The sequence below is a fragment of the Apodemus sylvaticus genome, chromosome 21, assembly GCF_947179515.1.
Source record: "Apodemus sylvaticus chromosome 21, mApoSyl1.1, whole genome shotgun sequence".
In the NCBI taxonomy this organism is placed as follows: domain Eukaryota; kingdom Metazoa; phylum Chordata; class Mammalia; order Rodentia; family Muridae; genus Apodemus; species Apodemus sylvaticus.
In genome coordinates, this window is record NC_067492.1 from 23,115,674 (window position 1) to 23,187,488 (window position 71,815).

At 47.1% G+C, this 71,815-nt stretch overlaps 1 protein-coding gene across 2 annotated transcripts; it reads right to left on the bottom strand.

Annotated features, from left to right (window-relative positions):
• Positions 1 to 20,753: 20,753 nt before the first annotated feature.
• Zfp90 (ZFP90 zinc finger protein) lies at positions 20,754 to 37,230 on the bottom strand. Of its 2 annotated transcripts, XM_052166131.1 has the most exons (6): positions 37,023 to 37,230; positions 30,912 to 31,186; positions 30,673 to 30,739; positions 27,322 to 27,448; positions 26,935 to 27,030; positions 20,755 to 23,820 (listed from the first exon to the last, which is right to left on the bottom strand). In XM_052166131.1, the coding sequence occupies exons 3-6, from the start codon at positions 30,703 to 30,705 to the stop codon at positions 22,172 to 22,174; spliced, it is 1,905 nt and encodes a 634-aa protein (XP_052022091.1). In that variant the 5' UTR covers positions 30,706 to 30,739; positions 30,912 to 31,186; positions 37,023 to 37,230; the 3' UTR covers positions 20,755 to 22,171. The 2 variants fall into 2 exon arrangements, with proteins under 2 accessions (XP_052022092.1, XP_052022091.1); XM_052166132.1 differs by lacking the exons at positions 30,673 to 30,739; positions 30,912 to 31,186; positions 37,023 to 37,230 and adding an exon at positions 29,131 to 29,239 and having other exon boundaries at positions 20,754 to 23,820.
• Positions 37,231 to 71,815: the final 34,585 nt, after the last annotated feature.

Here is a 71,815-nt window from a genome sequence, read left to right on the forward strand (position 1 = left end):
GGGATACTACGCCCTCATCTGCTATGGATTTTCTTCCTAGGAATGAAGACATTTCCAGGACAGCCACTGCACAGTGAGCTGACTTAGGGCACTTTATATTTTCCCAGTCTCATCTGATCTCCAGTCCACACTGCATCCAATCTATAAGCTGTGCTTATGTATTTTCCTAGTGAGGATCTAACCCAGCATCCTGTGGTGCATTTAGTTGTCATAGCTCATTAGCCTCTTTTATACTGCAGTACTTTCCAAGTCTCTCTGTTATCACTTGCCCTTGAATTTTGGGGGTAGGGTTGGGAATTGAAATTGAACCCAAGACTACACAAGAGCCGTATCTATCCGCATGCACTCCTCCTGGCCATCCAAGCTGGCCTTGAACTCATGCAATCCTCCTGCATCAACCTCCTGAGCTGATTATAGGCATGAATCATTATGCCTAGCTATCTGCAGAGTATGCAGTGGCTTCATAAATTTTGGGTCAGAGCTAAGGGTGTGTCTGTCTCAAGTAGATTGCTTGCCTAGCCTGCAGGAATCTCTGGGCTCCATCTCTAGCACTAAATAAAGTCAGACATGGTAGTGCACACCTGTAACCCAGCACTCAGGAGGTGGAGGCAGGAATGTATAAAGATCAAGGTACCCTTTGGCTATGTAGTAAGTTTGAGGGCAGTCTGTCTTCAAAGAGAAGAAAAAGATAAGGTTTCTCTATATAGTCCGTATTATAAAGCACACTTCGGGAGACAACTCCAGGGGCATCACTGAATAGTGGCTAAAGCCCAGATAGTACAGGCACCCTGTCAGGATCTGAATTCCAGCTCTAAAGCCACAAGTCACCCAAAGCCCAAGCACCTCCACGGACAGTCTCTAGAGAGGGCACAATGTGCTGATGATAGTCACAGCACCCATGTCATCTTGTGCTGGGATCAAACTGTTACTCAAATATAACACTCAGAGTCTGGAGTGTGGGGCACGCCGGTGATTCCAGCCCTCAAGCCAGGCTGAGCGTGCAGGGACAGACTTAAAACTATTCTTGGGATTAGAAAAAAAAAGTTCAATCAGTGTTAGCCACTATAGTCTGTAATTGGGGAAAAATGTTCTAATGGTAAGATTAATGTGGGGCTAGATAGAGATGGTTAACAGCACTTGCTCTTAACCTGAGTTTAGTTTTCAGTACCAAGAGCTCAAAAAGTTCTAGCTAACTGTAACTCCAGCTTCGGGAGTATCCGGCGCCCTCTTCTGGCCTCTGTGGGTACTGCACTGACATGGCTTATACTATCATAAGTAAACAAAAAGATTTAAAACTATTCAAAACTGGGTCTCAATTCTGACCTTGCCACTTCACTTCCCCCAAATCCTTGAGTAAATTATTTAGCCCCTCTGAGCAAAGCAGGGACAAACACACTTGTTCATTAGTCTACTATGAGAAAGAATATGAGGACGCGGCGGCGGCACCTGGGAAACCCCTGCAGAAGCCGCGGCACTGGTTCTCTATTGCTGTTATTAACATCATCAATCTTTACCCCGGATTGAACTGTGGGGAAATTATACACTCCCGGGGGCTGTGTGTGATTATTGAGGCAAAGCGTTTGAGCTCTTAAATACAGGAGCTGTGGCAGGTCAGTAAGAAACAACGAACAACGGAGGGGATTTGGGGAAAGGTATAAGGAAGATACATGACACCAGGCTGGGTCCTTAGTGTCTCAAAGTAGCCTGACTCTCACCTAAAGAGTTTTTAGAAATACAGGTTCTGGGCTGGAGAGATGGCTCAGCGGTTAAGAGCTTCCAAAGGTCCTGAGTTCAAATCCCAGCAACCACATGGTAGCTCACAACCATCTGTATTGAGATCTGATGCCCTCTTCTGGAGTGTCTGAAGACAGCTACAGTGTACTTACATATAATAAATAAATAAATCTTTTTTAAAAAAGAGGTTTTAGAAATACAGGTTCTCGTATGCTGGTGATCTCAGGAATGAAGACTAATCTCAGTGTACAAAGGTACACAGAAGTAAGGTGCGGGTAGCTTGGTAAGGCCATTTATTTTTGTAAAAAGGTCGAATTACCATCCAAACCAAGCAAGCCCAGCCTTACTTCTGTGTACCTCGTATGCTGGTGATCTCAGGAATGAAGACTAATCTCAGTGTACAAAGGCTTTTATTCGAACTGTGACTATTTTTCCCCTCCCTTTGCCTGGGGTCTGACCTCACAATGTTTCATGATCGACTAGTTTTAAAAGAATCAGTGCAAAGGAAATGAAGGAAAGGGGGGAGGGGCCAGTCAGTCTAAGCCATTAAGTTCTGGGGATTCAGACACATCTTCGTGTAAACAAAGGTATTACCCGGCGAAGGAGATAAGAAATGTCAACTAGGGAGATTAAAATGAGGGGGATTTATGGACTACTGGCCCTTGGTGGGCTAGCTACCTTTGATAGAAACAGAAAAACAAACAAACCCAACATCTCACAGTCCAAGATGGAGCTCTGGAATCTATTTTGTTTTGTTTTATTTATTTTACGTGAATGAGCGTTTGGCTGCATGTATGTGCCCTTGGAGGTCAGAAGGAGACATCGGATTCCCTGGAGCTGGAGTTACAGGCGGTCATGAGCCACCCTGTGGAGGCGGCATCCTCTGCCAAGCCACACGTGCCCCTGATGCGGAGCCAGCTCTCCAGCCCCATTCTTCTGAGTTATCCCAACAATGCTGCTGCGCGCGCAGGTATTTGTGTGCACACATGATCCCTCCTCTTAGCGATCAACCTACACGTGGAGCTGCTGGGGCATCCGGTCTCTGGGTGGGTGACCACGTGGGCGGTTGCTGGGCTGCTTTCCGAAGCTGCGGGGCCATTGGACATCCCAGTCTGTGGATGATGATTCTTTTCAGAACAGTTTTGTAAACAGAATCTCAGCAACAATCATCCTCCCAAGCTCAGAGATGGCATCTTTCAGAGAGGACAGCGAGGGCAGAGAGAGGACATGGCTTCTCAGAAGACACCAGCCAAAATGGTGGGTCCTGGGAGGCAGTGGAGCAATGGGCAGAGGTGGAACCTGCTGGCCAAAGCCTTGTCATGAAGCTCATGAAGATGGAAGCTTCCAGATTTAGCAGCAGAGATACTGAAGTCACTTCTTTTTTTTTGAAACATGGTGACGGCCAGAGCCAAGTTCTTACTAATTAATGCTGGTCGAAGTGCTCTGAGGAGCCGGAGAGCTCTGCAAACCCCAGCCATGAATTATTCAGGGTCAGGTCTTCTCAGCTGCAGATTAGGATGTTGCCCAGGAAGACAGGAACACTAAGCCTCATGTCTTCCTCCCGGAATGTGTGTGAAGCAGCCTGACAACGGAGCCCAACACTCTGATCCAGAAGACGGGCCAGACACGAGCTTCCATTTCTGTTTTTTTTCCCCCCCTTGGATTTTTTTGTTTGTTTGTTTGTTTTTTGTTTTGTTTTGTTTTTTTCGAGGCAGGGTTTCTCTGTGTAGCCCTGGCTGTCCTGAAACTTACTCTGTAGACCAGGCTGGCTTCCAACTCAGAAATCCGCCTGCCTCTGCCTCCCAGGGTGCTGGGATTACAGGCGTGTGGTGCCGCCACCACCACCCAGCTCATTTCTGTTTTAAGATCATATTTGTTTGTTTGTTTATTGAGAAGGGGCTCAAGCCGAGCTCACACACATGTGTCTGTTTATATGTGATAGTGCATGTGTGCCATTGTCTGTATGTGGTCAGAGGACCAACTGTAGGACTTGGTTCTTTCATCATGTGGGTCGCAGACATTAAACTCAGGTCTCTAGCTCAGCATCCGGTATCATTATGTACTGAGCCAAGAATTAATTTCTTCATGTTATAGTGAGCATCTGCTGGGGAGAAACTGATGGCCTGGGTCCTGGTACCATCCAACCTGGCGGCAGGACATAGCTAAGCTGCATCCAGGGGCCGTTGAAAACCTCCAGGAGATGGGCTGCAGCTCAGTTGGTGAAGTGCATGATTAGCACCCAGCACTGCATCAGCCTAGCATGCTGTGTGTCTCACTTAGGGTTTCTGTGGCTGTGAAGAGACACCATGGCCACAGCAACTCTGATAAAGGGAAACTTTTAACTGGGGCTGGCTTACTGTTCAGAGGTTTAGTCTGTTGTTGTCATGGCAGTGTCCAGGCAGACATGGTACAAGAGGAGCTGAGAGTTCTGCATCCAGATCAGTAGGCAGCAGGAAGAGATATCGAGCCACTAGGCCTGGCTTGAGCTTCTGAGATCTCAAAGGTTCCTCTGAATGGCACATTTCCTCCAAGAGCCACACCTACTTCCACAAAGTGACACTTCCTAATAGTCTCACTCCCTGAGGTCTCTGGGGACCATTTTCATTCAAACCATTACAGTGATGCACATCTGTAATTCTAACACTTGGGAGGCAGAGGCAGGCGGATGGGTAATTGAAGGTCATCTTTGGACTATATAGTAAATTTGAGGCCAGGCTGGTATCCACCACCACTGGAGTGTAGATGCATCCACGGATAATACCCGGACAAATGAAGGCAGCCCTGTGTACCCTGGATTGGGGCCCTGTACCATTTTTGTGAATTACAATATGTTATTACTCTCTTGAGTATCTTTAATGGAAGAAGTCATTTTTAACTAGTGGAATATGTTAAGAACAGGTGCTGCCTCAAAATGTTAAGCATAATTACTATTTGAGCTAGCCGTTGCACTCCTAAATACACACCTGCAAGAAACGATACATTTCTACATAGAAATTTTTACATGAAAGTGTATAGGAGCTCTAGTTATGACGGATAAAAAGTAAAAGACCTGTCCCACCAAAGGGTTCAGGGAACTCCGAGGGGAGGGTGTGGGGAAGGCGTGGGAGGAGGGCCGTCTTCTGTGGGAGCCTTGCCTTTGCACTGCGGAACTCACGAAGCTGTGGTCATACGCACATGGTCAAGGCAAGGTCAGTCAAGAAGCACAGGTTGAAGCCCGGGGGTAGTAGCACACGCCTGTAATCCCAGCACTCTGGGAGACAGAGGCAGGCAGATTTCTGAGTTGGAGGACAGCCTGGTCTACAGAGTGAGTTCCAGGACAGCCAGGGCTATACAGAGAAACCCTGTCTCAAAAAAACCAAATCCAAAAAGAAGCACTGGTTGTACTTAGTGGATTTTTTTTTCAAAGGAGAGATCTCGAAGATGGGAAGATGTGTTAAGGGTGGGTGTGATCCAGACGTGTACGTGCAAGAAACTGCCAAGGACTAAATGCAAGGTACTTTTAGAAGCAGAAGGTCACAAATACTATTAATCAGTATACGTATAAGTAAAGTATGGCATAGCCACACAAGGGAATATTATTCAAATTTTAGAAGGACTAGTGTCTCTATGTGCTGTGGGATGGATGGGCTTTGAAGACATTACATTGAATGAGAAAGCCTGATATATGCTGTGTGCTGTGTGTTGTGTGCTGTTCACTGTGTGTGCTGTGTGTTGTGTGCTGTTCACTGTGTGTGCTGTGTGTTTTGTGCTGTTCACTGTGTGTGCTGTATGCTGTGTGTGCTGTGTGCTGTTTTGTTCACTATGTTTTGTGTGCTGTATGCTGTGCATGGTGCACTGTGTGTGTTGTGTGTTGTGAGCTGTGTGTGCTGTGTGTTGTGCGCTGTGTGCTGTGTGTTGTGAGCTGTGAGCTGTATGTGCTGTGGCTTTCACCTGTTGAAATGCCCAGAATAAGAAAGGCTGTTGAGGGCCAGATAGATGATGGCCCAGCTGTTAAGAGCACTGACTGATCTTCCAGAGGTCCTGAGTTCAATTCCCAGCAACCACATGGTGACTCACAACCATCTGTAATGATATCTGACCCCCCTCTTCTGGTGTGTTTGAAGACAGCGACAGTGTACTCATATAAAGGAAAAAGAAAGTCTGTTGAGCTAGAAAGTGGGTGAGCTGAGAGGATTTAGAACCACAGCATCTCTTCTAGGGATATGAAAATGTCCCAGAATTGCTCACTGCGGGGCCACACAACTCTGTGAACGTTTACAACAGCTATGAGCTGTGTCAGCTAGATAGATGAACTGGAAAGTCTGAGGAAAAAAAAAAAAAAAACAAGCTGAGGATGGTGGCACATGTTTACAGTCCCCGCTTGCAGGAGGATGAGACAGACTGACCACGAGTTCAAGGTCATTCAAGGTCGCACACCCATGTGCCTTGGTATGCACGGGGAGGTCAGAAGAGAACTTTCAGGAGTTGGTTCTTTCCTCTTGCTGTGTGGGTTCCAGGGATTGAATCCAGGTCGCCTTTAATGGGAGGTGCTTTTACCTGCTGGGCTATCTCACTGGGCCACAACTTTAATCCTTTATGTACTTACTGTCTATGCTGCTAGTTTCAGAAACAGGGCCTCATGTATCTCAGGCTGGCCTTGAATTGTCTATGTTGCTAAGGGTGATCCTCCTGCATGTATCTTCTGAAGGCTGGGATTATAGGTTTGTGGCAATATGCCCGGTAGATGCAGTGCTAGGGATCAAACTCAGAGTGTTGGATATAAAAGACAAACACTCTACTTTCTGAGCCACACCCCCAGGCCACGTGGTTGCTTGTGTGCTCCAAGAACAGAGCTGAGTCCTTGCAACAGAGACTACACAGCCTGCAGAGCCTAAAACGCGTACTGTGCAGATCCATATAGTAGAATTTTGTTGGTTCTGAACTAAACGCACATCGATTTAGATCAGCAAGCTACACACCTGAATGAAAGATGTAAACCAGATTGTTTCCATGTAAGAATTATCTTGGGGTTGGAGAGAAGGCTTAGTGGTCAAGAGCACTCGCTGCTGTTTCAGAGGACCCAGGTTCAATTCCTGGCACCTGCCTAGGGCAAGTCATAACTGCCTGTAACTACCATTCCAAGAGATCTGATGCCCTCTTTTGGCCTTTGTGGGTACTGCACACATATGGTGCATATACGTATACTCAGGCACATACATACACATGAAATAAAAGGAAGGGTGGGAGGGAGGAAGAAAGAGGGAAGGAGGGAGGGCAAAAGAGAGGGAAACAAATTTCTACCTAACAATGCTTGAGATAAACATTGGGTTTGGTTTTGTTGTTTTTACTGTGAAGTTCAGGATCAGCTATAAGGCCCTTACTCTGCAGCTCAGCCCACAACCCTTGGGACTCACGGGCCTAGGTCTGCCAGCACTAAACAGCAACTTCTCTGTAATCGTGATTTCTGATAGTGTGAAGGATGCCAGCTAGCTGATTTGTTACAGGGGCATGCCTACAGGTCAGGCGGCTTCAACAGAAACGTCCAGTTCTGGAGCCTGGGAGGTTCCAGATCAGTAGGTTTTATTCTGAGTCTTCTCCTGGCTGTGGGCGTTGCTGCGTGTTCCCTGGTCCTTGCTTGGTATGTGCAAAGTCATCAAGGTCTGGCATCTACCTCCTGCTCTTCCTTATCTCCCTCCTGTGAGCATGTGTTTGCATGTGTGTGTGCATATGTGCATATGTGGAGGTGTGAGAAGGCCAGAGATCGTCAGGTGTCCTAAATCACTCTTCATCTTATGTCTTTTTTGTGTGTGTTTTTGTTTTGTTTTTTTTTTCGAGACAGGGTTTCTCTGTGTAGCCCTGGCTGTCCTGAACTCACTTTGTAGACCAGGCTGGCCTTGATCTCAGAAATCTGCCTGCCTCTGCCTCCCAAGTGCTGGGATTACAGGCATGAGCCAACACTGCCGCCTGGCTCATATTATATCTTGAGACAGGGTCTCTTGTTCAACCTAGAGCTTAGCAATTCAGGTAAGATGGCTGGCCACCAAGGCCTAAGAGTCCCCCTGTCCTGCTAGTGCTGGGACTGCAGGTACCCAGACAGGATACCAACACATACTGCTGTGCCTGGCTTTCAGGTGGGTGCTACAGTCCTCATGCTAACTTGGCAGGTGTAGGAGGAATGGTGAAGCCACCTCTGCATAAACCCTGGGGACCACACGGCCACAGAAGCATCCCCTGTAGGAGAACCTAACTGAGGACCTTCTGAGAAACCAAGGATTGCTGATGCAGAAAATGCCGGCCAATCGGGAACTGCTGTGTAGAAGAGATGCTTTCTTGGGACCAATGGGGTGCGGGTGGAGGGTATTAAAGGCGCTTGCGGCAGTGTTCATATGAGCTTGCTGCAGCGTTTCTTACCTGTGCCTGGAGTCTGTGCTGTTAACTTCGGACTAACTCACCTCCAACCTCCAAGGGCAAGTAGGGTCAGGCAGCGGGCGGTCCAGGGCACAAGCAGCAGGCAAGCACTTTACCCCCTGAACGGTCTTCTCAGCCCCTGACTTCCTCTGCTTCTTCTTCTTCTTTTTTTTTTTTTTTTTTTTTGGTTTTTTTGGATTTGTTTTTTTCTGAGACAGGGTTTCTCTGTGTAGCCCTGGCTGTCCTGGAGCTCACTCTGTAGACCAGGCTGGCCTCAAACTCAGAGATCCACCTGCCTCTGCCTCCCAGAGTGCTGGGATTACAGGCGTGCGCCACCACCACCCGGCTCTTCTTCTTCTTCTAAAGGTACAAATTCACAGCCAAGGTATGGTGCTATGCACCTATAATCCCAGCACCTGGGGAGAGAGGTGGATCAACCAGAAGTTCTAGGACAGTCTGGCTAATTGGAGCTTCATAGCAAATAAGCAAAAAGTCACAAATCCTATCATGTTCTCACTCTTGTGACCTCATCTAAATCATCACCTCCCAGAGGCTCTGTTCCCCAAAAGTCACTAAATTTATTCCAATGCTGATGGATACCTTCTATAGGGATGCAAACATTCATTGCACAAAGAGCTCAAAGATATGACTACCAAGAGACCCACCAGGAGAAATTTGTAAGCTGGTTACTTCAGGAAGAAACTGGATGTGACTTATGGTGCCAGGACAGATTGGGGACAACCTCGATCTAGGCTACTGGGGCAGGAGTTAAGTACTACTAAGCATTATTAAGCACTGCCAGATAGCATTAAAGGCTGTTAGAACTGTTAGTTCTGTGTTGAGCTTTTGTTAAGTCTTTATTGTAAACACCCTTTGAATGCTTTCTGGGAATGACGAAGCGGTCAAGAGCTGGCTCTTTGACAGGCCCTTCCCTGTGCCAGGCGCCCTTGGGAGGGTGTAACCTAAGCAGCCCTCCCTTGGTCCTAGGCTGGACTGCTCTCATTAAAGCCTGGTTGCTTTGGGGATTTACTTTATCCATACTCTGAGATACTCTGAGGCCAGGGTCTGTTGCCACTACAGCTGAACCTGTGTTCCGGTTGTGATTGCTCTGACCAGGGGACTTCTGTGAGTCCAGTGCCAGCCTGGCCTACATAATTTCTAAGCACTGGCTTAGGAAGCAGCACTCTACAAGAGAGCAACTCCTGGCGTCGTGTGTGTGTGTGTGTGTGTGTGTGTGTGTGTGTGTGTGTGTGTGTTTTGGTGGTGCTGGGCACGGTTCTGTATCCCAGAAGGAAGGCCAAAAATTCAAGGTTAGCCTCCACTACATAAAGATTTTGAGGACATCCTGGGCTACATAAGCTCTATCTACAGAAAAATCAATCAATCAACCAATAATAAGATAAGCTTTGGTGACCTTGAAACAACCTTCAATGATTTTCAGCTCTCAGATTAGAGGGAGGAACTCTGGTCCCCACCCCCACCTCCATGTCCCCATTTCCCACCTTCACCCCTGCCCAGCAGAAAGACACTGACTGCTGCAGACAGTTTCCTTCACTTGCAGGAAGGACTGCACCATGACTAGTACAGACATCCACCCGCCTACTATTTGGTTATAGAACCAAACTTCTCAGCTCATGTTTAAGGTCATCTGGGAGACACCCCTCTCTGCTGCTCTCTGGAGTTCAAACATTAAGGGTCTATTGACCTTTATGAAACCTAATGGTTTCTCCTGAATGATCTTTTTTTTTCTTTTCTTTCCTTCCTTCCCTCCTTCCCTTCCTTCCTTCCTTTTTGAGACAGGTTCTCTTTACACAGTCCTGACTTGTCTGGAAATTATGTAGACCAGGCTGGCGTTGATCTCACAGAGGTTCCCTTGCCTCTGCCTCCTGAGTGCTGAACATAACAGCCTGAGTTCTCTTTCTAGGATACATGTGGTGGTCGGAAACCACCTATTCTCGCGGTTGTCTCCTGACCTCTAGACTTCCACAGCAAGAATGTGTGCTGATATGAAATAAATATAAAAAAAAAAAAAAACTAAAGAAAAACCATGTTAGCATGAAGGAACACCACCCATTTTATACAGTCATACAAAAAAACCCTCAGAGATACGGATAAACACATGGTAGAGGAGGGGTAAAGGGGGAGATAGCGCTACAAAGAAATGCATGAGATATCCACAGTGACCCCCCCCAGGTGGCCCCCAGGATCTGGGAGGCTGAGGCAAGAAGAAGATTACCACAAATTTGAGGCTGCCTTGGGCTGCAAAGTGACTTTGAGGCCAGAGTCAGTGAATTGTCAACTGACAATGGATTCTACCTTCTGTACCAGTCCCAAGATGCCACACCCTAGATAAATAATGGTGACCAGTCTTTTCCCTCCCTTCCCCCCCCCCCCAAGACAGGGTTTCTCTGTATAGCCCTGGCTGTCCTGGAACTCACTGTAGACCAGGCTGGCCTCCAACTCAGAAATCCGCCGGCCTCTGCCTCCCAAGTGCTGGGATTAAAGGTATGAGCCACCACCGCCCGGCTGGTGACCAGTCTTAGAAGAGCTGCAGTTTCTGGCCAAGGATTTTTACCAGTGAGAGGAGATGTGGAGCCCAGCAGAACCAGTCCAGGAAGAAATCAGTCAGTTATTATCAAAAAGTGGCATGGGTTAGAGGTTTGCTCAGCCCTCTGCCAGACTGAAGAAGGGGAAGACAGAGGACTGTCAGAACTCAAACTCGTGAATGCCCCCAGGGCCTGCCGGTTGGCAGGAGAATCGAAACTCATTTCTTTAAAACACTACCTATGACTCTAAGCCATGTCATTAAAGAAAAAAACAAAACCTCCTTTAATCCTCTTAAACTCAGAGAAGTGAGTTGGACAATGTGTCTCATTCTTTGACCTCTTTGTGAAGACAAGCACTCCCGTAGTAAATTCTTATTGAATACTTCCTGTAAGCGCTGGGGACGTAGCCATGAACAAAACATACAGAGCACCTTCCTCAAGAGGGACCCAAGTGGTGGGAACATGCATTAGCGAGTAATCTGACAAACCGAAAGTCACTGTGCTTCAGTGGTGGTCAGGGAAGGCTTTCGAGGAGGGACGGGAGGAAGAGAAGGAGACGTCGCCGTGAAGAACAGCGAGCTCTGAAGGCGCACTGGGTGGAGCAGGGTGTGGTGGCTTTGGCACATAATCTCAACGTTTGAGCCGCTAAAGCAGGAGGATCAGGATCACTTTGAGTTCAAGGCCAGCCTGGGCCACACAGAGAAACTGTAAAAAAAAAGAAAGAAAGAAAGAAAGAAAGAAAGAAAGAAAGAAAGAAAGAAAGAAAGAAAATTTAAAAAAAGTGTAGAGGTGAGAATGTGTTTGGTGTGTGGGGAGGAAAGCTGGCCGGGCTCTAGTGGGTCTACATGAATATTTTAAAGAAGGATTTTGGGGGCCAGTGAATGGCTCAGCGGGTAAAACCTGCCATCAAGCCAGACAGCTAGAACACATCCCCAGAACCCACATGACGGAAGGAGAGAACTGACTCCTGACAGCTGTCCTCTGACCTCCACACGTGCCTTTCCCTCCCCAAAATAATATAAAAAAATTTTTCAAGGACTTTAGAATTTACTCTAAATTCTAATTTATTATTAGGATAATAAATTAGACTCCACCGTTATTAATTCTATGACTTCAGGCAAGTTATTTAACTCCTCTGGGTCTCAGTTTGTCTACCTGTAAAGTGGGGTTCATGTTAACTCTCATCACTGTGACAGAGTGCTTCTAAAATGATTCCTAATGATTGTGTGCCTTCACACCCTGTGAATGTGGGCCAGACTCAGTGGCTCGATTTTAATTAATACAACAAAGGCCGCCATGCTCATTTTCTACTGCGGCTGTGTCAAACTGCCCGCCCAAGCCCGTGGCTTTGTACATCCTGCACACATACTCTGTCCCTGAGCTGCATCTCCAGATTTGCGGCTTTGGTCCTTCCGGAAGCTGCAGGGAAGACTCTGTTTCCTTGGCTTACCCAGCTAACCTGGAGGCTGCCTACGCACCTCAGCTCATGGTCCCTTCATCCATCTTCCAAGTGCTTTGCTCTAACTTCCCTTCTGTCACCACGCCTGTCACTCTCATTCTCCTGCCCTGCCGCTGCCGCCCCCTTAGAAGGATCCTCATGATACTGGACTCACTCGTGCAGTCTGGACGTTGTTTCCCGTCTCAAAACCCTTCCCTTAACATCCCCCCCACCAAGTTCACTTTACAAGTCGTGGCAATTATGTCAGGCACTTTGATGGGGAGGGCTGTGAAATTCTGTCCGCCACAGACAGGCAGGCACATCCCCCTTGTAACCAGGCAATAAGAAGCGGGCCGCTTTTCTCCTGGGCGTTCTGTGTATTTCTAACTCACCATTCTAAGATGAGCCAGCTGCTATGTATGGCAAGAGGCAGCCGTGCGGGGACCCATCTGGCTAAGCACTGAAGCCTCTCACCAACAGCCAGCCACATTCTCTGCCAACAATCATGAGTGCACCCCAAACTATGGCACGCCAAAGGTGGCAATATTTTGGAAGTTGATTTTTTTTTTTTCTGTCCTGAAATAGTGGCTCCTTCTGCCATCTTGGCTAGCCTTGAACTCACAGAGATCCACCTGTCTCTGTCTCCTAAGTGTTAAAGGTGAGTACCATCACGTTTGGTAACAATTTTTAGAGGGAGACATCAGAGAGTCATGTTGGTGGGAAGGGTAGAGTCCGGCTTTGCTGAAAGGCTGGGATTTGACCAGTCTTGAAGATGAGGGAGGAAACCATTTTGGGGGAAGAACGTTCCAGGGACAGAGAACACCAGGAACTAAGGACCTGTGGCAGGAGTGTACCTCGCTGTTTTTTTGCCTTATCATGGCCGAAGGAGATATGCTGGGTGCTTGGTTGCTTCCTCTCTGGGGAGGATGGAAGGATGGAAGCTGCTGAGGGCGGCTGATCTCATGAAGGTGGGAGAAATTCCAGGGTTATTTATAGGAGGGAAGGACTATAAGAAGGAACAAAACAAAACAAATACAATCCCGGCGGATTTTACCTACCTAGCCTACCTCTTGCAACGTGCCTCTGCCGGAGGCTCCTGAACGCTCAGCAGTGCGCCAGCGACCCCTGGTGGTCACCAGGAAGGCACACGCCACTGCAGCCCGGAGTGGTTACTGCGCTCAGAGAAAGTTCTGCCGGCCAGCACCTCCAAAATTGCACCATATTCTCTTGCGGTCCACACGTGTAATTACTCATTTATTTAACTTTTGCTTGTTTGTTTTGTTTGAGCCAAGCCGGCATGTATCCCAGGCTGGCCTCAAGCTCATCATGTAGTTTAGGATGATCAACCCTCCTATTTCGACCTCTGCAGCCCAGGAATTACATGTGTGTCCCTCCCTGGGGACTTTAAGAAGCACTTTGGTGTCCGTCGCCCACTGCAGAGTACTTTACGGGTACTCTTATTTAATCCTCTCAATTAGCCCTATTAGGTGGGGCTGTGGCAATTCCATTTTACAGGATGAAGGTGGGACGAAATAGCACAGCTAGTCAGTGTCTTAACTCCAGGTCCACCTGCTTCTAAACGACAGGTCACTGGCAGGAAGCATCTACAGGTGCTAACCAGAGCCACATGTCATGCACCTGTGAGCCCCACGTGGCCCACTAATATTCCCAGTCAACAGCAGAGAAAACGGATGTACTGGGAACGTAGGAATTTATCTCAGTTCATTTAGAGAACCAAGAGTATTTATTGAGCAAGAACTGGGAACCTTGGGGTCTGGAGAGATGGCTCAGCAGCCGAGAGTACTGGCTGCTCTTTCAGTGGATGGAGATTCCATTCCCAGCACCCACATGGCGACCCACAACTCTCTGCAACCCTAGAAGAGGGTGACCTGACGCCTGCTTTTAGCCTGTGCAGGCACGGGGGGCGGGGCACACGTGTTGCATGGGTGCTGGGGGACACAAATGTTGCACAGACATATGTGCAGACCAAGCACCCATACACATAAATTAAAAAAAAAAAAGTAAAGACAATGAAAAAGAACTGGGAAAGTGCTGAGCAACCTTGGGCTTGTCCATTTCTTTCCATAAATGCTAAGCGCACACCTAGGAGGTGCTGGACTGGACGGGCATGCAGCTCAGCGCGAGGCCTGGAGCGGAAAGGGCGAGAAAGAACCGATGCCATTAATACATTCAAAAACCACGAGAGAACCTCATCTATTCACAGATGAATTCCCGAAAATAAGATCCTTAAGGAGCACGGAATGGTTCAGAATCAGCCCCAAACAGAAGAAAATATGAACAGCTGACCCCTGCAGGGAAGGGAAGGAGACCCCCTTAAGCGAGCACATTTTTTTCCATTGAGACTCGGCAGCGGTAGCACACTGGTAAGTCCCAGTTTAAGGCTTGGCTGAATCCACCTCTTTCAAGGAAAGTGAGGGTGCTGCCGTTCCCCTGAGATATTCAGAAAAGCTACTCTTAGCTTTGGGGAAGTGTACTGGAGACCCTACGTGTGAAGAGGAGTCTGGCAACTCAATCTGACGTGGAGCGCATGCCCAGCAACGAGCACCTGCCCGCTTGCTCCGGGCGTCTGGCGCGGCTGTGCCGCACATTCCTGGGTGTGGCCCAGACACCACACTGGCCAGGCTGTTCCATCCCTCTGACTCAGGTCTTTAGGAAGTCCCAGGCTTAAACCCCGCAGATTAAGAGATTCACTCTGCCCTTCTGTGGGAGAAACCGCGGGGAGACGCTGCTACCCAGGAGGTAGTGTGTGGCCTGGGTTTTCAAGAATGACTGCCGTGCTGCTCCCGAGTGACTACTCAGCACCGATGGAGCGCCATCGCTCTCTTCCTCCCCAAATAGTGCTCCACCCAGCTTTCATAGTTAAGTTGGCTTTTGATTACTAATGCCTGAGACAATCACAAGCTGATTTCTGCTCCGTTTCAGAGGTTTCAGCCCGTGGCTTCTTCGTCTGTTGCTTTGGGCCTGTGGCAGCCCAGTGCATCGGGACAGGTGCCGGTCACAGAGGACGAGGGATGGTGGTAGGAAAAGCCAGGAGGGGCTCGGGTCCGTTCAAGGGTATACTCCCAGTGTTCTGTTTCCTCCGTGAAGTCCTGCCACCTAAAAGTTCCGCCACCTAAAAGTTCCAGCCACATTATAGCAATTGTCAAACAAGATACAAAAGAAAAAACGCTTAGAGAAGTGAACATAAGGTTTTCATTCTCTCAATAATTATTCTTATTGTTTGAACTAAATCCCCCTTAAAGCACTGTTTATATGTGTGAGGAATGGATATAGCTGGGAAAACTGGATAAGAGTTTGAATAAGGTAAAAGAGCTGATAGAACAAAACAATACAAAGTTTTTGTTGGCTTTTGTTGTTTGGGACTTTTTTGTTTTTATTAACTTGGCTTTTTGAGACAAGGTTTTTCTGTATAGCCCCGGCTGTCCTGAAACTAGCTTTGTAGACCAGGCTGGCCTCGAAATCTGAGATCCACTTGATTCTGCTTCTCAAGTGTTGGGATTAGAGGTGTGAGCCACCATGCCCTTCCTGACACTAGTTACTTTTAAATTAATAATTACTATTATTTATTTTGTTTAATTTTGTATCTTGAGGTAGAGTTTCACTCTAGCCTAGGCTAACTTGTAGTCTAGGATGGCCCCTATCTCATAGTTATTATCCCAGTTATATTACTCAGTTACTGGAGTAGTAGGATTATAGGCCTGAACTTGGTGATATTTTTCATTATTTTTTAGTGTGTTAACACTGAGTAAGGTTTTGAGATAGAGTCTTGTGTAGCCCAGGCTGGCTTGGAACTTGCTGTGAAGCCAAGGTTGACCTTGAGTTCCTCATCTTCCAGTTTCTACCTCCCAAGTGCTAGGATTACAGGTGTCCCCAACTCCCAACACCAGGACTTTGGTGTTTTATTTTTAATTAAGTACATGGGTGTTTTCTCTGCACATGTGTCTGTGCACCACGTACATACATGGCGTCCAAGAGACAGGAAGAGAGCGTCAGATGCCACCCCTGGAACTGGAGTTACAGATGGCTGTGAGTCACCACCACAGGGATGCACAGAAGAAAATCTGGGTCCTCTGGAAGAGCAGCCCATACACTGAATTGCTAAGCTGACTCTCCATCCCTACAAAGAGGATTTTTGATGACCCAGTGTTGCCGACCGCGTGGGGGTCTGCCGCGGGGGTAACTAGGGTTTCTTGGTCCAGGAAGACACAGGTCCGGCGGAAACATGACAAACTGACATGACCACAGAGGTGGTTTAAAATCTGAGTGTATTTCTCAGGTATCTCTCAAAGTCCAGTCAACATCTCAAATTAAGCATCATATACACTTGTAAAGGGCTAGTTAGGCTTTCTCAGGCAATACAGGGTGTTTACCCCAAGTCCAGGGTCCATGTGGCTAAACTGCTTCTTCATCTTGGTCTCGATGTCGTGCTGGCCTGGGAGCTGAAGAAGGATGGTTCTTGTGCCTAGCCTCCTGGCGAAAATGGCGACATTGTAGAACTTGAGAAGCTGTCTTGCTTGTGGTGTCTTTAAGAGTCCTTTTGCCTAGTCTGCCGGTTGCATTCTTCTCTGTGCCATGCTTGGGGCCATTGTAGGCCCCGAGCCCAGGGCGATCAGCCAGCAGTCTCTAGCCTCTAGCCTGGTAAAGCTAACTGGCTGCAGCTTGATGAATTAACTAATTCATTCTTCCTTCGAGTATCTCTCTCTTAGGTAGAGAGAATCTATTGCCTCTCTGTAAATCAAAAGTATCTACTGTCTGTCTGTCTCTCTGACATTCTCTCTCTCTCTCTCTCTCTGTCTCTCTCTCTCTCTCTCTCTCTCTCTCTCTCTCTCTCTGTGACTCTATTTAGTCTCTCTGAGTTAGTAAGTATAAACTGTATCCTGAATCCCTGAATCACACCTGGTTAAGCTAAGAAAAGTTGTTTTCCTTAAGGGCTCCCTGCGTGAGGCCTGTAACACAAAAGGCCAATTCCTCATAAAGCTTCCCTTGCTATTCAGGTGGGCCTGAGATAGCCTGTCTGCAAGTAAAATCAAGAGTCAACAGGCGGAACTAGATTAACTTGTGGGGGGAGGTAGCTAGGGACCAACTCAAATGTAAATTCTTTTTACCTTGCCTAATACTCATCTGTAAGCAGGGACCTCATTAAATTTTTCAGATGTAAATATCTTTAGTCTGGGCTATTGTTTGGAAACTATCTGCCCTGAAAGGTAGTAGACTAGAGCCTGTGACTGGAATTTTTGGAATACTTTTTTACCATAATAACATAAGTGGTTGAAGCAAAGCAGAATTTTTTGTTATAAGATGGATTCTGACATATCTATATTTGCTTGGTTAGGCCATATTTCAGCTATAAGCAAATAGGAGAGTTTAAGAAATTGCTAGGTGAGATTTATCTGCTTCTAAATATATGGGGAGGTCCATTATTCCCAGGAGACATTTTTTCTTTCGCCTCTGTCTGTAAAATATCATGTTTACAGACCTTCATTGGGCCACCGTGGCAACCCAGATTTGTGATTCCTGGACCAGCGATATTAGCATCACCTGGGAACTTTTAAAAAGATTGTGTGTGAGCCGGGTAGTGGGGGCGCACACCTTTAATCCCAGGACTTGGGAGGCAGAGGCAGGTGGATTTCTGAGTTTGAGTCCAGCCTGGTCTACAGAGTGAGTTTCAGGACAGCCAGGGCTATGCAGAGAAACCCTGTCTTGGAAAAAAAATGTGTGTGTGTGTGCGCGCGCGTGCGCGCGCGCGCGCATGACGATGGAGGCCAGAAGAATGTGTCAGATTCTTGTGGTTGTATGCTGCTGTAGATGAGGGCTGGGAGCAGTGAGTGTTTTTAACCACTGAGCCATTTCTCCAGCCCCTCTGTGAACATTTTAAAACTGCAAAGGCTCACCAGGCCTGCTGCCTGAGAAGTTATGTGGTGGAACAGGAGGATAAGCAGGTCGAGGCCACCTTAACCTAATGATGAGTTTGGGAGTAGCCTAAATTACATGGGACCCAAAAGTCTCCAAAACAAGGGACGTGGGGAAGATGTCTCAGTTGGTGAAGGGCCTGCCACGCAGGCTTGAGGTTGGGTGTGGAAGCCTAAAACAGCTACAAGTCTGAGCATGGTGGTACACCCGTGTAATTCCAGCGTCGGGAGGCTGATACGGGAGGTTCCTGGGGCCAACGTGGTTGAGCCGAATCCTTGATTTCAACCTTCAGTGAGAAGCTCTGTCCGGAGAAAGAAGATGGAGTGACAGAGAGATGGCTCGCCAATTTAACCTCCATCCATGGGACCCACATGGGGCTTAGCAGAGAGCTCTCTCCACAAGCTGTCCTCTGCCTTCAGCACATGCCCTGTGTGTGGCATGTGAGAATTCAACACATCCAAAGGCCTTTCACCTCTGTCACCTCGACAGCGAATTGTCATTATGTCTCTCTGTCCTATAAAGACAGTTAAATGCAGCTCCTCAGATACAACATGACTCTGGAGGTATCATTAAGACCACACTTTTAGATGCTAAGAGCTCCATGCTTTTTTGAGCCAGATGATCCTGGGGCTAAAGGATGAACTTGCCAGACAGTAAGGGCATAATACACACAGGAGGATTATTTAATATAAGCAACAGAAACACGCTCAAAACAAGCTTAAGCAAAACGGAGGGATTGTTGGGTTGATGGTGCGGAGCTTCCTGAATCCCAGAGAGCTTCAGAAATTAGGTCCGGTCCAAGCTCGGGGAAGAGAATGGGAACATCTAGACCCCAGCTTCCTCCTCTCCTAGACCACAGACTCTGGTAAGAAATCAGGCGTTTTCAGCCAAGCAACCAAAACCAAAGTTTCTCTCCCAGCTGTTCCTAAAAGAAAATCTAAGAACTCTGACACCGGAAGAAGTAGAGAGGATGCCAGCCCCTAAAAATATCACTAGACTCTGGTGACATCCTGACGTACGTCCCTATCATTTGCATGGGATAATTATGAGGGAGAAAAGGTGTGTGTGTGTGGTGGTTTGAATGAGGATGCCCCCATAGGCTTACATAGCGGAATGTTTGGTTCTCAGTTGGTGGACAATTTAGGAAGGGTTTGGAAGTGTGGTCATTTTGGAGGAGGTGTGTCACTGGTGGTGGGGTGGGCACTGAGGTTTCAAAAGCCCAGACCAGGCCCAGTCTCCCCACCTCCCCCACCTCCATCTTGCAGATAAGATGTAAGCTCTCAGCTACGCCAACACTGTGGCTTCCTGCCTGCTGCCAGTCTTCCCAGTGATCACTGGATAACCCCTTGGAACTGTAAGAAAGCCCCAATTAAATGCTTCCTTCTGTAAGTTGCACTGGTCATGGTATCTTTTCATAGCAATGGAATAGTAATGAAGACATTGGGCAGAGGGCTTTCCTGGGACCTCTGTGCAGCTGTGAGGGTCAGCAACATAGTAGACTTAGAAAGGTCTTCATTCAGTAAACACCAGTACGTGGTAGTGGTTAATACCTTACCTGGCTATGAGTGAAGAACAGGGCAGTTGACCCCTATTTATTTATTTATTTATTTATTATTGTATTTTATGTATATGAGCACTCTGTCTTCATGCCCACCAGATGAGGGCATCAGATCTCATCACAGTGATGAGTCACCATGTGTTGCTGGGAACTGAACTCAAGACGGCATCGCCAGGCGGTGGTGGCGCACGCCTGTAATCCCAGCACTCTGGGAGGCAGAGGCAGGTGGATTTCTGAGTTCAAGGCCAGCCTGGTCTACAGAGTGAGTTCCAGGACAGCCAGGGCTACACAGAGAAACCCTGTCTCGGAAAAAAAAAAAAAAATCCAAAAAAAAAAAAAAAAAAAGAAAGAAAAGAAAAGAAAAGAAAAAAGACCTCTAGAAGAGCAGCTAGGGCTCTTAACCACTGAGCCATCTCTCTAGCCTCTAATCTCTCTTTCTTGATATGCTATTCTTTTAATTTTAATTAAATTCAGAAAACTGAAAAAGATATACTGACTCTCAGAAGGCTATTTTTAAAAAAAAAAGAATTCATGATATTAACACATGCATTTCACGTAGCCCCGCAAGACTGGCGATTCATAAGTGTGTGGTATACAGCTGCTGGTGTTGGGACTGCCTTCTTAGCCACAAATGCATTCTATTCTTATTTCCTGTCAATGAAAATGTTCTGAAATTCAGTCAATGGCTGGATGAAGGCCAGATTCCATCCATATAATAACTGGTGCTATATTTCTGGGCTTTTTGGAACTGCTTTTATAAGCTCCAGTAGCATGGGGCTATTCTCATGGTTACAATTCATGTTATTTCATATAAACAGTTCCATAAAAGGATCTCCCCCAAGGCTGCAGAAAGTTCCTGACAGGAGTCCTGTTGAATAGGAGACAATCTGAAGAGTTACCCTCTACCAGACTCTATCAGACAGCACCAGAATGGGCTTGGCATGTGTATAAGCTAAGTGTGAAGCCATATACAGGATTTCTTTAAATGACTACAATTTGGCAAGAGCCTATCTACTATAGAATGACTTGACTCATGGGTAACAGACTTATTGAGAAACATATCACATTTCAGCTCCCATGAATATTTATTTATCCCCGTTAAAACAAAATAACCCTTCCCCTCCCCCCCCAATCCAAAACCTGAATTCTTGAGAGAGCTACCTCATACCATAAGGTTAAGAAAGGTTAGGAATCTTGTCATCCAGTATGCAAAATGGTAATTGGAAAGTTTCACCAATTAGCCCCACTCCCAACAATCAGCATCGCTTCCTGGAACTCATCGTAAGAGGCTGGAGGACTTTGGTATAATGTGTGAAAGGGATCGATGCTCACAGTGACTCCAAGTTCATTTGCACTGTTGTTAAATGAGCCAAAAAAGGAGAATGTTCTGGAACTCCCTCTGGGTAGGCACAGAGGGAGCTCTTCTTATGGGTCGCTAACGGAAAAGCAACTGAGTTAAAATGGGGTTTGAAACGGCAGAGTAGTTTCTTTGCACACAAAAAAGGCAAAACATGCTGTTTCCATAAATGGAATCAAAGAGAAAGTTTATGGCTGTGGGTAATTAGGTTTTTATACTTCTCTACAGTCAAACTGACTTGGGAGTGGGGTAGAGAGAGAGGAAGAGGAAGAGAGGGAGGGAGGAGAGGAGAGATCTCGATAGAGACAGAAAGAGGAGGGGTATGGGGAAGCACTGGAGAGGGCATCGAGCAAAGTCTCTTCATGGGGTGTCTTGAAAAGCCAATAAACTGAACATCAGCCGAAGATACAATTACAGCTGGGAAGTGTGTGTGTGTGTCCATGTCCCACTGATTTCAGTTTCTGCCAATCTTTTGTAAGCTTCTACTAAGTGGCCTTACATTTATGATAAATTTCCATATTGTTGCTTATTATGTCTTCAGGTTCTCCAAAATGTCACAACATGTTTGGGAATCTATATTAAAAATTTACTTTAAAGCCCTCTGAACTTCAAAATACACTTTTTCTAGCCATGGTATGAGGCCAAAGAACCAGAGAACAAACTTTCTCCTTTCAGTTTTGCTATGACAGGTCAGAGCCTACTGTGCAAACACTATCGTGGGTTAGGGCCTACTGTGCAACCGTCTGTACATTTAGGTGGTTGGACTGGTTGTTCTAATTCTCTGAGTGTTGACTCTGGGAAACAAACTGATTTCTACAGTTTCAAGTTTCACAGAAGAGTTTCAGTCAAATGAAACTGTCAATGATGTTTAAAATGAGCTTTGGCCATACTGAGTTTTCTTTCTTTAAAGGTTGTGAACAATAGGATTTATATATCAAGCTGTCGAAACTTGGTGATTCTGCACACATATATTCAAAAGCTTTAGTAAGGTCACATTATTTCCAAACTACCACATATGCCGTATGTATTTCTACAAGAAGCCCATAATTAGGTATGAAAGAATGGCTTTTATTTAAAAAAAATGTTTTTTCTAGTGGCAGTTTTCTCCATACACAGTGTTCAAACACATAATTACATTCTCAGGCTTTCAGAATCCTCTGAAACTGACTTGGAACCAAATTTTAGACAGTGCTTCCTACCCATCCCATTGTTCAGTTTTCCTATAGTTTATTCCGTGCATGAATTCTGTGGTGTTTAGTAAGGGCTGAGCTCCGGCTGAAGGTTTTCCCGCATTCCTTACACTCATAGGGTTTCTCTCCAGTATGAATTCGCTGATGATCATGCAGATTGGTTTTCTTTCTAAAGGCACGCCCACACTCGTTACATTCATAGGGTTTCTCTCCGGTATGAGTTCTCTCGTGCTGAATAAGGGATGAGCTTTGACTGAAGGCTTTCCCGCAGTCGATGCATTCATACGGTTTCTCTCCCGTGTGGGTTCTCTCATGTTGCGTAAGTGACGAGAGTCGACTGAAGGCTTCTCCACACTCATTACATTCATAGGGCTTTTCCCCAGTATGAATCCTGTGATGTTCTATAAAACTTGTACTCCTTTTAAAAGCTTTTCCGCATACGTTACACTGATAGGGTTTCTCTCGGGGGTGAGACACGGACTGCTGGTAAAGGGCCTGTTCAGGGTCGTAGGGATTCTCTACGGCGTGGTGGATGCTCTGGTGTTCAGTGAAGTCTGTGATGTGACCGAAGTCTTTCCCACAGTCATTGCAATGGTACGACTTTACTTCAGCAAGCGCACTTTCGCCTTGAGTAAGAGCAATGCTAGGCTCAAAAGCAATGCTGAAGTTGCTACTTTGGTACGGTTTGCTTCTTTTATGAATCCTCATGTGCTTATAAAGGGATGGGCTCTGACCGAAAGCCCTCCCGCATATGCTACATTCAAAAGGCTTCTCTCCGGTGTGGGTCCTCTCATGCTGAACAAGGGAAGAACATCGACTGAAGGCTTTCCCACATTCCTTACACTGGAAGGGTTTCTCCCCGCTGTGTGTGACCTCATGCTGAGTCAGGGATGTACTGTGTCGGAATGACCGCCCACAGAGATTGCATCGATAGGGTTTTTCTCCAGTGTGGATTCTCTGGTGTTGAACGAGAGATGAACTGCGCTGGAAGGCTTTCCCACAGAGACTACACTGATAGGGTTTCTCTCCTGTATGTGCGTTTTCATGCTGACCAAGGGACGAGCTGTGCCTAAAGGCCTTTCCACACACGTTACACTCGAAGGGTTTTTCCCCAGTGTGAATTCTCTGGTGCTCAGTGAGCTGTGTTCTCCAGAGGAAGGTCTTCCCACAGTCAGTGCACTCGTGATTCTTCCTTCCAGAATGAACTCCCTGATCCGAACCATTGGAATAAATGTCATCTTGATGAATTTTCTTGTGTTTATTAAGTGATGATCTGTGAATAAATGATTTCCTACATTTATCACATTTGTAAGGCTTCTTTTTAGCAAGGATGCTACTCTGGGTAACTAATTCTGAATTGTGTTCCAAATTATTTCCAAATGTTTTACATTCGCTGGGCCTTATACTTGAAGAAATAGCCAGTTGTGGAACCAAGTCTGTGCTCGAACTAGAGTCTTCACCAAATTTATTTTGCTCAATTTTTTTCTCTAGAGCGGTTATTTTCTTCTGGGAAGATGCCTCTGGCCCCAGATGTCTTCTCCAATTTTCCTGGTGCCTCTGGATATTGACATTCCAGATATCTTCTAATGTTGCATGTGACAAAACATCTATACTGTGGGATACTTCAGATATGCCCTGCTGAGGACTCCGTGCTTTGATGTCAGGCCTGGTCTTCCAGTCTAAAAGAAACATAAAGTGCAAAAATTCCCACATTCCTTGCAGTTCAAACAAAATGCTACAGTGGGGGTAAGAAAATGAGATGGAAATCATGCATGGCGGTACTTTTAAATCAGTCCCTTAGTCTGTGCAGACGCCTTAAACTGCAGGAAACAAAGAGTGAGGTGCCAGTGGATATTACAAATCCAGGGTGTCTGTCACGTCCAGGGAAGCCCGTGTGAGTGGGCAAGCCTGATAGGAAACAAAGGCGTAGGGGAGCCTACGTGTGCGAGGTCCGGATGCAGGCAGAACAGAACCGAGTTCTATCTCGCAGGACTCCATGTTTCCTATTTCATGAGACACAACAAAAATCTGCCTTCCTAATACATCCATTCTGTAATTCCTTTAGAGTTGAGTTTATAATTCCTTTACAGTAACCTATTAGCTAGCAGACATCTGTACTGCAGAGAAAAATCTTCAGCTAAGGATCTTCTGAGAAGATTCTCTGATTGCCTGGAGCCACACACCACACAAAAGACTGGGAAACGGTAATGTTTCAGAAAGGAAGTTAATTTTGGCCTTACAGCTAGGAGATGTTTCAGTCTGTGTGAGCTCTGATTCTATAGCAATCATCTCTCTTCTGTGTATGTGTGTATTTTTTAATGTGTGTGATATATGTTTGTAATTTTAAAATAACACTTACTGCCAAACAAGCCTTTAATCCCAACACCTGGGAGCAGAGTTTGAGGTTAGCTTGGTCTACATAGAAAGTTCCAACTAAATCGCATTTATATTTTCTCTCTCTCTCCTCCCTCTCTACCCCCCCCCCCCCCGTGTGTGTGTGTGTGTGTGTGTGTGTGTGTGTGTGTGTGTGTGTGTGTGTATGTGTGTGCGTACGTGCGTGTGCAGCCATCGGAGCACACGTGTAGAGGACAGACCAAAAGCTGAAGGAGTGACTTCTCTCCTACCATGTGGCACTCAGGAGCCAAACCCAGGCCATCAGATCTGGGAACAAGTGTCTTACCTGCCGAGCTGTCTCCCAGGCCTATTTAGTGTCTGAACCTGGGAGCTCACTGGTTCAGCCACACACGCCTGCCAATGAGTTCCAAGAATCCATCTGTTTTTCCCTTCCCACCTCCTACCAGTGTGGGGGTTACAGGTCTCTGTGTCTCATGGGTGTTGGGGATCTAGACCCAGATTCTCACGTCTGAAAGCAGGCACTCTGCTAACTTAGCCGTCTGCTAACGCTGAGCCCCATCACCTTGTTCTCTCTCTTTTTAAAATGCTTCTAAAATAACTTTGTAAAGTTTCGTTTTATTTTATTTTATGGGTGTTTTGTCTGCAGGCATGTATGTGCACCATGTGTCCCTGGCACCCACTGAGGTCAGAAGAGGACATCAAATCCCCTATAGCTGGAATTACAGAGTTGCGAGCTACCATGCTGGTGCTGGGAATTGAACCTGGGTCCTCTCCAAGAGCAAATCTCTAATTTGCTGAGCCATTTCCCAGCCCTGCAATCACCTGTCTTTACCAAGGATTTATTTCAGTTAATAGACATATCCTTAGGTCTGTTTTTTTACCATGGAATATTAATACTAGGTAACATTAATTTTTAGTTTCTAAGAATAGTAATTTTTAGGACTGAAGAGTAGATTCAGTGTTTAAAGGCACTTGTTGCTTTCGTAGAATATCAGATTTGATTCCCAGCACCCACATGGAAAGTCATAACCATCTGTAACTTCAGCCCCAGAGAATCCAGTGCCCTCTTCTGAGCTCTGTGGGTACCAGGTATCACATGAAATGAAATGAAAACACAGTCTCAGACATTCATATATGTATGTATCAATATGTATATGTATGTGTATGCAGGCAAGACATTCATATATGTATGTATGAATATGTGTATGCATGTGTAAAATACATTTCAGGATTTCAAAGGAAAACAAAACAAAACACAGAACTCTAACTAATGTTATTCGTACCTATGGTTTCAGCTTCCTTAAGAATGCATTAAAAAGGTGGCTGTTACAGGGACAGATGAAGAGTTATGTGGCAAATCTGTGACCATCTAGGTCGCAGCTTTATGATAATTACTGTACAATGTACCTATGTTTTCCATATATTTAAAATTCTTATAATAAAACGTTGGGAGAGGAAGCAACATTTAAGAAAGCCCAAAACTCAGATTTCTAAGTTTGCAACAAGAATCAACCCTAAACTCATAATGTCAGCCACACACAACAGCGCTCACTTGTAATCTCAGCATTTGAGAGCAGGGGTGGGGAGGGGAGGGGGAGGAGGAGGAAGGGGCACACAGAAAGGGTGGGAGTTTGCAGCCAGTCTGGGCCACACAGCCGGACACTTTCTCACAAACTAAAACAAGAAGCAAAACTCCTAAGGGCAGAAACTGCTACATTTCTTTTTAGACTTCTTCTCAGTGGGACTTTAATTAAGGGTGAATTTTGCTTTTTTCCATTAGTAAAGGCCTAAAGCAGACCTCTTCCCAAAGCGTGTGCTGCGCAGATTTACTGTGGAGTGCATGTTTACCAAGCACAATGTACTCAGCTTAGTCAGACGCCTCATCGCAAACTGAGCTCTCTCTGTGAGTTAAAATGAAAACACAGTCTCAGAACACCTTGCATTTTCAAAATTCTAACATGCTTCTTTTTGAGTAGTGAAGGCAGGGTTGATCCTGGACTGTGTGCTTAGAACAGTGTTGTGAGGCTCAGACCAAGGCTCACCTTACACCAGCCTCTCTCTGTGTTTCGGCTTCACTTTCTTGTGAGACCAGTTCTCACTACTGTAGCCGTGGCTGGCCTAGAATTCACAGAGAGCCAGGAGCCTCTGCCTTCTGGATGCTGGCATCAAGGGATACAGTGGGTGGGGTTAACGTCTCTATGACGACAGCATGAAGCTGGGTGCGGAAGTACATGCCTGTAATTCCAACACTTGGCTACGGTTCCCCCTAAGACTCATTCCCAGCAGGCACACCTGACTGGGGAAGAGAGGCAGGCAGAATGTCACCAGGAATGGCTTCAGCTTCCTTTCAGGTGGTGGGGGGGGGGCTCCAGAGCCTCTCCGTGAGCTGTGGCTCTGTCTACGCTGATTTCTGGGAGCAGAATTCTTAACTCATTTACCTGGACAGAAAGATCTTTGGATTTCTCTCTCTGACATCCATGGTTCTTCCCCTTGCTCCAATTTGAAGATCACCTCTGGCTTGGAGACTTGATACCCTGCTCATGGGTAAACACACAAGATTTGGGTGTTTGAGCAAGCAGACAAAGGACCCTCCTATAAGTCAGGAACTCTGAAGAAAAGAAAAGGTGCAACTTAAGGAGACACACCAACAAAGCCCCCTTTCCTGGTTCTGTAAAATAAGGATCTTTCAGGCTCAAAGCCCAGGAGAGCTGGCTCCCCCAAACACAGGCCCAACCAAGCCCCTACCTAGGCTGCATGCAACCGAGGAAGGAAAATTCAGGAATATGTGAGACACTGGGGAGGAGGGGATGGTGGCCCCTCCTTACCGAGCGAAACCAGGTGGCTGTAGTTCTCCAGCATGACATCCCTATATAAGCTCCTCTGGGCAGGCTCCACGTGATGCCATTCTTCCTGGGTGAAGTTCACAGCCACATCTTTGAATGTCACTGACTCCTGTGGGATCACAGTCCTGCTCAAGTCGGGATCAACAGTACAAATGCCTAAACTGTCCTGCCCAGCTCACAGTTCCCATTCTCTCTCACCGTTGCAGCCTTAGCGGTCCTAGAACCTGCTCTCTAACCAGGTTGGCCTTGAACTCACAGAACTCCAGCCCCCTTTGTCTCCTATCTCTCTGTCTGAGACTAAAGGCCTGTGTCACCACCACCAAGCCTTCCTATCCCCGTTTATGCCCCTGATACAATCATTCTCGACAGTCGATGTGCACACCTAGGAGCTCCCCATCCATGTTTTACACACACACTACATGCCTTATGAACCACTACACATATTGCTCTACAAATTGCTTTATGTATTTACTAATTTTTAAAACATACACTCACTTATTCACGCATGTGTGTGTGAGGGTATGTGTATATGCTATGTTCTTGCAGGAGCCCAGATGGTCAGGAGAGCACATCAGATCCCCCTAGAACTGTGGTACAGGCAATTGTGAACAACTCTATGGGGTTTAGAAACTGGACCTTGGTCCTCTGCAGGAGCAGTCAGTGCTCTAACTAATGAACTCTCTCTCCAGCCCCTATTCGTTAACTCTCTCTCTCCAAGCCCTATTCATTTACTAATTTTTGAGACAGATTCTTGTGTATCCCAGGCTAATGTCAAATTCACTATGTAGTCGAGGTTGAACCTCTGATCATTCTGCTCCTACTTCCCAACAGTAGGATTACAGGCACGCACCATGACATCTGGTTTCTGTGGCGCTCGGAGGGGAGCTGGGGCTTGGCTCATGCTAGGTAAGCATTCTATCAGCAGAGGCCATCTCCAGCTCTACAGTTTGATGTTTTACATTAGACAGAAACACAAGGCATATGTTAGGAAGCAAAGTTTAAAGAGAAGGTGATTCAATAGCCTCGAGAGAGTAGTAGGAGGTAGAGATCTAGAATGAAGGAGGAGGAGGAGGGGGGAGGAGGAGGAGAGGAGGTGGGGAGGAGGAGAAGAAGAAGGAAAAGGGGGGAGGAGGAAAAGGAGAAGGAAGAAGGAGGAGGAGGAAGAGAAGGAGGAGAAGGAAGAGGGGAGGAGGAAGAGAGGGAGGAAGAGAAGGAGGGGGATGAAGAGAAGGAGGAGGAGGAAGAGGAAGAGGAGGAGAGGAAGAAGAAGAGGAGGAGGAATAAGAGGAAGAGGAGGAAGAAGAAGAGGAGGAGGAAGAAGAGGAGGAGAAAGAGGAAGAGGAAGAGGAGGAAGAGAAGGAGGAGGAGAAGGAGGAGGAGAAGGAGGAGGAGGAGGAGGAGGAGGAGGAGGAGGAGGAGGAAGAGGAGAAGAAGAAGAAGAAGAAGAAGAAGAAGAAGAAGAAGAAGAAGAAGAAGAAGAAGAAGAAGATAGCAGTTTGCTGATCCACAAAAGGCAAAGGAAGGCAGTTTGGTTTCTGTCACACGGACTCCATGCCTTATTAACCTGACTGTCTTTTGCACCCCTTTGCTTTGCCCATCGTCACCATCATGCACAGCCTTCCCTCAGCTTTACAGAAAACACTCCTCGGCACAGTTCTAGAGCCTGCTCAACGTTCTTTCCCAGGTGTGACTTCTTTAGTTCTCCCCAGGCTATGTGCAGTTTATGAAGGGATGGAAACTTAGACAGCGACTCTACGGACTGAGCTACACGTTTGGACCCTATAAACTGACCTTAAAAGACATTGTTGCCGGCGGTGGTGGTGCACTCTGGGAGGCAGAGGCAGTTGGATTTCTGAGTTGGAGGCCAGCCTGATCTACAGAGTGAGTTCCAGGACAGCTGGGGCTATACAGAGAAACCCTGTCTAAAAAAAAAACAAAACCAAAAAACAAATGAACAAAAAAAAGACACTGTTAGTTTTTTTAATCTAGATTGAACTTGATTACACAATACATGTAGCAACTACAATTTGTAGCTTACTGTTAAAAGTATTTTGTTATATTATGTGTCTCCGTGTGGATATTGTGCAAACTCCTTTTCCCTCACAGAGATAGACAGTCCTATAAAGGTCCATATTATATTCCAAAGGCCTCCCCCTTTGCAACAATCAGCCAATTTATCAGATTATAGGATCAAGCTTCAATTAACGGGATGAGTTTCAGTCACCGCCTATGTGAGGGATGAAAGACTGAAGCCACCTTGGCAGACTGTGCTTTTTAGCTCAGTTTAGGTTCAGGTGCGCCATTTTTACAAGAGTTCACTGCCCTGCCAGGTGTCTTTCAACTCTGTGTGATCCTTTGTTCCTCAATTCCTTGAGCTGAGATTTTTTTTTTCTCTGTTTCTAACAATTATGTGCCCATGAAAGCAAGCCCAAGTAAGCCAGAGCTATCAGGCCCCCTTGAACCTGGATTACAAAATGTCTGCGAGCTTTCCTGTGCCTTGGTGGGAACTGAACTAATTCTACAACAGCAGACTGTAAAAACTTACAGGATGTGCTTTTAACTGGAGAGCCATCTCTCCAGCCCATCCTTTTTATTTTCCAGGTGATGCGGGGAATTGAACCCAGGACCTCACACTTGCTAGGAAAGAGATCTACCACTGAGCTATATTCCTAGTTCTTACCCCTCAATTCTAAAGAGAGTTCAGATTATGTTCTCAGCAATGTAAAATGGACAGCCTCAGAGTTTATGTCTAGAAAACGCCTCTTTTGCTACAAGAAAAAAAAAAGCGTTGATAAATCGGTCTCTTATTAATTAACCTGAAGCCGGAACTACGGAGGATGTGCACTATTATATATCTGTCAAAGAAAAAAGAAAACGAGCGGGGAGGGGGGGCGGAAGTCGGTGCAGGTTTGGCTGCGGTAGTGGTCTCGGACTCAGCGCCCCACCTTCACCAGCCTCTTCCTCTAACAGGAGTCTTCTGCCCTCTCCTGTCTCTTTATTATGGCCTTTGGATGAGAAGCGGGGGCTTTTCACCCTATTCTCTATTCCTCACTGAAGAGTTCCAAGAAGTGCACACGGCAATAAAGGCTCAGTGTCGGCAATCCCAAAACACTATAATTGCTCTCACAAGATCGCAGTTCCCTAGTCTCCTCTAACTCCATCCTTTCAGAAATCCCGCTCCGCCCAGGTCTGGGCACTTTGGGAGGGGTTTTCTCTAGAGGAGGGATCAAACCGATCCAAACTAAGAATCTCTATACCAACAATTGTTCCGTACAGACTCCCGAGGCCTCTCAGAGTGGGATGCTCCGGGCGGTGGGGAAAGGCTCGGCTCACCTGGGGCGTGGCCGTCGGAGGTCTCGGGGCCATTCCAGCCTCAGTGTGTGCTGGCTATGGTCCAGGGCTGAGGAGAGAGAACAGGATCCACTCACTGGGCTAGCCCGAGGCCCCACCCCTCCACCTCTGTAGCGGCCGAAACGTGGGGAGGAGCCCCGCCTTCTCCGGCTGTTCTCCCCAAGGCCAAATGAAAGGCCCCCCAGCTTCGGGACAGTCCCTCCGGCCACGCCCAGTCCTACCCAAGGCACTCGGAGTCTGCCTCCGGGGCTTCGGAATCCGCGACCTCAGGTCCGCCCCTCTAGCGCCCGCTGCAGTTTCTTGTTCTCGGCGGTGCGGCTCTGCAACAACAGGGCCGGACAATGGCCACAGCGGCGGGCGCAGAGCCACAAGTGCGACTGCGCACAATGATCCTCGCGCCAGCCCGTCCGCTGGCCCAGAAACTACGATTCCCAGCTATCCTCGCGTGCTTGCCCTGCAGAGGCAGAGGTGCCCTGCCTCCTAGTGGGAGCTGGGACTGTGGAAGGAGCAGAAGAAGGCAGGCGGGTTAGGTTCAAAGTTTTTGTTTGGTATGTGTGTTTTCTGGGACTGCTAGAAAGGTTCAAAGTTTTTGTCCGGTGTGTGTGTGTGTGCGCGCACGTGTGTCTTCTGGAGCTGCTAGAAATTCAGCTCTCTCCTCCTCTTCCTCCTCCCCCTTTCTTTTCTCCTTCTCCTCCTCTCTCCCTTGCTCCCTTCCCTCCTCCTCCTTCTGTGTAGCCCTGGATGTCCTGGAACTCACTCTGTAGACCAGGCTGGGCTCGAACTCAGAGATCCACCCGCCTCTGTCTCCCAAGTGCTGGGATTAAAGCCAAGTGCCACCACCTCCCACACTCCTTTTTTTCCCCAAAATATCTTGGTTGAGATATAATTTATAGACTATAATATCATACAGCCGAACTCTTATTGTAAGACACAAACCTGTAATCAATCCTCCAACACACAAGTGGCTAAGAATCCAGAGTTCAAGGTTATCCTAAACTGTGGTTCAAGACCAGCCTGGGCTACAAGAGACCTGGTCTTATAAGCCAAAATAAATAAACAATGCATGCATGAATGGCCAAAGTTCAATGATTTTAGTACGTGCAAAGAGTTGTGCAACCATCACTGTAGCCTCCTCTTTGAACATCTTAATTAGTTACAAAAGAAAAATCATGTACATGAACAACCCCCACCAGCACCACCTCCTCTCAAGCCTGGGCAACCAATGACCTATGTTGTCTCGGTAACAAATCTGCCTCTGCTGCATATTTCCTAAGATCAGGCAATATGAAGTAAGTTTTATAATTGGCTTCTTTCGGTTATCATAGTGGTTCTGAGTTCATTCAGATCATAGTAATCTCTATTCCGTTCTTTTAAATGTTGAATGAAAGATTTGATTGCCTGAGCACCACATTCATTCATCGGTTGGTGGCATCATTTGCATTGTTTACACTGTGGGATTTTATGCTTTTATCTTCATAGCAACATCACAGAGGATGTGTGTGCACACACTTTTATGGGGGTGCTGTTTCATTGATCTAGGGTAGATTCAGAGAAGACGAATTATAGAGATTCAGTAGCACAATATTTAGCACTTCGAGAAGCTGTGGATTTGTTTTCTAAAGTGGCTGTATCAGTTTGCTCTTTTTTTTTTTCCTAACAGCATATAGATTCCAACATTCCTACCCGCACCTGTTACTATTTGTCTTTTTATCACAGCATTGTGTGGATTTTGCTGGGATTCGGGGGTGGAGGAAGTATGAGTAACATCAAACCCCTTTGCAAACTATGCAAATATTTTCCACACTAAACAACAGTAGCAGATCTATAACCACAAAGCAGAAGTTTACAAAATCCTAGAATGATTCCTAAACTAGAACTGTCAGTAAGAAGTACAAACACAGGCTAAGGCTTGGCACCAAGGACTACAGCTCATTCCCTAGCGCTGGCAGCAACATAGCCCATAGATGGGGGTCAGAGTACCTCCTGGGGACCCCGACACAGGAGGATTCAGAAGTGACCTAGGACTGAGATTGTGAACAGACCTCTGGCACTCAAGAGCAAAACAAGAATACGACAAGGCAGGGTGGAAGCCCATTACATCAATAGTGCTCTTGGCAAGTGGAGGCAGGAGGATCAGAAGTTTAAGGGGACCAGCTCAGACTAGCTCTGCTTAGTTAAGGGAGTCCCTGTCTCGAAACCAACCAGCCAGCCAACCCAAACCTCACCAAAACAACACAGAGAGTTAAAATAATGCAAAATGTTTTGACCATGAAAATGTAAAAAAAAACAATGTAAAACCTATTCATCCACACCTTTTATTCCAGCAGGGGAAGAGGCAGTAAGTGGGTGGTGGGTATAGAGAAAGAATGATCTCTGTAACTCTGTGTGTGTGTGTGTGTGTGTTGGGGAGAAGGAAGATGGACAGCCCTTTGGAGCTGGTTGTCTCTTTCCATCTTTCCACGGTTTGAATTCAGGTCTTCAGGTTTTCACGGCAAGAGCATTTACCCATGCAGACATCTCTCTGGCTCTATAAAGTTATTCATACTCATTGTTTACAAGATTGGGGGCGGGGGAGTCTCTGTGGTCCATTCCAAAGACCATTATCTATAAAGCCTCAGGAGTCGCAATAGGACAGCCCTCAGCAAAGAGCCTCGTTCACAGCAGTAAGGCATGCAACGGAAACCCAAGCTCAGAAGAATCTATTGACGCTCTCCCAGCACAAGGGCTGGGGCATGTTAGAGGCCGAGGAGTAATTAGTTCCGGTTCTCGGTTGGCTGCTCAGGCGACTGTCCCACACAGGCCGTGTGGCCTGGGATAAGCCTGTGAGCAGTGACTCCCTGGGACACCAGTCACATAGCATGCTCTTTTATCGGGGTCCAGGAGTGGACCCTTGGATGCTCCTAGCCACAGGGTCCTCCAAGGGTAAGTGTGGCTCTGCCCTGGCCCCTGGGCAGTAGTTATCATTTGGTGCCAAATTCGAGATTTAGGAAGCAGACCTTAAGAATCTTGTGTCCAGGCCGGGCAGTGGTGGCGCATGCCTTTAATCCCAGCACTTGGGAGGCAGAGGCAGGCAGATTTCTGAGTTCGAGGCCAGCCTGGTCTACAGAATGAGTTCCAGGACAGCCAGGGCTACCCAGAGAAACCCTATCTCGAAAAACCACACACACACACACACACACACACACACACACAAAAGCGTGTGTCCTCAGCAAGTTCAGAACTGGACATTCACAGTACTACCAGACTTCTAGCCAATCAAAACCTCTTAGAGCTGTCCCTCTGACAACGGCCTCCACATCTGCTTCAGATTCCTGAGTTTTGAGATGGAAAAGACAGAATGTGCTAGGGACACGGAGGAAAGGCCCCAGGTATCCGAGTAGTGCCCTCCCCCACCTCCCACCCGGTGTCCTGGTGGGCAAGAGGCCACCCTTTTCTGCCTAAGAAGTGGATACTGGACTCTATGTGACTTTGTCTAAGCTAGGAGCCGAAGAAACCGGTTAATAACGCCAGGTGCCTTACTCCGCCGCACTGCACCGGCTGTAAGACAACAGGCGGGATCATTAGGCACTCTCTTGCACACCGGATCAGCAGTGGGCTCGGCCTTCTAGCTGAGAGAGCCTCTGTAACACAGGAGCATCCAAGAAAATTAGTGAGAGGCAATGGATGGGTCTGTTTCTGGGCGCAGCTTTGGGTCTGCATAACTTTAGCTTCCTCATCTGAGACAGAATTGAGAGCCCACTCTAGACTGCTGGAGTGGGAGGAAGCAAACCCACCCACTCTCTCGTCTCCTCCCCCGTAGCTCAAACTAGCTTGTAAGCATAATAACTCAGGCTGTCCTCACGATGCTGCAGCTTCAGCTTTGAGAGGTGATTGGATTACAGGAGCCACCACACCTGGCACCTGGACCCTAAGGCTTTAGCGTTCTTCAAACCGTTGGCCTCGATCGCCATCTGCTGGTCACTGTGGCACATTACTGTTCTAAAATTTCGCATAATGTGTACTTTGACAAATTTGTTCCTGCCAGGACCAGACCTCGCGTTTTAATACATTATCTTAACTTGAATTTAAGAACCAATAAAATTAGATCGGGGTTATAGTTCAGTGGTATAGCCCTTGCCTTACATGCATTATATCCTAGGTTCCATCCCTGGTTTTGGGGGAGGGGTGAATAAGATAGATTCTAATCTGCATTGCATGTGTAAGAAAATAGCTTTGGAAAATATAAGCACTATGTAAGAAACTAACCAAACTACTGAATGCCACATGTGGGATTCAAATGGTTCTTCTCCCTGTGCTGTTTACTCTTCCATGTGACAGGTGAGTCTCTGGGCTGACTTCCTGCCAATATACGCTTCCTGAAAATAAACGCTTAGTATATTTTCTCTAGGGAAGACTCTCATGTCCCCCAATTTTCAGAGAAGTGTATGGCTGGACGGGAAATCAATGTGCTTTCTGACACAGTGCAGGCCACTGCAGTGATGTTACGCTGCCAACACATTCTTTATTTCCAAAAGATTCAAGAATCAAGCTTTCATTCATTAACATTTTCGAGACCCAGTCTCTGAAAAAAAAGGCAATTAATGGGACCAGAATTCAACAGTGGAATGTTTGCCTATTATGTATAAGCCCTTGGTTTAATCCTGAGCACCACAAAGAAAAGACTTTTTTTTTTTTTTTTTTGGTTTTTTGGATTTGTTTTACACACACACACACACACACACACACACACACACACAGAGAGAGAGAGAGAGAGAGAGAGAGAGCATTTGAGAACTGCTGCTTTAAAGGTGCTTTTCCAGAATACTTTATCTATCTTTGAGAGAAGATCCCATAGATAGTAGAGGATCCAGGAAGCCATACATACGTGTGTGTGTGTGTGTGTGTGTGTGTGTGTAGAGGGGGTAGCATTAGAGCTAGGTGTTGCCGGCTTGGGTAGGAGGCAGGCAGGACAATCGGTAAGCCAACTCTGGATGGGACGGGGAATGAAGAGGCTAATGGGTGGGAGGAGCCACACAGAAGGCGTGCAATCCACTTCAGCTTGAGCCGGCAGAAAGAAGGGAAGGGATTATCTGAGCTGCATCGTGAAGGATGAGGCTTAAGTTGGGCAGAGGGTGGATTGAAGACGTCGTGTCTTTAGGCTCCTCCTTCCTGAGATGCTGATCCTCATTAGGGGTCCACTGGTCCTGAATCTCCTCCCTGACCTTTTTCTCATCTCGTCCCATCTCCTCTTCCTGGCTGACTCTCCCAGACGTGATTAGAACAAGAACCCCAATGTTGCACGTGGTACTGCCCCCCTTGTCTCGTGCAAGCCCTTCCATGCAGATTGCTACTGGCTTAGTTGTCTCTCTGGTGAACTCAGTCCTCCAGATTGAGGATCAAGCCCTTCCGGTACCATCCCACAAACTTCCCTTCTATCACAGATCAGTCCTACGAACCAACAAGTATTAGGTCTGGATGGAGTCCTACATTGTTACTTTCTGTTCAGGCATCTCTGTCTTTTCAGCTGTTTTAGATCTCCTGTAGATTGGCAGAAGACCGGCTAGTTTTCCCGCAATCAAACAAATGGTTGGTTGGCTGGCTGACTGGATAGAAGCACAACTTAAAAAACAAACAAGCAAACAAACACAACGAACAAGAAACCACTCCTCTTAACAAAGAGGGCTCTCTCTGACTCCTAATTCTGTTCCAGGACATGGGCCTGAAGGGATTTAGCCATATGTTTTTGGTTTGTTTTTTGTTTTTTTAAAAAGATTTATTTATTTAATGTTATCAGTGCACTATAGCTGTCTTCAGACGCACCAGAAGAGGGCATTGGATGTCATTACAGATGGTTGTGAGCCATCATGTGGTTGCTGGGAACTGAACCTCTGGAAGAGCAGTCAGTGCTCTTTTTTTTTTTTTTTTTTTTTTTTTTTTGGTTTTTTTGGTTTTTTTGGTTTTTTTGGTTTTTTTCGAGACAGGGTTTCTCTGTATAGCCCTGGCTGTCCTGGAGCTCACTCTGTAGACCAGGCTGGCCCCGAACTCAGAAATCCACCTGCCTCTGCCTCCCAGAGTGCTGGGATTACAGGCGTGAGCCACCACTGCCCGGCCAGTCAGTGCTCTTAATTGCTGAGCCATCTCTCCAGCCCTAGCCATATGTTATTAAAGTGAATTAAAACTTACTTGAAATAACCACAGACTCCCCCGTTCCCCTGAGCTTGCAGTGGCCAGATTACATCTCCTCCAGGCACAGACGTTTGACATTTTGTTGCAAAGTCATTTTCCTCTCATTTCCTTATGTTGCTAGAATATTCTATGTCTTTTCACTTCCCCTCCATGTCCCCATTACTCACGTTAGTTAAATTTATCCACTGCCATTTAATCATCCGAGATAGACTTGCGGGTATGCATGTTCTCTGGGCACTGCTTTCTCTTCTCAGACCATCTGTCTCCTCCTGGGCCACACTGAGAACAAAACCCAGACCCCTCCCCTTTGGGGATAGAGATGCTCGGATGCACTGGAGCCCTGCGTTCCTTCGAGACTGGCTTTGACTTCAGGGTCCTCTTGTCTCCACCACACCCATGGCCCTTCCCTCTCCCCAGCCTCTTCTTCTGCTTCCTGGAACTTGGTTGTTCTATTTTTAATTCAATTACACTTATTTAGTTGGTTCGTGGGTGGGTGAGGCCACGCACATGCTATAAAGGTCAGGGGATAACTTGTGGGAACCGATTCTCTCCTTTTACAGTGTAGGTCCTGGGGGTTAAATTGAGGTTCCCAGGCCTGGCAGCAAGGATCCTTACCCATTGAGCCATCCGGCCTGCCTAGAACATGGATTTTATTTTGCCTCCAGGCCAAGAGGTTCTGGTACCCATTAGTTACACAGACAACGGTTCATCGTAATTCTGCTCTGAACAGGTTTAGTCAGTAAGCCTTGAAAGGGACAACATAAGGAGCTGGGTGGCAGAAGTGGGGGTTGTAAGGTGCTTGCTTCCGATACAGCGTTCCTTAGCTGGCAGGGACACCTTCCTACTCATATAAGGACAGAGACCCTTACTTGCCTCAGAGATATTTGGAAAAGACCAGAAATCCACGTCTTGGTGAAGGTGGACTTGTCATCCGATCTCTCCTTGTGTCACTTAGGTGCTTGGGACTGTACTTGGGATCCAGGAAAGGAGTGGTGTGGAACTATCTCGTAGGATCAGTCTCTGTTTTCTAGAGCTTGAAGGATGTAGGGAACCGGGGACAATTCATGCCAGAGACTTTCCACATCAGAAGACAGGCAGGCCTCCGTGTTTCTGCAAGGGAGGGAGCCACACGGGATGTGGCTGCAGGCCATGATCAAGAAGGCAAAGAGCCTGTTTGAGAAGGACAAGAGGTGGCTACTGACATGAGGGAACCAACACGGTTAGAGCCTGAGCAAGAAGCTTCCTGGCTGGGTTATGTGATTTGCACCTGTAATCCCAAGACGCCGGAGAGGGAAACAGGAAGATAGGAAGTTCGAGGCCAGCCTGAACTCTAAGACCTTGCACATGTAAGCAGACCCTGGCAGGAGGAAAAGACAGCAGCAGGAAGAAGCTGAGGGCATAATTGGGCTAGGGGTAAATTGCCTTACGCCGAATCAGGGGCCAAGGAAAAAGTGGACCTGGGCACATTCATTTTTATTTGGCTGATTGTGTCTTTTGTATCCCAAATTCACTGCATGGCTGAGGATGGCTTTGAACTTCTAATCCTCCTGAGTGCCGGGGACAGGAATTCACCTCCATGGGTAGTGTGTGTGTGTGTGTGTGTGTGTGTGTGATGCTGGGGATAGAGCTCAGGGCTTTGTGAGCACCAGACAAGCACTCAGCCCACTGAGGTACATCTCTAGCCACCATGAGGGTAGATTTCTAGGACAACGATGGTGGCTCGGTGGTTAAGTCCATCGGCCATTTTTACAGAAGACCCAGGTTCAATTCCCATCAAGGAGGCTCACAGCCATTTGCCTCTCCAGTCCCAGGGGAGCCTGTGGAATCCAGTGCCCCTTTAATGGCCTGTGGCACCAGGTACACACCTAACACAAAGATGCACATGCAGGCAAACACTCACATAAATATATTGAAGAAAATAGGACAAGGGGGACACAGGTAAAGTACTTAGTAGTTATGTTTCATATTTATAGACCTTCATACATATGGTCATATTTACACTTTTTTTCTCTCTATGTAGCCCTGGCTGGCTTGGAACTCTGTGTAGATCTCTATGTAGCTCTGTCTCAAACTCAGATCTACCTGCCTCTGCCTCCCGAGGGCTGGGATTCAGGGTGTGTGATACTATTCTAGCTTTAAGGTTTGGTTTAACAAAATATACTTTATTCTTGGGTCCATTTCAAGAATTTTTTTTCCAGAATAAAATCAAGTCTCCAGTCTCCATGTATCTGTTTTCTTTTCTCTCCCATTGTGTCCTGGTTGGAAGAGGCATTGCTTACTGTTTATAATACATTTCTTATCTCCTTTACTTCTTACAAGAGTCCCATGTCTGAGGATCAGAAATCTCAAGACCTGTCTCCAGCACTCTGCCTCCTTTACTGAGGCTCCACTTTCTAAATGTCCACTTGCCTCCTGGGCTCTGCAGATGGCTTCCTTCTTGTTCCCCTCTGGAAGTGGAGCCAACTCAAGGAGAACACTTCCTAAGACAGTGCCACCAACTGGGGACCAAGTGTCCAAGTGCCGGGGTCTATGAGGGGACATCCCACATCCAATCCACAACACTTTTTCCCAGGAGGCTCTGGGTGCAGCCTCTTGACAATTGTCTACATGCCTGAGCAGACTTTGACTAGACTGTATGATTCACCCTGTCCCTTTGAGTCTCTCTCAGAGGGGCCAAGAGTAGGGGTCTCCTTAGTTGATGGTGGTTCTTAAACTGATCAGGTTAATGTCTGAGCAGCTCAGTGAACTAGAGCCCCCTGACAGAGAGAAAAAAGAAGCAAGCCTCCACCTGCAGAGTCAGGAGACAGCGATCGGTTCCAGGTTCAAAGACATTGCCTGTGGCTAGACAGTTCCCAGGAACCTGACAGGGCTTCTTCAGCCAGCTTTCTCCCAGAGAGTCCCTCAGGTGCTTGCTGTGTGGGCTATATTCACCCTCCACAAACTCTGCTGGCGAGAGTTCTGTTTGTGCAGTAACATATCCCTGATCAAGGCAGCCTGAAACAATGGATGTCGTGAAAATGCTTTAGTTGCCTAGATTTCTTTAAAAAATAGTCTACTTATGAATAATAAATATTATTCATATTTATACTAGAAATGCGTGTATGTGTGTGTGTGTGTGCATGTGTGTGTGTGTGCATCATTTCTCCTCCCATCATGTACTTCCAGGGGTCAAACTTAGGTCATGAAGGATTGTTGGATTAATGGGTAATAGGCTATTTTGAGAGCACATCTGCTAAATAAATTTGGCTTTGACCCTTGTGTGCATCCTTCTTGCTACGTAAAAACCCTGTACCACTTTGGAAATCTACAAATAGTCTCCACTAGTGAGAGGAACCTTGGTAGATTCGACCTCAAGAAGAACCTTTGAGCCTCAGAACTGAGCACGGAACCATTAGACTCTATATGCTTACGGAACACAGACCTAAGTATCTGACTACTTTGCATTGCTGGAGGGAAAATGGCAGAACCAGCTTCAAAGCAACCCGCCTGGCACAGACTGTCCTTTCCAGCAAGGGAAAAATGAAGTCCTGTGGGTTTCCCCAGCTCACCCTTATCTCCCTGGTAGTCAGGGGAATTACCAGCTGGGCACTCGTGCTGTATGCTGAACTGGTTCTGAACGTGAGATCAGGCATTTGGCCTCCTTCTGGCTTCCTGGCTGCTGCCATCTCTGGGGTGTCCAGTGGATGCTGTTTTGACTCCGAAGCATCTCTTCTTTATTTCCAGTGCAGGGTTTCCAGAAGGTGCTGAAAAAGTCCGAGGCAGCGGCGGGTGAGCCACCATGGGCCATGCCTGCCTGCCTCTTATTTGATTTGATTTATTTTCCTAGCCCAAAGAACTCTGGGCCAGGAATGAAGAGCGCCTGCGGCAGAGGTGATAGCTCACTGTGCCGCCCGCCCCAGCCCGGTGCGCTGGCTCTCCCTGCCCGCGGGGTTCACGCTCAGCCACAGGGAGCCAGGCGGGGAGCATACCCAAGAAATCGTGGCGGCTTAGTGCACCCCCCGGAGCTCAGGTTTGTTTATACTCAAAAAAACCCAGAAAAAAAACCCTTCCCCTGAAACTGCCATCATCAGGCATTTATTAAGCTTGAGTTGACTGGGGCCAGTTCCCCTGGCTGGCTAAAATTGGCTTGAAAAATAGAGTAATTTGTGGTTGTCAGATCCTAAATTAAATGATTCGAATACTACTGTGGCTGATTAAAGGGCTTTATTCAATTTCCTCTTGACCACATGTTCTTCTGTGAGGGCAGGAGAGACACTGTTTCTGGAAGAAATACAGTATTAAGAGACTGCTTATCGGATCAATGGGTAATGGCCATTAAATACGGTTCTCCCCTTCGTCCCTCAATGAAAGGTGAAACGAGAGAGGGAAGAAGAAACGATTATTGTTTGTTTAACTCTGTATAACTCTTCCGGCAAGCGGCCACGTATGTAGAAACGTATGTAGAAACCGCCTCAGGGCACCAGGCTGGGTATCTAAGTGAAGTTTAAGGACCCAAAAGGGTATCTAGGCAACGGTAATAAAGGTCAGCAAATAAAATGAGTCAATGAAAAAAAAAACGGGGGTGGGGTGGGGCGGGGGGGGGGCTATGTTGGATGGACTGAGAGAGATGCCCCCGTCACCCACAGCAATGGCAGAGGGACAGTCTTAGGGCAGTCACCTTAGTACTCTCCCTTCCTGGGGACCAGGGCCCGAGGGAGCCAATCTGTGGACAGATGATATGTTTTGGCAAACAAGGGGAGCTGGCTCGGAAAGGTGAGGACCTCCAGAGACCGGGCGGCTAAGCAGCAGCTGCAGGAAGGACAGAGGGCACAAGATGTTGACATTAGCAGTGTGCTGAGTGGTAAGAAGCAGAAACTTCCAGACAGGAAGAAATCGAGGAGGAAGACAAAGGGTTGTTGACTGAGAGAGAATAAACACAGTGCGGGTGTGGGCGGGGTGGGGGAGATGGGGGGTGGGGCGGGGTGGGGGAGATGGGGGGTGGGGCGGGGTGGGGGAGATGAGGGGTGGGGGACATGGGGGTGGGGCGGGGTGGGGGAGATGGGGGCGGGTATATCTTGGGGTTCTAGGATTAAGGGGTATAATCCACTGGCCCCAGTAGCCCTCACCCCGGGCTCACCCAGCAAACAAGCACAATCTTGATTAAGGTGGCCTGAGCAGGAACCAGAGGAGCCCAGCAGAACACACTCCACAGACACCCGTCAGCACTGAACACGGGAGAGTCCCATGATCTTCTGTTTTCAGAGAGTGATTTATCTCGTCTCAAAGGAACTGATGAGACCAAAATCATGAGGGAAGGGAATGGCCTTTGGAGGGTGGTCCTGGGGACCAATCAGGTTCACCTTCCCCGGGGCCGCATCCTGTTGAACCTTCGCTCCTTGTTTTTGTCTCTGGAGTAAAAGATCACACAGCTTAGGTCGGCCGTTCTCAACCTGTGGGTTGAGACTCCTTTGAGTCCAACAATGCTTTCACAGGGGTTGCCTAAGACCATTAGAAAACACGGACATTCATGTCACAATTCATAACACTAGCAAAGTTACAGTTATAAGGTAGCAACAGAAATACTTTTTATGGTGGTGGCGGCAACAACTTGAAGAACTGTTTTAAAACGTTGCAAAGCATTAGGGATGTTGAAAACCAGGGCCTTAGATGGAGGCCAGGCTGTTTTACTCAGGGCCAACACACTGGGAGTGCTCTTCAGATTCTAGGCTCCTTCAAGAGCTATCAAGATAGCAAGCCCTGGATGGCTGTGGGAGAACAGGTGTAAGGATATTCAGAATCCTGCTTGGGCCAAGGTCATGTGAAGGATGAACTCATCGTTTCTGGATTCCCTCAGATTTTTAAACGAATGGTTTTAATTTACACTTCTGTTTTTTTGTTTGTTTGTTTTTGTTTTTGTTTTTTTTAAAATATATTGAGTTGCCTCAAATACGGCTATAGACTCCAGTTCTCACTGCTGGATCACATACTGACTCTGATGCTTACTTACTCTGTGGCCACGAACTGATCATTTAGCCCGTGGGTGTGTCTCCCTTTATTATCTGTAGGCTCAGAAGGACCAACCCCTCCCTACTCCGAGTGTTTTGAGATTAAAAGGAGTTGTTGCTTGTGAGGGCTTGCAACAGATCCCGCCTTTGAAAACATCGGTTTGAAGTTTTATTGGGCATTTATATTTCATATCAAATGTTTCTGCCCCATCCTTGCCCATTTTTATGGAGGTCATTTTTCTAGTTACCCGGCAGGTATTAATGCCAGGGCCCTCCCAAGTCAAGGTGGCTCTCTTAGAGGCTGTGGTCCTCATAGCCTCTAGGGGGCGCCCAGGGCCCATGCTGTTCACGTTGTGGCAGCCTGTGGGCTCTGGGCAGAGAATTCTGGATCCACCTGGTTGGCCTGGACTGACTGGGTTCTACATCCTGTTCTGCACCTTTACCTACCTAAGCATAATGAGTGAAAAAGAAACCAGGGACAGGTTGCCAGATGTTTGTATGAGGTGTACAACCTTCTAGATGGACCCCCTGCTTTGTCCTACCTTGGTTTGAGACCTTGGGTTTCCAAACAAACAACCGATGCTAGATCATTTGTCAGGGTAAGCTTTTTCCCTCTTGCCTTAGATGTGACAGACTTTGCTAGCCTGAAGCAAGAGTGGACACCTCCTCCAGCAGTCCTCTGTGGGGACCTCTGTGGGGAATGATGTGGTAGAGTCCTGATTTTGTGTATTAACCAATGTCCTGTGTCTCGGGCCGTGACCCTAGCAACTGGGGTCTGATGTTAATGGACAGAGAAAGCTGGTGCCAGAATTCCCATTGGATCAGCTAGTTGGGGGTGGGGCGGGCGGGGTGGGGTGTAGGCCTCAGACGGAAACATTGTAAGTGAGGAGTGGGAGACAGGGACACAGTGAAAGGGAGCCATGGAGTTCCCAATAAAAAACGAAGGGACCATAACATACTGAGCTGTAGTCCAGAGATTTGGTATGGTGGGGATGTCACTGTAGTGGCCCTGACTATACCAGGTCAAGTCTGAATGTGGTAGGCAGAGGAGAGGATTGGGACCAGGGTGGCTCACAGCAACACTCAAGATAAAGGTAATTCTTTGATGGGAGAAGAGGCAAGCAAAGGCCTCTTAAGAATTCAGGACTACCGGGAGAGAACAGCACGCAGGAAGCCCCTGAGAAGTTCTCAAGCACAGAAACAATGGCTTCCAGAGGTGATGGGAATGGGGCATGGCAGCTGAGGAGCCGTCCTTAGAAACCGGCTGAAGCTGTGGCCAGGCAGGAGACAGCTTCAGAGGAGGAGATGGCAGGGGACTCAGAGTGTCTGACAGAGGCCCTCTGTTTTCCAGGATTGGAGGGAGTTGGGCAATATGAGACATCAGTGAGTGCAAGCCCAGGATGAGCTGACAAGGGCCGGAGGCTGGATGCTCTCCCTCTGTGCATCTCCTGGACCAGCAGGCAGGGGTAGGGAGGCGTGGCTCTCCGCGGCACTCTACTTACCAGCTCCTGTTCAGAAGGACCCATCTCCTGTTAGGAATCCCGCACCATGACAGGTTCTTAGAGCTAGTCACAACTCTGATTGCATGCCAAGGATCCCCCTTGTGCGAACACTTCCGGAAGCACTGAGTGCTATAAAGACCCACTGCTTGGCGTGCGGCTCCCATTAGAGGGGAACATTTTATCACAATGGAGGTACAAGTAGGTTGTTTGATGGTAATTGCTTTCCTAACCCTCCAAGAAAAATGCATTGCAAACCCACCACAATTAACTAGAGTGGTCACATTCTTTTTTTTCTTCTTTATTTAAAGCTATTTAGAAATATTAGCAACGGACTTGGTTTCCAGGTTGTCGTGGTGCTGGTTTTTTCCCTCTTGAATCCCACAATGTATTGTAAGTGCCCGAGGAGGGAGGAACGGAAAGATGTTTGCATTTTCCGCCCAGCAGCCAACTGAAGCTCAAATAATAGCCTTGATGTGTAACCTGGGAGCTTAATATCCTCAAATATTTGTAATTATGCAGAAATAGCCCCAAGAACCATTCAGATTGCTCAAGGCTGGATAATGTGTCCAATGTTCGCAACCTCAGAACTGATTCTCAGAGTTCCAGTGTCCCTCTGCCACTTAGGGTGTGAGCACGGAGGATCTGCGGGCAGAAGAGATAAGGTGGAAGGCTCTCCCTGGCACATTCCAGCCCTTCCCCTGCTGAATGTAAATTCTCTCTGTCTTCCGTGGGCGTGAAAAGCGTTCCCTGGTCACGGGGCAGGAAGAGCCAGTGTGGGTTATGAACACACAACACACATGGTGTACTGAGTTCAGTCCTCTAGAACCCACATACAAATCAAGACCTCACTGGGAACGTAGAACTGGAGGACCCCTGAGGACTGCTGGCCAGGTAGACTGCTGGATGGATGAGCTCTATTCACTGAGAGACTGCCTCAGAAAGTAAGACAGAAACAAAAGCAGAAGGTGGGAAACAATTGAACACACACACACAAACAGAGCACACAGGCCACACACCACACACACACAGACAGAGCATACACAGATATACACCCCACACACAGATCACACAACCCCCCCACAGACACACATATACACAGACCACACACATCCACAGAGACACACACACACCACAGACACACACACACATTCACAGATCACACAGATCCCATAGACACACACATACACAGACCACACACACACCACACACAGACACACATACAAATGTTACACATAGACCACACACACATACCACATACACACACACAAATGCACAGAGATACACACACCAGACATACACACATTCACAGATCACACAGACCCCTCCACAGACACACACATACACAGACCACACACATACAGACACACAGACACACACCACACACAGACACACATACAAATGCTACACACAGACCACACACACACCACATACAGACACACAAATCACACAGACTCCCCCAGACACACATATACAGACACACATACACAGACCACACACAGAGATCACACCACACACAGAGACCCACAAAGATACACTGAGACACACACACAGATCACATAGACCACACACACACACACACAGATACACAGATCACACAGACCAGACACACATACACAGAGACCACAGACATATAGAAAACATACACACACACATACACACACACACACACACACACACACAGACCATACACACAGAGTGCCACCAGGAGTGTCCTATGAATTCTCAGATGTTCCCCCAAAGGACTCAGGGGTCAGATAAGCATATGAGGTGCTGTTCTCTCTGCTTCTACATGCCTTTGAGAGGCACAATGCACATTTTGTGTTAATACTGTCTCTCTCCCCTTCTCTCTCTGGCTGTTCTCTCTGCTGCATGCATATTTCTAAAAGAATATCGAGAGTGATTTTTCCCTGCATAATTACCCGCCTCCTCCCCCACCCACCCCCACACATCTTTCAAAGTGGCAGCTTCTCTGATTTCTTTAAGTGGACTCTACTATGCAGTTAGCAGGCAGGTGAATTAATTAAGGGAGCCGCCAGCGGTGAGAACTCCGGCCAGCCTTCCTCTCTCCAGATCTGCTTCCTCTCTGTCCCCTTAGAAACTATTCACCCCAGGCCACCTTCCCACTGCTGCTGAGCTGGAGCTTTTCTCTAGACAGGGCAGAGCCGTCAATCTGCCTGCTCCTCTTTCCTGAGGACTCAGGCTGCCCCAGTCCCAGAGCAGAAGCCGTAAAATTCCACTTTTGTGAGATCATTGCTCATTTTCTCCCACTAGAACTCACAGGAAAACACCCAAAAGGAGAGTGAACAACAGAATGGGTTGACTCATGTAATCGAAGAGTCCAGAGGGAGTCGAGGGCCCCTGCCAAGGTTCAGTCAGGACAAGCTTCACTGCTCTGGAATTCTCCCTGGCTGCCTGCCTCTGGCTATGAACTTCCTGTTGAGCCTTGGACATGTTCAACACAGCATAGGCTTCAAGTGTTCTGGACCCGGACTTACACTCTGGCCATCAGAAGATGCAGCAGGTCTTTCTCTAGGTGTTTTTAGGTATGATCCCAGGAATGTCTTCCCAAGGGACCAACACAAGTCCCTCTGGTTTGGTTGGGACTGATCTATCACTTATCCATTGTGACCAGATGAATGGGACCTGTTGATGATCAATCAAGATCTTTTTCAGAAACTGGGGGAGAATGGGGAGGAAGAAGGAAGGGTGGAGACCCACATACAATGTAGAAAACCATAACGAGAGAGCAAAAGTTGATGCCCAGCTACCTGCAACAGTGGCTGTCCATTCCTGCAGTAACTTGGTGCCTTTCCTTTCATGGTCTAAGAAGCTAAGCTCCACCTCTTTCTCTGGGCTCATCTGCCCGGTGCACTTGCCCTCAGCATCCCGAGTACGGAAGACCACCTATGTGTCCTCCAGTATGAGCAAAAAGAAAGAATTATAGGTAGGGACATGGGAGTGTCACGCTGGCCGCAGGTGGCTGTGAGACTCTCATGAATCACAGACAGCTAGGGCTGGGATCAATGGAGCCAGCTGGACAAAGGGACTAGGAACATACGTTCTCTTCCACAGACCTCCTCTGAGGTCGTCAGAGAAAGGAGGAGCTTTTACCACTAGAACTATGGTTGCTCGTCACGTCAGTGACTTTAAGGACAATTCAATGAAATTCTGGGATCATTAATGGGATTGAATGGGTACTTCAGAGCCCATAGTTGGACAAAGCCCAGCCAGTCCTAAGGTCCTAAGTCCTAAGCACACTTAGTAGATTTATGTCACAACAGGGACAGAATAAAAACAATGGATCCCGGCTGGAGAGATGGCTTAGTGGTTTAAGAGCACCGACTGCCCTTCGGAAGGTCCCGAGTTCAATTCCCAGCAACCAAATGGTGGCTCACAACCATCTGTAACAAGATCTGACACCCTCTTCTGGAGTGTCTGAAGACAGCTACAGTGTACTTACATATAATCAATTAAAAAGAGAAGTTTACTGTCATTCTTAAAACAAAACAAAACAACAAAACAAAAAAACAATGGAACCATGTCGTCAGAAGTGTGAGCACAGGTAGGGTGATGGTTCAGGGATAAAGATTCTTGCTGTTAAGCCTCAGGCCGGGAGTTTGATTCCCAGGACCCACACAGGGAAAGGAGAAAACCGACTCCTGCAAGTTGCCCTGTGACTTACACATGCATGCCATGTCCCATGTATATGAACACATACAAACAGAGACAAAAATAAAATCAATACTAATAGAATAAAATAAGAGATGCCTCCTGCTGCCCTCTTAGCATCTCTGCTAACCAACCTCTCAGCAACCAGAACGAACCCCTGGTGCTTTTCAGAGCTGGAAGGGATGCCAGACAGTTTTCTTTTACAAATGACTTGTGACAAGGCCATGCAAACGTGCATGCTTCCCCCTGAGAAGAGAAGACTTAGAGGAAAGAGTCCCGCCCACATTGCCCGTGTGAAGAAGCTGGCAGCTTGGACACAATGTTCTGTTTCCTTGAGGACTCCTTTTAGTAAGAGGAATATTTTTTGTTTTCATCTTTACTAGAAAAAAAGTCTGCTGTTCAAAATTTTTTGAAAGCTGCTATGCCATCCTGTTTTAATTAGTATTCTTAGCTCGAGGGGCAGAGATGTCTGGCCAGGTTCAGCATGCTGTCCGAGCTACCTGTCCAGCAATGCCTAAGATTATGTCGGGGACTCCACTGTGTGGCACACACATTTTGGCATTCTTTTACAAATTATTTGCTTCTGTCTTGGTAACCCAAGATGACTACTGAACTGAGCACTCTACCAGTGGGCATTCTGGCTACCCTTGAGTCCCCTTCCAGAGGAATTCCCTCATTTTAGAGCCAAGACCAGTCATGAAGACATTCATTGACAGACCAGGGCTTCTGGACAGCACCACCCCAGGCTAGGCATAATGGTGCATGCTTGTTATTTCAGCACAAAAGAGGCTGAGGCAGGAGGATCATGAGTTAAAGGCTAGGCCAGGTCTGTAAGAAGATGTGTGTGTGTGTGTGTGTGTGTGTGTGTGTGTGTGAGAGAGAGAGAGAGAGAGAGAGAGAGAGAGAGAGAGAGAGAGAGAGAGAATATGACTACACTGTGGGGGGTTCCTATTTACTCTCCCAACCAACAGGAGCCTCCTTTACATGACATATTAAATACTTCTGTCCCCATGCTGGAACCAGCCAATGTCTTAACATAGGATAAAAATGTCCCAGGTTGGACAATGAATGCTAAACCAGGAAGAGGTGATCGCTCTTTCTCTACAGCTCAGGATATGGAGACCTCTCAGATGTCGCCAGAGAGAAAAGTCATTGCTTTCTCTCCCGGGCTAGCCATTCTGTTGCCTTGGTTCATCACTCCCAACCCCAGTGCATGGAGTTGGAAGGCGGAGTCAGGAAGCACCCATGCAGGCATGTGCACTTTCCCATGTGCAAAGACAGGGAAGTGTGACCATCTGGGCTTCAATCAGTTGACACAAATAGAACTTGTACGAGCCACTTGCACTAGGCTAAATACCTTCAGGCCCTTGCGGCCAACCATTCCAGTTTGCTCAAGATTGAAACCCTTCCTTGAACAGAAGATTTCTGGTGCAAAAACTGGGAGAATCTGACAAGCAGGACCTAAGTCGTTTGCTTTACACTGAACTTCATGAAACCTTATAAAGAGACAATATTTCCACACATTTTAAAGGAATCTAGCCAGGCAGTGGTGGAGCATGCCTCTGGAGGCAGAGGCAGGCAGATCTCTGAATTCAAAGCCAGCCTGGTCTACAGAACTAGTTCCAGGACATTAAGAACTACACACACAAAACCAAAATGATGATGATGATGATGATGAAAGAAGAAAAGAAAGAAAGTCTGAGATCTACAAAATATTCTATGACTTGTTAAGATCTCAAAGCCCATAAACAACGGAAACAGAATTGGGACCCAGAAACTTGACCTCTTCAGCCTGCCAACTCAACAACCAAGCTAAAACGGGGACTATTCTTCAAAGATGGGATCTTGAGAAGTTTGATTTGTGAGGTTTGTATATATTTGAGAGAGTTGCTTGCCTGCTGGAGAGACGATTTAGAGTGGTCACGAGATTTTTGAAAAAGACCAGAGCCTCATACAGGTTGACAAGATGATTTTGGGGTGTACAGGGAAGGCTGTGCTGGGCTCAATTCCTTTTCACTCTAAAGACAGAAAGTGCTAAGCTGTGAGATCAGGACTGGACACACCCCTAGGGAAAGGATGGAGGTCGGGCCAGGGGAGCTGGGCTAGGTCCCGAAGGTTGTGAAATCTCCTCTCTGACAGGCTTTGTGGAGGGGAGGATCTCTATTCAGGTGCTGTAGCTTGAGCTTGGCCTGAATAATAGCATTTGGGATGTGACCCCTCGAGGACCTTTATTTGGGGAGGCAGGAAGCAGCTCCGAGGGTTACCAAGTAAGCAAGGCAACTTCCTCTTCTGTTGCTTTTGGTCAGCAATTAGCAGATGGCTTTGGGAGTCTCAGTGAGATTGGTTTCCTTAAAAATCTACCACGTAGGCTAAGTTCTCCAAGTGCTGACAATCTAAAGATCAAAGCTACGGGTGGAAGAGCAAGTTTTATTTTTACAATTGCCGTAGTTGGTATCCCTGCTTGACTGGGTAAACTGAGGCTTGTTCACCAACTGGCCAAATTCCCTTAACTGTATATAAGAACTGGCCCGGGGGTGTGAGCCCAGGCAGTTAGATGATAATTATGAGTTTACAGACATTTGGTGGCTTACCTCGCCAGTCATTTCAAACTCTGTGCCCTGGTTGAGAACTCCTGCTCTTCCTGCTGAGTCCTAAGAGAACCTCTAAGTGTCCCTCCTCCCACTTGGTACTTACCCTGTCTGTGACTCTCCTCTGGGGACACTGCAGTCATCGGCATGGTGGCAGAGACCATCATGCCTACATTAAGAATGGAATGTGATGATGTAATTGTATTATAATCACAAAAATAAAAGTGTTATTTTAAAGAGATGAAATGTGAAAAAGGAGAAAGGGACGGAGGCCCCTCAAGCCCTGGCCTTGTGTACCACACCTTAGAGACAAGGCTACTGGGAACACAACTGCTTAGTTCCTTTGGGGAGTGGGGCCTCTCAACTACAGGAAGAGACTGATATCTTGGCCTTGGTGTACGGATTCATCTTGACATGACTGCACCCATCTTGATTCACATAACCACCACAATTGCCAACTAAGACTAGCCTTAGTTGTTTCCAAATAAGCTATAAATGAACAAATCTATTATGAATGGAGCCTTAAACCTTGACTTTGGTTCCAGAAGAGTGCTTAGATGTGGTATTAGCCTAGGATAAAACAGATACATTCTAGCTGACACAAATACTTTCTGACTCAAGTTACAGGGATCTAACTGGTCCTGCTGTTTCTCAGGGCCGCATGGCACCAGGAAATTCCACCACTAATTAAAAAATACATATATTTATATATTATTTTATGCACAGTCATAGAGTTTACTTATTAAAGACACTATAATGGAGTGATTTGTTATAGTTTTTGAAATTAAAAAAAACATTTATTTATGTTAATATTTTGTGTGCCTGGTACCTACAGAGTTCATTGGTTTCTGAGGTTGGAGTTACAGGTGATTGTGAGCTGTCATTTGGGAGCTGGGAATCAAGCCCAGTCCTCTGTGAGAGCAGCAAGAACTGAGCCAGTTTTACAGCCCCTTGAGAGAGTTGGTTGGCTTTTGTTTTTGTTGTTGTTGTAGTTGATCGAGACAGGGTGTTTCTGTGTAGCCTTGGCTGTCCTGGAACTCACTCTGTAGACCAGGCTAGCTTCAAACTCAGAGATTTGCCTGCCTCTGCCTCCCAAGTGCTGGAATGAAAGACCAACATCACCATGCTGAACCTCCTTGATATAGATTCAAACAGAAGAAAAATGGGAAAAATTCAGTTTACAACCCCCTCCCCGACAAATTTCATTAATATATATATATATATATATATATATATATATATATATATATATATATATATTTAACTTTTCCTAAGTGGGTCATTTCAACAAATGTATCCAGCGTCTGGTTCCTAATGCACTTATGGCCAACAGAATTTGTTTTTAAAGCTCAACTTTCATAATCGCTGCCTCAAAGGAAAATCACACATTGGACTGTTATGAAATACAAAAATAGAAATAGTTCTTGATACCTCTGTACCTGAAAAGTTGAATTCACATATTCAACACATACACACACACACACACCACACACACACACACCCCAACTATGACAGATTTGAAACTAGAAAAAAAAGTGAGCTTTATATGTTTTCCATGACTCATGTCTTCTCACCACTATTCACTATATGCCCAATGTCAACCTTTCTAGATCTCTTTTCTAGATTTTAGACTGTGTCCATACTTACATCTGTTTACATAAATACATTACACATTAGGCTGACAGTCGCACCCCGCACACATAGACTAATTTAATCTGTACTTCTAGAAGTGATTGTCTTTCCTTCTTTGGTCCCATGGTACCTTGGAACCAGCTGTTGTTGTATCTGAAGGCTGGATTGTTCTGGAACACGTGGGAAAGAAGGGCTCTCAGGCCACGCTGAGCAAACCCCTGGTGCTTCCTGTTCACTTGCCAGGCAGAACTGATGTGGCAGCCAGCATTTGAATAAGCATCCAATAAGCTGTCAGTTCTTCTCAGTCCGGGCTCTCCTGGGCTGTAGTGTGTAGCTACATGGTTTGCTCACTGCCCAGGAGTGTATGGTCAAGAGAGTCACTGGGGCTGGGCACAAAGGCACTGGCTGAGTTGCGGAAGATCTTGAATTTAAAACTCTATCTTAGAGCCCAACTTGGCATCTGAGGAACATTTTAATCTTTGCATGACTAAGCCTGGATGCTTGGTGTTCCCCCCCCCCCACCTCAACCTGTCCATGCCACAGTTCCTTTCCCCAATGGCTGGTGACCGTCATTACCTAGCTCCTCAAGCTAAAATATCGGGCTTCTTTTCTTTAGCCTTCACACCTAGGTCAGCAGCAGGTGTCTTAGTTAGGGTTTCCAATGCTGTGAACAGACACCATGACCAAGGCAACTCTTATAAAGGACAACATTTAGTCGGGGCTAACTTACAGGTTCAGAGGTCCAATCCACTATCAACAAGGCAGGATTCATGGTACATCCAGGCAGGAATGGCACTCCAAAAGGAGCTGAGAGTACTACATCTTGTTCCAAAGGCAAACAGAAGACTAACATCCAGGCGGCTAGGAGAGATGTCTCAAAGCCCACCCCATAGTGACATACTTCCTCTAACAAGGCCACACCCACTCCAACAAGGCCACACTTCCTAATAGTGCCTCTCCCTGGACCAAGCATATTCAATCCATCACAGCAGATCTGTCCATATGGCCAGTTGCTTTGCCCTTTAAAGTTCCCATGCAGGAAAAAAAACAACCACCCACATTTGCCTGGACTGTTAGTTACCCCATCATGTTATCCCCTGCATAATACTCCGAGGGCTTCCCATGTTCTTAGAACAGTGGTTCTCAACCTGTGAATTGTAACCCCTTTCAGGGTCAAATGACCGTTTCACAAGGGTCACCTAAGCCCACCAGGAAAACCTAGATATTTACATTATGATTTGTAGCAGTTGCAAAATTACAGTCACAAAGTAGCACTGAAAATAATTTTGTGGTTGGAGGTCACCACAACATAAGGAACTGCATTAAAGGGTCACATTAGGAAGGTTAGGAACTGCTGTCTTAGAACAACATATGTGTCAGTCATCTTTCTGTCACTACGACAAAATGACTGAAATATACAGCTTATGGGGAGGGAAGTTTTATTTTGGCTCATGGCCTTGGCAGTTTCAGTTCCTAGTTATTGGCTCCATTGCTTTTGGTCCTGTGGCAGCACAGTGGAGAGTGCAGTGGAGGGACCACTTACTACATGTTGTCAGGGAGCAAAAAGAGAGTAGGGAAGGGTCTGGAATCTCAATATCTACTTCAAGGACATTCTCCGATGACCCAGCTTTCTTCCACAAAGCTCCCCCTCATAAAGGTTCTTTCTCCTCCTAATGGCACATGCCTCCAACAGGTGAGCCTTTAGGGAATGTTTTAGATCCAGGTGATATCAATGCTTAAATATTTCAGGTTACAGATGCCTACAGAATTTGGGCTCCACACTTCCTCCCAAATCCTCCACAGAAGGGAGATGCCTGGAGCTATCATAAAGATGTCTTGCCCAAGAGAGAGATGGCAGTGACAGATATAAACCTGAGGGTGTCTGCAGACAGCTGCTTGAGGAGGTGAATCTCATGTCAACAGAACCACTAGGAAGGTTCCCACTAGGAAGATGAGATGAAGGTGTCTCTGAGGAGACCATGACAGCGCCTGATTCAGAAAAACCCAGGCTTTGTACAACCACTGTGGAGAAGGTTTGATTTGTAGCTGCTTTGACTTTGAGGCTGGATGTAGCCCTTGGAGTAGTCCCCCAGTGGCCATCTCACACCACAAGAGTCTGAGAAACTGGTGGTGGCACAGTCTGAGGCTAGGCGCCTCAGTCAATTGGGTACTCAAAACCTGGAAATTTCCTGAAGAGCTTGTGGTCCTCAGTTTGCAATAGAAGGCTGGAAATGCTGGCTTTAATATCAGTGAAGGACTCAGAAACAGCACAGCAACAGGGTAAAATGAAATCTCAAGCAAGAGGGAAGATCAAGCGAGCTACAGATGAGTAAGCGTCCTTCTGTCCTGCCCCTTTTCATCCGGGATGCTTCCTGAAGGTGCCTGCACATCTGGGGAGAGTTTTCTCCATCAATTAATTGGGATAGTTCTTCTCACTGGAGGCTCCCTACTAGAGTGATTCTAACCTATAGAAAGTCAACCACAAAACCCTCCTTACTCACTCACCCTGTCTCTCCTTGGCCCTCATCCGTCTCTAGGCAGTCCACGAACACTAGCTAGCAAACAGGAAATGATCTCTAGCAAGCAAGTAAAGGTCCTCTATAGGTTGTGAGGTTGAAAGGAAATATAAATAGGAGAATCTCTGTCTCTCTCTGTCTTTGTCTCTGTTTCTGTCTGCCTCCCATTCCCTTTCTTCCTCCCTCCCTCCCTCCTCCCTGAGACAAGATTGCTAGGAGAATTATTTTACTTCAAAAACCGTGTTGACGGCTGGTGGCAAAGCCATACAGTCTGCCTGAGGATTTTCCCAGTGGCTGGAGGTTGCATTTAGATACTTTTGTGAGGCTGTGACCAAATTCTTGATGTGAGCAAATAAATGGAGGAATTACTTATTCTGGCTTACAGTTTCAAAGGAATCAGGTCACTATGGGTGTGAGGGTATGGTAGGGCAAAGCAGTGTGCACCCAGGCAAGAGAGGAGGCAGAGAAAGGAAGAGAGGAAGGGGCCAAAGGGCAAGATATCCTTAGTAACTGTCTGTCTGTCTGTCTGTCTGTCTGTCTGTCTATCTATCTATCTATCTATCATCAGCATAAAGGGAATTTAGTAAAATGGCTTAATAGGCTGAGGTCCAGCTAGTCCAACAATGACTGTGTAGCAGTAGAAGATCCAGGAATCCAGTGTTGTTCATTCCACAGGGCTGTGTGTCTCAGCTGATCTTCGGTAGACACCAGACTCCTGAAGAAGCAGGCTCTAATGCCAGTGGAAGAATGGACTTGTCAGCGAGGGCAAGAGCAAGCGGGCGAGGAGAGAACAAGCGCCTTTCTTCTGAGCCCTTTATACAGGCAGCCACCAGAAGGTGTGCGACCCAGATTAAAGGCGGATCTCCCCACCTCAAAAGATCTGGATTAAAAGTGGGTCTTCCTACATCAAATTATTTAATTAAGACAAAATGCCTCCCAGGTGTACCAGGCCACTTGGGTTCTAGTGAATTCCAGATGTGAACAAGTTGGGAACCAAGAACAGCCATCTTGGTAATCGCTTCCTCCAGGTAAGTTCTGCTTCTGTATATTTCCAGAACTTTCCAAAACAGCACAGTTGGAGAGCAAGCGTTCAAAAATATGAACACATAGGCAACATTTCACATTCAAAGCATGCCCCAGAGCCTGAGGATGGCTCAACAGGTAAAGGTATTTGCTGCTGCTAAGACCGCTGACCTGATGTTGATCACGTGGCTCATGCACACGACAGCTGCAAGTTGTCCTTTGATCTCTACCTGCACACTGTGGTACACGTGTGCTCACACTTACACATGAATGTGGACACAAAGCAAAACAGGTAAAATGTAAACACAACAACAGTAACCATGGCACACATAAACGTTGGAGAGGGAGGGGTCTACAGAGGTCAAGCCCAGCTATTTCTCTACTCTGGATATAGGAACGTTTGACGACAGAGGATACAGGTCACATTGAGAGAATAAGTCACTCTGCAGCTCTGGGATGGGGGAAGCTGGAGTAGTGGTTAGTAGCTGGCAGGGACGGATCAAATCAGCTTTGGGGATTAAGGCCTGGGGACAATGAGTAGCACAGGCTGTTGTAGGCAGGGGGTTCTATGGCTTGAATGTTCAGGCTAGTTCTAAAAGTGTGGGCAATGCACGGGGGTGGATAGAGATCTGTAGAGATCCAAACAAGGGCAGAGGGGTATAGAGCTGGTAATGAAAGCGTGGGATGGCATGAAGCTAGGGAAATGAAACCCGTGGGCATGGGTATCTTGGTCCCAAGGCCTTTTATTGCCCCAGCACCTCCCACTGACTCACAAATGACCTTTGAGCTGGAGATTGTCACCCCACACAGCCATGAGGAGGTTGGTTCAGAGGTTCACAGTTACTTCTCTAAATCCACTAAGCTGTGTGGTAAAACTACCAGTTCTGAGGTTCCAGTCTGTTCTGGGTCAGGGCGCTGGGCCACACAATCTTGCAGATGGATGCATTGGTCCCGGGGAAGGAGAATCATAGGTGACCAGGTATCACCTCCTCAGGTGCAGTGAGAGGAAACATCAAAGCCAGAGCACCCACCCCCCTCAAGTATCCTGACAATACAGGAAGGCACCAGACATGGGATGTAGGAAGGAGAACCCTGTTATGGTTTCAGTGTAAAATGTCTTCCCTAGACTCACGTGCTTGAGCACATGGTCCCCAGCTGGTGGCACTGTTTTGGGAGATCGTGGACCCTTTAGGAGGTGGGGGCTCATACATCACTGGTGGGCAGGTCTCGGGGTTAATAAGCCAGTCGTATTTCTGTCTCAGCTGTCTGTTTCCTGTTTTGTGGAGATGTGAGCTGAGGATTCCAAGCTGCAGAGATCCTATGTCACAGGTGAGCAGAGCACTTGGCTGAGGTCTCTTTCTGAGCAGAGGAAAAGTAGAGTCAGGGGAACTCTGATCCTGCATGTGCTGTTATCCTCACCCAGTGGGCCTACAGCCCTTTAGCCTGCCCTGGTGGCACTGCTAGTCTCCCAGGCTGAGAATCTGCTTTTGCTGTCCTTTAAGATGGAGTCACATCCTCTACCCTTGATAGGGCGGGGCCAGGGCAGGGCTGGACCACAAGGGCTGCAAGGGGTGAGGCAGGTTCTGCTGTACACTCAGCACGCTGGGTCCTCCCAGTGATCACTGCTCTAGGTCATTGCCACTATTCCTTATGGGGCAGAGGGGTTTGGTAGTTGCCCAAGGTTCTATAATACCTGCTACTGGCCAGGCTGGGGCTTGAACCTTGGTGGTCTGACCCCAGCAAGGCCACTGTGCATATCCACCCCAATTCCTCTTCTCCGCAGACGTCAGTCCACCCTCTGTAGTTTCCTCACTGAAAGTGATGTCTCTGCTCTCTCTGCCTGAGGACCCTGTGCTGATCAGGGCTGCCTGAGTGACCTTGGCCCTTAGCACCTGAACACGACTAGGCCTGGAATTTGCTGTTTATGTCTACCTGACCCAAGGGGAGTCAGGCTAGATCTTTGGAATACCTTTCAGGCCTGCTGCCCTCCAGGAAGCCGACCGAAGGATTTGAACTTGTCCTACCAGCATCCCACTAGGCACATGCACAGACCATGGAGACATGAATCTTTTTGTTTTGCTCAGTTTAAAAGATGTTTGGCCATGTTTCACAATGAGAGATGCCAGGCCATCCTCCTGAAATGGATCTGTGTGCCAAAAGATGTTCAGATGCAGCTTGGTGACCTACTGCGATAATGCCTTGCCTGTCTGTGGAAGGCAGGAGACTTTGCCCTGCAGGCACAGTTGATCTTTCTTCTCTTGGCCTGGGCATCCCAGGCTCCCCTGCAGCCCATGGATACTGCTGAACAGAAAGGGAGATGGGACTGCAGCTCCCTGGGCCTCGAGGGACACAAGGATGGGGATCTTTGACAGAGCGGGGCTTCAGCCTTCCCTGCTTTTCTGTTCAATTTATGGTGTTGCCTAGGCTACCTTCCTGTCTCAGCCTCCCAAATGGTGGGAGTATAGATGTGTACTGACAAGCCTGGTAGGCATCTCTGAGGATTCCTGCTCTTAAGCTACCTTTTGCCCTCTTTAGGAAAATGGCATCTCAACCTGCCAGGGTGCTGAGTCAGCAAATGGTTCCAGTTTTAAATATGAGGCAGGCGAGGCTTATTCAAGGCTCTAGAAAGCCAATATCAAAACCAAGGTTCCATGTCCAGTCTCTGCCTACTGAGGTGGGGCCATGCCTCATGAGCAGTGCCCATTTCTTGTTCTGGTATCCTGGGACACCCGAGACACACCGCCTAATTAGGCGGGGGACATAAAGTATGCCTTTCCCCTGGTAGTTTTCCTTAACCACAACACACATAATTTTCCCTTTCATTTATTTTTCCACTGATCTACATGAAGAAAACATAATAAAAGACCTCCCAAATTACATACAAGGCATAATGTCAGAGAGGCTTAACTATAAATAGACAGCTAGCCTCCTTCAAGCTGCCATTGGATGGTCCACGTACACAGAGTTCGCGCCCCCACCTTAGGCAACCCTAAGTGATCCTGGGTGATCCTTTCCCAGGCCTTGGGAGGCAGCTGGGTGGTAGAGGGTCCAGGAGACATAAGTCTCATACACGGGTGAGCTTCAGAATCCTCTACTGCAGACAGATCTCACCTGCTGAAGCAGGGGTTGGAGGCAGGCTGTGCACTGTGGTCACTTGGGCATCTGCAAGATGTCTGCCCATCAATGCTTGGGACATATTCTAAGACATAAGTGATAGATGTTCAGGGAGATTCTGAAGCAGCCAGTTTAGCACCGCCAATGACTTACTGGACTTGGGTATGTACTGTATGCCAAAGCCATACCAACCACGTTTCCCTATGAGCCCATTTCATCCTTACAAATACCTTCTGTAGTATTATGCTTGCCCTTAAATTACAAGTGATACACAGAGAGGTTAAGCAACTTGTCTAATGTCACACAAGTGGAGACAGGTTGAATTCAGAAACCAGTCTTCTATACTGCTCCTCCAGGAGAGGTAGGGAAAGGAACTGTCTGAGCCATAAGGGAGAATTCTGGTAGGACGCCATCAGGCTGTGGCCTCAGTCCCTTATGCTTTGACAGGAGCTAGCTAAGGAAAGAGATAAATGGTGGCTGACTGTGTCTGAGGTTGACAGGGACCCATGAGGGAAAGGATATGGGAGGGACAGGTGATTGGAGGGTGATGGTCAGGACTCTCGGATCTACCCAGAAGGATTGACAAATTGTATCTATCAGGTCACGACACGCCTAAGGGAATTGTGGAGAACTGGGAATAGTGCCCATAGACAGGCAAGACTACTGTGTCTTAACAGCAACATGTGCACCTGGCGTCCATGGAGGAATCGCCTAGAGAAGTGCACATACCTAATCGCCCGAGGCTGGGTAGTTTATAAGGGAAAGAGGTTTATTTTACATAGTTCTGAAGTTCAAGAGAGTCGTGCTGGGTATCTGGTAAAGGTATCATGGTGGAAGAAAAGCATATATGTAGAGAGTGAAGGGAGGCTCCAGGTTCTCTTTATTACAACCTAGACCCACAGGAGTTAACCCACTCCTGTCATAATTAATCTATTCTCTTGGGAGAGGCATTCATGCATTCATGTGGGTGGTGGACCGTGACCTAATTACCTCTTTAGTAATTAGTTATACTGAGGAACTCAGCCTCAACATGAACCCGTGTTGGGACAAATTCCAACTGTAGTGGTGGCCCGGAACAACAGGCATTGTGAACTGTAGCTGAGGTAATATTCCAAAATATAATTTCTTAATCACATGGGCCTCTAGAATCCATAAGGTGAAAGATTTCCAGAGTCATTATGTCAGAGCTGAGGGTGCCCAGGGCTACAGATCCTAATCCCACCTCTGAGTCTCCATCTCCTGCCTTTCTGGCCAGGCAATTATTCCTGTAGTTACAATGGCTTTGCAGCCACAGTATCAGAAGTGTTTGGGCATGGAGGGTTTTTTAATGGAACCTAGATGACCCAGGATAAAGAGGAGCCCCCCACTTAGTATGGTGGTCTTTATTTATAATCTCAGCTCTTGGGAGGCTGCAAGTTTGAGGCCAGCCTGGGCTACATCATAAGTTCCAGGACATTCTGAACTATGTAGAAAGACTGTCTCAGAGCCTAGCACAACTGTCCTCTGAGAGACGCCACCCAGCAGTTGACAGAAATGGACATCGAGACCCACAGCTAAACATTGGACAGAGCTGTGGAAGAGTTGGGGGAAGGATTGAGGTGACTAGGAAGGGGTGACTAGGACTCCACAAGAAAAGCAACAGAGTCATCCAACCTGAACCCTTGGGGGCTCCCAGAGAATGAACCACCAACCAAAGAGCTTGACCAGGCCCTTCACCCACAGGGAGCAGATGCACAGTGTGCTCTTCATGAGGGTCCCCCAAAGACTGGAGCTGGGGCTGTCCCTAACTCTGTTGCTTGCCTGTGGATCCTGTTCTCCTAACAAGCTGCCCTGTCTGGTCTCAGTGGGAGAGGAGTTGCCTAGTTCTGCAGTGACTTGATGTGCCAGGGTGGGTTGGTGCCCTGGGAGGGAGTCTCCCCCTTATCAGAGAATAAGGGAGAGAGATAGGAGGAAGGGACTATATAGGGGGAAGTGGGGGGAAAGGGGGGCTGTGATTGGGATGTAAGGTAAGTAAGTAAGTAAATGGAAAACAAAGACTGTCTCTCCCCCCTCAATAGATACATTTGAAAAATTAAAAACAAACAAAGCAAGGGCCATGAGGCCACTGTGTGATGCTTGGGTTGGTGGCCTGATATGATATGGTAGGAGGACAATCCAGATCCAAGGGAAAAGGAGGCTATACCACATGATTTCTGGAGAACCTGAGGTCTTTGGGCACTCAATTTGAGCAGGAAAGAGCCAGTTGCTTAGGAAGAGTCTGCAGGAGGGGAAGGTAGGGCTGGTGCTACATCCTGGGCTACCCTTGGCCCCCAGGACACAGCTGGATTGGCCCATGGAGGCACAACTAACATAGGAACCATTCACCTTTAGTGCCTTTAGGCCTGGAGGGACAGCCACCAAGACTGCTACAGGAGATCTACCTCCTACAACTCAAAGTGGAAATCTCCTGACAGAGGGCTACTGGAAGCCAGGCTGTGTCTGATATTTACGGAGGCCACCCTGGTCCAGACCATTCAGACCTTATGAGTGGCCCAGAGAACAAGACAGGGCACCAGAGAGACAGCTTCCCTGGAGGCCTGGCCCCGCCCCTGAAGGGAGCTGAGCTCCCATGCAGAGCGCTGAGCTAACGCTGAGCTAATGAGGCCAGCACTGGGCACAGTCATACAGCCTCTCTTTCACGGGCATCAAGGGCCTTGCAGGTATTAATTAAGGCTTGAAATCCGAGGAACCCAGAGCGGATTCTCATTAACCTCTTTCTGCAGGCGGCCAACTCTACTCCCCTGCTACAGTTCCGTGGATGCATAGAAGGCTCTGGGAAGGCTTTAGGAGTTCCTGGTTATAGTGTGATGGAGCTGGTTTGAACTGACAGACCACATGCTTCTTAGGGTGACAAAAAAAAAAGGTTCTCTCTGTGTCTCTGTGTGTCTCTCTCTGTATCTGTCTCTCTCTGTGTGTCTGTTTGTCTGTCTGTCTGTCTGTCTGTCTGTCTGTCTCTCTCTCTCTCATTCTTTCTCTCCTGAAACAGATCTGGCGCACACCACACACTTCATCCTTGAAAGTTTATTCATTGGCTGTCTGTGGAGTCGCAGCTGTGCATCCATTACCACAATCAGTTCTAGGAAGAAACACTGTATGTACCCATTAGCTATTTTCCTGGCATCCTCCCCAGTCCTGAGCAGACACTAATTTTCTCTCTTTCTCTCTCTATTTGCCTATCCTGTGTTGTTGTTGTTTTAAAGTAGTGTATAGCTGTGTATGATGGTGCATGCCTTTAATCCCGGAACTCTGGAGGCAGAGGCAGGTGGGTTTTTTAGTTCGAGGCTAGCCCAATTTGTAGAGCAAGTGCTAGGACAGCCAGGGTTACACAGAGAAACATTGTCTCAGGGGGAGGGGGCAAAGAAGTAAAGTATAACATAACACTGTACCAAGTACAAGAGGCCAGCCTGGACTATATGACAAGTTCCAGGCTAACCTAAGATACCTGGTAGGACCCTCTCTCAAACAACAAAGTAATCCACATCCAGTGAGCTGGCTTAGTCACAAAAGCATATGACATGCAAGCTCGGTGACCTGGGTTCAATCTCTGGAACCCATAGTGGAAGGAGAAACTGACTCCTAAAAGTTGACCTCTGACCTCCACACAGGTGCTATAGCACACATACAACACGTGTGTGTGTGTATGTGTGTATATGTGTGTATGTGTATGTGTGCATATGCATACATACATAATAATAGTACTAAGCTAAATAAAAATGTAGGAGATAAGTTACTGTGTGTAGCCATCACTACCAACCATCAGCCAGCAGTCTCTGGAATATATATATATATATACACACACATATATATACACACATATATACATATACATACATACATACATACACACACATATGCCAGTGCCATCACCAGTAGTCCCTGGTAATTACCTTTCCTTCTGTCTCTGGACATGTGACTCTCCTTCTATCACACAGACATAGGATTATACAGTATTTGTACTTCTGTGCCTGACGTGTCCGGCTTATTTCACTTAGCACATTCTCCAGGTTCTCTTTGTTTTGCTTCTAAATTATGAAACACCTCAACCCCAAGTACAGAAAGCAGAGTGAGACACAATCCCTTCGTTTAGCCCATTTATCTCAAGTTTGGCAAGTGTTGATGGTTTGGTGTGTGTGTGAGTGTGTGTGCATGTGCATATGTGTGTGCATATGTGTGTGTACATGTGTGTGTATGCATATGTGTAAGTATATGTGTCTGTGAGTGTGTATGTCTGAGTACACATGTGTGTATGAGAGAGAGAGAACAAGAGAGAAAGAGAGAGAGAGACAGAGAGAGAGAGAGAGAGAGAGAGAGAGAGGAGAGCGCTAACCCACCTGTTAGGTAAGCATGCATTTTTCTTGTTCAGGCTTTTAACAAAATTTCAAATGAATAACAATGTATAGTATACATTCTGTACAATGCATGTATATTGTTATGTATGTATTTTATATGATTCCATAATATATATCTAAATTTGTATCTATAATAAATGATAGTATTTTGTGGATTGTCATTTTGATTTTTGAGACAAGATCTTATGTAACTCCGGCTTGCCTTAAAATCACTGTGTGGCTCAGGCCGTCAATATTGCTTCCGTTGGGAGGGCAGGCATGCGCCACCACACCTGCCTTACCTGCTGCTAGGAACTGAACCTAGGGTTTTATGTATGACAGTCACTCAACTAACTGAGCTACATCTCTAGCCCTATTTTGTGTTTTATCAACACTTAAAGATAGGCGTGAAGCACATGCCTGTAGTTCCAGCACTTAGGGTTAGAAGCAAGAAGATCGAAAGTTCAAGACCAGCCATGGCAACATAGTGACTAGGTCAGCCTGAGCTACGTAAGAACTTGTTCAATCAAAGTAGGGCAACAAGATGACTCAGTGGGTAAGGGCACTTACCACACAAGCTGGTGACTCAAGTTAGGTCCCCAGCACCCATATAAAGATGGAAGAAGAGAACCACCTTCACAAAGTCACCCCATGCTGTGACACACACCCACACCCCCCCCACACACACCACACACATACACACCACACACACACCACACACACGCACACACCCCCCAGACACACCACACACACCACACATACACACACACACACACACCCCACACACACATACCACACACACACACACACACACATACCACACACACCACACACACACATACCACACACACACACACACACACATACCACACACACCACACACACACACACACCACACACACACACACACACACACACACCCCACACACACCCCACACACACACACCCACACACACCCCACACACTGAAACTAATAAAAAACCAATCCCCTATTCTTTTTTTTTTTCAATACAGTGTTTCTCTGTGTAACCCCGGCTGTTCTGAAACTTACTCTGTAGACCAGGCTAGCCTCTAGTAGCATGATCAAAGGGGAAAAACAAACTATGACAAATAAACAATATGCATATTTTTGGCTCTGGCGCTGCCAGCACAATTGATCACAGCTCCTACCGGAAACCCAAGCAGCTTGGGATTCTGATGCTGGCGGAACCACCATATCCTTGCTTCAACATCTTGAATGCCTAGGCAGACCTGTTGCCCATCTCTGTCTGCACTTGGCAGAGTTAGATTTTTTTTTTTCCTTTTAACCATGCTACTCGGAGTGCGCTTGTAGTCCGGTGATTTTAATGTGCATTTCTCTAATGATTAGTAATGCTAATCCTAAGTGTTTCTATTAACAGACTTCCTGGCATGCTAGGAGCACCCAGACCACCCAAAGGCCTGTTAGGGACCAGACAGCAGGCTCTGGGATATGCCAGGAGCCTCATTTTGTGAAGTGGGTAGTGCCTGCTATTCCTCTATGGCCAGCCTCTCGCCTGGGATATGGTAGCCAACTGGGCAGTGCTGCTGCTGTTGAGACCTTCCTGGGCATGGATGCGCTGTCCACTGTGACACAGCAAACCATAGGACAGAGTGTCAGGTTCTTCGGCCTCCCAAGCCCCACCTTTTAGAAAAGAAGGGTTGGCCATTGAGTGGGTGGGGCTCTCAAGTGGCAGGAGGTTGGCCTCTGCACCTAGGATGGCTATTTATTTATTTATTATTTTTAACAGACATTTTGGTTTCATTACATAGCCCTAGCTGGCCTCGAACTTGCTGTGTAAAGCAAGCTGGCCTTGAATTCACATCCTCCTGCCTCTGCCTCCCAAGTGCTATGATCAAAGGTGTGGGCCACCCTGTTGAGCTAAAATGGCTTTTTTTAGTGACTCCTTAGACTTTGTCACCTGGGTCCTGTTGTTAGGAGTCTCAAGGGAGGGCTGGTGAGTTGGTTCAGTGGGTAAAAACCCTGGCTGCCAACCCTGACAGCCTGAGTTCTCTCCCTGAGACCCACGTGGTGAAAGAGAAAACTGAATCCCACAAGTCGAATGTTATTTCAAAACCTCGAGGGAAGTATAAATAATATTTTCTTACTTTCTTGTCTCTGCTATTGGCCAGAACCTTGCCTGGTACCCTGATGAAGTCTCATTTGACTCACACTCGGGATCCTTTAAGAAGGACAATGTCAGCCTATTCAACCTGTTGATTAGTTTCACTCTGGGACCCTCGAGAGGGCTGAGAGGGCGACTTGCTCCTTCTATTGCTCAGTTGCCTAGCAGCCTGGACATCTCTCTGACAGACAGGGTTCAGGTTGTGCAGACTCAAAGAGAAGCTTGGAGGAAATTTGTAGGTGTAGTTTGTGTCTTGGGGACAAGACAGTGACAGGAATGAGGAATGGAGAAAGCGATGTCAAGTTAAGAAGAGGAAGCCAGTTTGCAGGGGAAGACTGGAAGCCCTTTTTTTCCTGAGCTTCCTCCATCAAACAGAACATGCTCAGAAAAAAGGGTCCCCCAGATACAAACAGGAGAGGTGTGGAGTATAAAGGACCACACTCTGCAGTGGCCAAAGACTTTTGGGGCTCCTTCCTCAGCACACTAGCTCATTTCTGGTCTTGGGGGTGGTTGTCTTGTATTGATAAGCTATTTCTATTATATTCAGTTCCAACTTAAATGAAGTGACTTTCTCTCCATCTCTTCCATTCCTGGCAGCTGCCAAGACTTACAGTTTGCCTGCTCTGTTGTTTTTCTTGCAAAGTCTAAATAAAACTGTCCTCAAGCTTCCTTGTGATTCCATTTTAAAAAAATTTTTTATTAATGAGATTAAAGCCTCCCAGAGGGGAAACCTCAGTTTCCCTAGTAACAAGACTACGCTATCCAGATCTACGCACCAACATCTGCTGCTCCAGGAGGTGTCAAGGTATCAGGCCTAGGAGAATGTTTGCTATACTAATATACCAAGAACCCAGCCTCCCTCCCTACTCAGAGCTTCCTTCCGCATTCCTCCCTTTCCAGAGGAACACGGCCCTGCCCCCCACCCCACCCCACCCCACCCCCAGCATCACCATCATGACAGGGCTACAAGAGATATGCATTACTCCCCTGCCTCCACCTGGGACCTCAGGAGGAATTTGTTCACTGGGTCCAGAGATGCCCAGCCTGGATATCAGGCCTGAGTTCAGTTACCTCCTTGCTAGACTGTTTCCCCGTGGTTTCGAAGGCTGGCAGTACCATTCAGTACACAGCTCAAGGCTTCCATATCTAAGGATCAGGGGAATGACCTGGTTGAGAATGACAGCTGCAAGCCTAGCCCTGCACTGTGTGCCAGGCACTGCCCAGCTCTGTACCAACCTTATCTTCTGCACTGAGTCAGAGTCTAGCTGGACTCCAGACAGCTCTTCTGAGCCTGGGGAGAGCCCGACCAACAGCAAGGCCTCATTCAACCAGCAGGCCTGACCCAGGCAGTCTCTCTTTTAGACACTCCATAAAAACGGTCAGGTGAACTTTTGCTAAGTGGTACCTCAGGACAGGAAGTATGCCAACATAGTGACAGGGACTGAGCCAATGACCCCCAGGAAGCTCCCAGCAGTGCATCCCAAAAAGTCAAAGTGTGGATGTTCTGGGAGCCCCTAGAGCTCAGGTTGACAAGGTTGAACATTTCTGGCTAGGGCTTTGGTGGCCTGTCTTCCCTCTCTGGGTCTCGGTTCTATCACATATCAAATGGCAGATAAAGTAGGTGGCTCTAAGTGCCTTCCCAGTTCTGGATATTGACTCTGAAAACCCAGGGCCTTCAAGATTCATGGACAGGTCCCAGGCAGGTCCCAGTGATCATTTCCTCTCAATCAAACCACTGGCCTTACTTGGACTAGAGTGGGGAGCGACTCACTGACAACCCTCAGCATCAACTGGCTGACAAGTGGCCACCTGAGCAAGAGAAACAGGAAGAACAGCTTCAGTCGATCTCAACCTTGCTTGAAAGCCCTGAGCCCCATGTCTTCACCACCCCTGACCCAGGTCAGAGAAGAGGGACACAACCACAGCTGGCGCGTCCTTTGATCAGGGTCCAGCAACAGCTCAGCGGGGTGAAAATACTGTTTTGTGGTCTCCCTATCTTGGCAGCACAGAGATGGAAATGGGCTGCTGGCTTTCGCCATGCATCTCCAAGGATTTTTCATCCACAAGCAATCCCCGCACCTCTGCCTGCTGTTCCTCCCTTCTTAGCCCCTTGGCCCTGCACACTGTTCTGAAGACGAACGCTGGTGTGGCAGGTGTCACTCCTCTGAGTTCATCTGTGGGTCGTGGAAATGACAAAATGTGCCAGACTGGTGTTCTGCTCGCCATGTACAGCCAGACAAAAACAGAGCCCCTTGTTCTAAAAGCTTGGTGGTGGTTGCAGCTGAGACTCAACTTTCAGCAAGTATTAAGACGTCCCCATACCGGGTTCTAATTTTCCCTCCATTACCTTCCAGTTTTATCCAAGGGAAACTGGGTTCTCTCCTTCCTAGAAGTTCAAAGATAAGGCCCTTGGGATTTTATCAACTGCCTGAGGAATTGGGGGCAAGAAGAGATTTCTGTGCTTTTGTGTCACAGGTGACTGAGCTCCTGGAAGCCATTTCAGGCTAATACTTGTTGAATGTGTGCTAGTGGCCTCCTGCTAGCCCCAAGAAGACACCTGTGTCCCCTACCATCATCTCTGTGAAGAATGCAGATGGCAGGTGACAGATGAGTAGGGGGGGGTGGGTAGATGTGTACCTTGGCCCAACTGTCACAGCTGAGTGATCTTTGAAGGCTTCTCTGCTGAGACCTAACTGCCACCCTCCATCCCTCCAATCATGCCCCATCTGTTTATTGTTTACACAATTCATGTTTGCTGGTGACTGATGACAACAGTTTGAGCAGAGCCAGGAGACTGGAGGCAGCCCTGGGCTCGTGCCAGCCACCCTGCTGGGCTTTGAGTTATCCCACCACGGCCCCATTCAGATTCTCCCTAACTCTCCCTAGGGATTCTTCCTGTAGTGGTCCTGCCTGATACTTTGTCTCCTCCGTGTTGGCTTTAAGGGATCTTTCTATCTCAAATCATATTAACCATGTTGCTGTGGGGAAGCCGTTAGTGTTCCTTATGATGAGTGGTGTCCAAATGACTTAGCCGGGCCTTCCTGGGTCATCTCTGGATCTGATAAACATTATTGATATATAAATGAGTGGATAGATGGGTGGATGGATGGATGGGTGGGTAGGTGGGTGGATAAATGAAGAAATGAGCACAGTGGAGTTTATATCCTGTAGATTATATTATCTCTTAACATCAGGGATTCCAAATCCCAAACGGGACTTGACCAGAGAAAAAGGCCAGGCCCCAGCAGAGGCTATGCAGACAGTGACATTGGCCCTGGATATTGTCTACGAGCTCTTTCCTTCAGGGGATGGGTCTAAATCAACATCCTTTCACTTAGGAAAGTCCTCAGGGCTCTGGGCTCCTAAATTATGTTTTCTTTCTGGGGGGTTCTAGCTGGGGACCACCTCTCTAGAGTTTGAGATCAGTCCTATATCCCTTGGGGGCCCTGACACCAGCTCAGATACATGCTCATGAGAAAACTTGTTTCTATGCTATTTGGCCTATAATTTATGAGATTTGTCATCTTCACGGCCAGAGGAATTATCTCAAGTACTCTGTTGTGTCCTCTGACCCTGCTCAAGTTCTCCACCCTCTAAAGCATGCCCGGAGCTGGCAGCCAGCTGAGAGAGTGCAGCATCCCTGAAAGATTTCCAGATGCTCCCCACTCCTTGGCCCAGGCCCTGGAACGTTGGTGGAAGTCACGAACTGGACAGATCCAGTGGGGAATCAGTTTTGAAATCCTTCTTGCAGTTTGTAGCAGCCAATCAAGAAAGGGCGTGTGGGAGCCTCAGGGAGGAGGAGATGTAAAATGGAGCAAGCACTCTGGAAAAGTTGTTCTGAAATGTCTTTTAAAAATGACCCATAGAGCCTGGGATGACTCAGCAGTGGAGGTGCTTGCAGCTGAGTCGGAACAGCTGAGTTTAGTCTCCATCTGGAAGGAAATAACTGATTCTTATACCCTGTCCTCTGGCCTCCATATGAGCACGGTGACACATGCACACCACGCCGACCCCTGCCACACTCATAGATAAATAAGTATAATAAGAATTTAAGAGGCTGATAAAATGAATCAGAGGGTAAATAAAGGGGCTTACTACCAAGACTGATAACCTGAGTTCAATCCCCAGTACCCAGTGATGGAAGAGAGGACCCGGGGTCATGCCTCCCCTCACCCTGCATAAAGAAATGTAATTGTTTTTAAGTTTAAAAGAGGAGCCTGAGAGGAGAGGCAGGCAGATCTCTGAGTTTGAGGCTAGCCTGATCTACCGGGTCAGTTCCAGGACAGCCAAGGCTACACAGAGAAACCCTGTCTTGAAAAATACCAACATTAAAAAAAAATCCTTGGCATAGATGGTAGCACACACTTTTAGTCCCAGCACTCTCGAGGGCAGGTGAGTTCACCAGCCTGGTTTACATAGTGAATTCCAGAGCAGCCAGGGCTGTGTCAAGCAACCCTGTCTCAAAAAAAAAAAAAGTTTAAAAAAAATTAAGCATAAATCTATTATCTGATGTGGCATTCTGTGCCCAGGTATTTATCCAAGAGAAGGAAGTAAAAGCTTTTTATTTTACATAAACACTTGTATACAAACATCCACAGCCACTGTATTTATAACAGGCCCAGGCTGGAAACTATCCAAATATGATTGGACAGGTGAAAAGGCAAATTGTGATATAATCCAGAGGAGGAAGTAATACTTAGCGAGAAGCAGGGACCACCTATGAACCTGGGAATACGCTCAGCACATGATTAGTAAAAGAACAAATAGAGAGAATATATACTAGACGATTCTATTTATTGAAAAATCAGAAACCACAAACCTAGGTTGTCAAGATAAAAGTGCCTCCTACACGGAGTCTGATGACCCGAGTTCAGTTTCAGGGACCACAGGGTAGAAGGAGAGAACCGACTTCCTTAAGTTGTCCTCTGACCTCTACAGACATGCTGTGGTATGCATCCCCCACCTTTATATGCATACACCACACACAAAACAAAGAACTTTAAGTGTAACTTAAAATTAAGAAAACTACTTTTAGGTCACTATAAACCCATCTCTACAGTGACAAGAGTGTTGCTGATGAGTGACTGCTGGGAGACAGGGCAGAAGGGACAAGAGGAATGGGTGTGGCTGTCATGGTCTTGGTGTTGGTTTTACACATATGTACATAGGTGGAAAACATCCAAATGTACATCTTCAACAACATTTGTGTGTGTTGCATATAAATAGTATTGAAGAAGAGGAAGAAGAGACTGTGTTTATCCAAGATATCATCACTGTTTGACATAATTGTCAAGGTTCTTGCTCTTCTGAGAATCCACACATTATCTGTGTCTGCCTGGGTTGGCCAAGATGGCTGGTTTAGTCTTTGGCTTGATCAGTCAGAGAACTCCTATTCCTTTTTTTTTTTAATTAATTTATTTATTTTATGTATATGAGTATACTGTAACTGTACTGATAGTTGTGAGCCATCATGTGCTTGCTGGGAATTTGAACTTAGGACCTCTGCTTGCTCCAGTCAGCCCCACTTGTTCCTCCCGAGCCCACTCGCTCCAGCCTAAAGATTTATTTATTATTATATCTAAGTACACTGTAGTTGTCTTCAGATACACCAGAAGAGGGCATCATATCTCTTTACGGATGATTGTGAGCTACCATGTGGTTGCTGGGATTTGAACTCAGGACCTTCAAAAGAGCAGTCAGTGCTCTTAACCACTGAGCCATCTCTCTAGCCCTCCTATTCCACTCAGTTGTGTCCTTTCCAGGAAGCTTTCTTGACTTTGGCAGATCACCATAGCCACACCTGAAGGGCAGCCAGAGCCAAGGGCAACAAGATAGAGCCACCAACAGTCAGACTACTACCTGGGCCACCTGCTGATGATCATTTAGGCAACACTGTCCTTCCTTCCTTTCTTCCTTCCTTCCTTCCTTCCTTCCTTCCTTCCTTCCTTCCTTCCTTCCTTCCTTTCTTATTTTATGTATATGAGTACATCACTGCTCTCTTCAGATATACCAGAAGAGGGCATCAGATCCCATTACAGATGGTTGTGAGCCACCATGTGGTTGCTGGGAATTGAACTCAGGACCTCCGGAAGAGCAGTCAGTGCACTTAAACACTGACCCATCTCTCTAGCCCCACTTTTTTTTTCTGAGCTAAAATGACATGGATGGAGATTTCTCACCATGTTCATCCCTAGGCAGAACCAGCCATGGTTCCCATCCTAGATAGTCCAGTACTTTTTCCCCACACACAGGCTCCTTCAAGGTCAGCTTTTCTAAAAAGTATCCCCCCCCCGCCCCCGTACCTTCTCGGAGATAGGCTAATATTCTGTTGCTTTAACATTTATCAAGCTACAACCCCAAAGTAGAACTCTAGAAACGTACTCCTAAGCTACGGACATTGGCTTAGGAAAGTCATAGAGGC

Excerpts from the sequence above, each read along its gene's own strand:
- Zfp90 (XM_052166131.1), bottom strand. The coding sequence starts at position 30,705 with ATGGCCCCGAGACCTCCGACGGCCACGCCCCAG. Across the intron at positions 27,449-30,672 it reads CTCCGACGGCCACGCCCCAG|GAGTCAGTGACATTCAAAGA; the intron begins GTGAGCCGAGCC and ends GTGATCCCACAG. Across the intron at positions 23,821-26,934 it reads CCAAAGATCTTTCTGTCCAG|ACTGGAAGACCAGGCCTGAC; the intron begins GTAAATGAGTTA and ends TGTTTCTTTTAG.